Genomic DNA, 51,054 nt, shown 5'->3' on the forward strand with positions numbered 1-51,054 from the left:
ACCAGGAATTCTTGTTTGGAACCTCCTTCCTTAGGGCTAACATGCCCAGGAAACTGTAAATCACGATGAAAACACTAATAGTAATAACTACCACTTTGTCAAATGTGCACTTTGTGCCAGGAACTGCACTAGTCTCTTTCCATCCATCCATCCATCCATCCATCATCTCCAGCCCTACAAAAACCCTGAGGAAGGCATGGTGCCTGCTTTCAGAGGTGAGGAAATGGAGACACACAGGGTGAGTGACTTAAATAAGGCTACCAGCTAGTAATGATACTGGCCCCTCATGGAGGCATTGCTGTAGCAGCCCCTCAGGCCACAACCCAGGAGCCTGACCGCCACCTAACCTCACCCCCCACCCCCGAGGAAGTAGGAAGAAGGGGCTACTGCTCAGGCTGGATGTGAAATGGGTGCTGTGACCCAAGAGGAAGAGGCAGGGCCAAGGGGTTTCGACAGACACAGTGGCCAAGGGCTGCTGCCTTCTTTCATTCACTACTCAGAGCCCAGCACAGGAAGCAACTCTGACACTGGCTGGTCCAGAGTTTCTGAAATACGTCTGAGCATCAGGCTCACTGGAGAGCATTTAAAAATACAGATCCCTGGATACAGAGATTTGGACTCTATAGATGTTAGGGGGGCCCAGGAATGCACATTTCATGGAACCTCTGGTACTTCTGATGCAGACCCAGGTTTGAGAACCTGGGGCTGGTCCAACCCCTTCACTAAACAGTCAAGAAAAGCCCATCTCAGTTCAGGGAAGTCCTACAGGTGCGAAGCAGCAGCGTAGAGATTTGGTCCCAGGTGGACACAGCTGTCAACATTAGACTGCCTCTCCTGGGAGGAGAAAGCCAACTTGAAAGTTGACCATATTTCTGGAGCCCGGAACTGACAGAAAAAGTCACAGGGCAAAAGATAGACTCAAAATATAAATATCTGAAATTTCTAGAAAACACACTTCCAAAAAAATAAAAATCTATGAAAGATAAAAAGGACAGCATACTGGAAGCAATACTTGCAGTGAACAAGACAAAGAGTTAATATACTTGTAATTATTTATCTATGTAAACAATTCATTCAACTCGATCAGGAAATCATTAAGGCTAAATAAGCAATTAGCTAAATGAAAATAAGCAAAGAGCTTACATGTACACAGAACACAATAGTTAGTAAACAAATATTTAATGGAGAACATTTGATTTGGTTGGTAAACTTTAAAGTGTAAATTGAAACAAGGTACTGTTAACACATTAGATTGTTTTTTAAACTATATTTTTATATATGTACCTATATGTGTAAATTCATAGGAATGGATTGGGGGGACTTCCCTGGCGGTCCAGTGCTTACAACTCCACACTCTCAACGAAGGGGGCTTGGGTTTGATCCCTGGTCGGGGAACTAAGATCCCAAATGCTGCACAGCATGGCCAAAAAACAAAACAAAAAAGAAAAGGATTGGGAAGTTGTTTTCTGATTGCCTCAATATCTAGTCTCACCCTTTTTAATTAACCAAGCCCTTCTATTATTAGGAATGGTAAGGAAGCAGCAAAATGCTTATTACCTGGAATGCAGACATGATGGCTGGAGCTCCAGGGACTATATTAGGCCATGTGGAGACCTTAGGGATGGATGCTATGAAATGAGGATACAGAGCACAAAGCCTGTGTTCTTCATGACCAATGACCATGGGTCCACTATGCTAGCCCTGAAATGCTTTGTCTAGACTTCTTTTATGCGGAAGACAAATACATTTATTTGCTTAAGCTTATGTTACTCTGATTTTCTGTCATGTGCAGTTGAACCTAAACTTAACTGATACACACATCAAACCTATGTGGAAGTGTAAAAGGGACTATGCTATAGTATTGCTTACATTTATTCTTATTACTTTTTACATTAAGAATATATTGATGTATTATTTATATAAGCATCTGTTTTGGAGCCTCAGTGAACCCAGCTTGAGTATGAGCCCCATCACCTCCTATCTATGTGACCTGGGGCAGTCAATTGCTCTGTAAAGTGGGCATGATAATAACAGAACTTATTGAGTTGTTGCGGTGCTTAAATGAATTAATGCAGATAAAATGCTTGGCACCATGCCTGGCTGACAGCTATTACCGTACTACATTATGCTATCACATAGGCACTGGTGGTGGCAGAAACAATCAGAAGAACCCAGGACATGTTTTTGAGTTAAAAAAAAAAAAACAAAACAGGTTGCAAAACTGGCACATGAGTATGATCCCTTTTGTGAAAAATTATTTTATTTCTACGTAGATATGTATATCTATGCATCAAGAGATGTCTGGAGGGATGGCTGACCAAATGTCATAGTGGTAATTCCTGGATACTAGAAGCTTTGCTTTCTTCTATGTGGTTGAAAAAGAGCATTATTATTTTTTGAGCAGGAAAATTAAAAAAAAAAAAAAAAAAAAGGAAAAGCCCCTTGGAAAAGAATATAACAAGTCTCACCACGAATCATTAAAGCATCCATACCCTTTGACCCAACCATCTCACTCTTGGGAATTGACCTGAGGAAATAATTCAAATGAAGGAAGAAGCTATATCCATAAAAACATGCACTACAGCATGATTTATAACAGAGAAAAACAGTGAACCACTTAAGTGCCTTACATTAGGGTAATACTTATTATTCACCCATTGGAACATTGTGCAACAATTAAAATGAGAAAGATGATGACCATGTAACAACATGGAAAAATGCTTATGACAGACTGAGAAGAAAAAGGAGCAGAATGCAAAATTAGATGTGTCAGGAGCACAACTGGGCAAAACTCTTGCATGCATTTGGATGAGGACTGGAAGGGAGCACAAACAGTTGAATTTGTTGGGGTCACTAATTGTAGATTTTTTTTTTCCTTTTTCACTTAGAATTCTGCCTAATGTTTCTATAATGTTCTTCGTATAATTTTAAAAACTGGCTTTAAAAATCTCCTCAGGGAAAAGAAGAGAAAGCAGGAAGAGGAAAAGAGGAGGGAGAAGATGGGGATTCTCCCAGAAGCAGGGTCTGAATGAGAAGAGTTCAGAGGCAATCTGAACACATGGGCACAGTCCCACCTTGATCTTCTACCTGGGTGGCCCCAGAGGCTGCATCCCCTCTGTTCTCTGACTCAAGAGTAAACAGGTGGACCAAAATCGTTGCCTAAGTTAGGTAGACAGTACGTTAGCTGATAATAAAGTGAGGGTTAAAAGTGTTCTCCAGGGCTTCCCTGGTGGTGCAGTGGTTAAGAATCTGCCTGCCAATGCAGGGGACATGGGTTCGAGCCCTGGTCCAGGAAGATCCCACATGCTGCGGAGCAACTAAGCCTGTGTGCCACAACTACTTAGCCTGCGCTCTAGAGCCCACGAGCCACAACTACTGAGCCCATGTGCCACAACTATTGAAGCCCGCGCGCCTAGAGCCCATGCTCTGCAACAAGAGAGGCCACCACAATGAGAAGCCCGTGCATCGCAATGAAAAGCAGACCCTGCTCGCTGCAACTAGAGAAAGCCCGCAGGCAGCAACGAAGACCCAACACAGCCAAAAATAAATAAATCTATTAAAAAAAAAAAGTGTTCTCCAGATTGGAATCATTTGGAAAAATTGATCACGCTTGCTATTGACGACCAGCGGGCTGGCAAGGGCATGAAGTGCCAGGCCTCCTGTATCCAAACGAAGGAGGCGTGTCTCCTCAGAGTCAGCAACCCCACGCCTTGGGATTTAGCCTAAGCCTAAGGAAATCATCAAGCCAGTGCATAAAAATATTTACATGAGATGTTCGTTACAGCGTTTATAAAAATAAAAAATTAAACCCTCTGTTTCACCAAAAAGGAATTGGTAAACTAAATTTCGGGATCACCATGCAGTGGTACACTAGGAAGCTACACTAAAAAAATAGGATGTAGATACAAATTGGACATGAAAAAATGCCCACCACATCTGAGGTAGAATAAGAAGGCTCCAAAGCACGATGTGTATTTTCCCCTTTTTGTAAGAGTGTCTATCTAAAGATGTTCGTTTGCATGTAAGAATTCCTGCTAAGATACAGACCAAGGTCTAAAAGAAGTTAATCTTTGAATGGTGGGATTACAAACTGGATCAAGCAGTTCAGTCTCAATTATATTGCTGCGTAACAAACAACCCCAAATCTACTGGTTTACAGCAGTGAGTGTTGCCGTCCCACTCCCGCTCCTGTCTCTAGTGGTCGGCTGCTCCTCTGCCCAACGACTTCTTCACTCTAGGACCCAGGTGGATGGAACAGCCTCTATTTGAACCCTGCAGGTCTCTGTGGTGGAGGAAGGAGATGGCAGACCACCCCCTGGCTCTTACAATCTGTGCTGGGCAAGTCTTATGGCCCTTCCCAGGTTCAATGGGGCAGGGATATATAATGGTAAACATTTTGAACAATAAAACAAGCTACCACAAAGTTATTTCATCCTTGTCTTAATCCATTCAGGCTGCTATAACAAAAATACGATAGCCTGCGTAGCTTAAACAACAAACATTTATTTCTCACAGTTCTGAAGGCTGGGAAGTCCAAGATCAAGGTGCCAGGAGATTTGGTGTCTGGTGAGGGCCTGATTCCTGGTTCGTAGCTGTCTGTCTTCCCTCTGTGTCCTCACACAGGAGATGGGGCCAGGGAGCTCTCTGAGGTCTCTTTCATAAGTGCACTAATCCCATTCATGAGAGCTCCACCTTCATGACCTAATCACCTCCCAAAGACCCCACATCTGAATACCATCCCCCTAGGGATGAAGTTTCCATATATGAATTCTGGGGGGAACACAAACATTCAGTTTATAGCAATCCTATTACTTAAAGTCCTTTCTTTGCAGAATGCAGTTCTTTCCCAGGAAGTGGATGGTCTCATGGAGATGGGACATGTGGGTTCTCCAGGAGAGAAAATACAGACACCGAGACCAAGCACCAGGCAGAGACGGCAGCTTCAAGCCTGAGGCAGAGGGGCCAGAGAGAGGTCAGGATTTTGCTTAATTTTTTTTTTTTTTTTTTTTTTTTTTTGCGGTATGCGGGCCTCTCACTGTTGTGGCCTCTCCCATTGGGGAGCACAGGCTCCGGACACGCAGGCTCAGCGGCCGTGGCTCACGGGCCTAGCCGCTCCGCGGCATGTGGGATCTTCCCGAACCAGGGCACGAACCCGTATCCCCTGAATCGGCAGGCGGACTCTCAACCACTGCGCCACCAGGGAAGCCCAGGATTTTGCTTAATTTAAGAGACAGGTCAATCAACCTGACCCACAGTAAGAATAAAACAACGTGACAGAAAGTTCTAGATGTCCAGAAGTATTACGCCAGTTCTCTTACTTACTTATATGACTTGAGTCAAGTTAGAGGGCCTCTTTGAATGTCCGTATACATAAAATGCAAATTAAAATAGCTGTCCTGCTTACTTTACTCTATTTGATTGGGCATGGGCGGGGGGCGCTCAGTTGTCAGCCCTAAAATTGTCAGCACTCTAGGTGGGGAAGGTTTGGGCCTTCAAGCTGTAACCACACACTCACATACATTACATTTCCCCAAATCCTCTCATCACCTCATCATCAGAGTAGCTTGTTTACCACTCTTATTTGTGTCCGTATGCTTTTCAACAGGACAGGTGAAAAGATGACAACAGAAGTCTCCAGATGGAGGAAGAGAACCCTTTTGACGGATGAGCCCAGGAAGGTCTGGACGCAGAGGGAAGGACCTCACTCCACTTGGTCAGGTCTGGAATTAGCCTTGTTCCCCTTTTTTTCTCCTGATCCCAGCCTCTCAGAACGGAAGATGACAAGGCTTCTCAAACCGGCCTTATCACTAGAGCCACTTAGGAAACATTTAAAAACTAGATTCCTGGGCTCCACCTTCCAGAGACTCTGATTCACCTGGTGAGGGTGGGAGGCTGAGTCACAGAAGGTGACCTGTGCCATCCCCACCTGGCTCCCATCCAGCCCCTCTGCACAGGCCTCGTGTGGTGCCCCAGCAGGGAGGGCCCAGGCATCTCAGGTGGCACGAGCCCTGACAGCTGGGAGAAACCTGAGTGGGCCCAGGTTATCTGATGGCGCACCTGCTCTGGCCCCGTGCTCACATCTTGAATATCAAGATCAGGGGAAGGCTCGAGAAGAGGCTCCCCAGTCAGCACAGGTCGCCCTGCAAGCTGCGCAGGGGCCAAAGGAGGTAGTAAGAAAAAAGCATCTCCCCTTTCCTCCTCCCAGCCCCTCAGAACCCAATGCACTGCAGGCTTCCACAGCCCATCTACACACCTTTACTGATAACCCTGGAGTTTATCTCTTCACACATCTATCAACATGGTGGCGAGTTCCTCGAGGGCTGGGACAGGTCTTATTCCTCTCTGCATGCCGCTCAGAGCCTGGCACACTATTAGTGCTTGCTGAATATTTCATAAATAAAGGAGAGGGAGTTAACACTTACCATGTTACCACAGGTCAAAGAAGGACTGATATTCACACCCACCAGGCACGTGGGAAATGCACGTGCTCACCTCTGAGGGGTGGGGGGAACCCTATCCTTAGTCACCCAGCTAGAGACTGAGCTTAGCATGCCCTGATTTGCAAGGGTACTAAATTACCTTTGACATCAGGGCACTCTTTGATATGATGAGTTATGGAGCCTCTTCACAGGAAAATGCCTCCCTCCCCACCGCCCCCCAAACCCCGCATAAAATTTATAGGTTAAGGGTATCAGCCCTTAAAAAAAAAGGGGAAAGCTCTTTTTTTTTTGCAGTACGCAGGCCTCTCACTGTTGTGGCCTCTCCCGTTGTGGAGTGCAGGCTCCGGACGCACAGGCTCAGCGGCCATGGTTCACGGGCCCAGCGGCTCCGCAGCATGTGGGATCCTCCCGGACCGGGGCACGAACCCACGTCCCCTGCATCGGCAGGCGGACTCTCAACCACTGCGCCACCAGGGAAGCCCCGAAAGCTCTTTTTTTTAATAGATACACGCCAGTTAATGAACACAGATGCAATGACAGAGTCAGAAATTAACATTTTGCAACCCCCAATCTAATCATTGATTTAGGCAAGGATCATTGATGAATGCTAAGATCACTGGGCAAATGACTGTCAGGAAGGAATCTCAGCCCTAGACTAAGGCTCAAGCCCCCAAATCAGGATCCCACACTCCAAGAAAAAGCCCAGACAAAGGATAAGACCATAGTCAAGGCAGGCTCCAGATGGGTTTATTAAGGCCAGGGGAGAATTACCAGGCTCTGATCTTTCCTGAATTCTCCCCTCTCCTTTCCCTCTTAGCTGCCCCCACCTTCACTCTCTCAAGGGAAAAGGCTGCAGTGGGGAGGGGACTGGGGGGCACTCTGGAAGTACTGTGAGGCTCCTGACGCCCAAACATATCCTGGCTGCCAAAAGGGAAGAGGCAAGGCTTGCTCTGATCTTTCCCACTGTTCTCAGAGTCCAGCAGGCTGCTGTGCTGGACACCCGTGTCCTGTCCTGTACTGTGGGAGCAGGACGCCTGAGAGCTCTGTTTCTCAGCATCTCTTGCCAGCCAGGATGTGTTTAGAGCCAACTGATGAGAGGCACCCACAGAAACCGTTACTCCTTCTCTGGCAGTGGTGGCTACACTTGATGCCAGTTCCCAGACCAGAAATGTCCTCCCATCTGCCTCACTGTAGCCATTCCCCTGGGGATGCCAGGGCTGGGCAGTGACCAGAGCCAGGACAGCACCTGCCAGTGGAGATGGCAGTGTCACTGGGACACAGGAACATGTGATTATCCTCCTGGCACAGGGAAGGGAGTTCTCTGCTGCCAGGCCTCTTGGAGCCGAGATAGAAGGGTCGGCAGCATGGAGTCCAGCACAGCCAGCCCCTCCCAGGAACACCGAAGACCCCTGGAAAAACGAAGAGGCCTGGCTGTGACTGTGCCCTCTTACCAGTTTCAATCATCACCCTCCACCAGTGCCAAGGCCCTGGCACCCACAGGCCCCTCCTTGTCCGTCTTTCTCACCTCCCCCCACCCAACACACCTGCGATCCAGCAGCAAGCGGCCCTGCTCCAGCAGCTCCTGCACCTCCTTGTTGGCTACAAACAGGTCCCACAAGGTTAGCTGGGGCTCAAACTGCTGCCAGTGCTGGGGAGACCAGAAGGGGCAGAGATGCAGGACCACAAGGTGGGGAGCCGGCGGGGCTATTCTAGGCCACCTGTCTGGGGGTGCAGTGACGGATGAGGCGTGGGTCCGATCCAACACAGCGATCTCAGAAACTGACTGTCATGCACACCAGGACCAGGCCAATGGACCAGCAGGGAGGTGGGCACCTTCAGTCCTATTCCACGTTCAGGCCAAACCCAGCTCCCAGCCAAGCCAGGTCTCCCTTGGCTCCTCCCCTCCCCCTGTTCTGGCCAGAGTATGGTCAGCCCCAGCCAGAGCTCGATGGCTCTGACTTCATCCAGAGCGGTTCCGAGCCTGACTGATCTGTATCTACTGCACTTCCTATCTGAGCTTTCAGCGCTGCTTTAAGAATATTTGAAAACTCTTAATCTAGTCTATTCCCTTAGATGACTGAGAAAGTTGAAATTCAGAGGTGAAGGGATGTGTGCCTAAGGTTGCGGTAGACGGGGACTAGAGCCCGGCTCTCTCTGCAGCCCTAGTCTAGGGTTCTCACCATTGCCTTACGTTGCTCATCACTCCTGCCCATCAAGCCTCTGCTGGGCCAAGGCCCTACCTCTAGCTGCCAGTCCCAGAGGAATGGGAGGGGTGTGTGTGTGTGTGTGTGTGTGTGTGTGTGTGTGTGTGTAAGACAGAGTGAGACAGAGTGATTCTGCGAGGCCTAGGAGGAGAAAGCAGCGTGCCAGACCCCTTGACCTCTTACCTGGTGAGTGATCCCCACGTCTGTGCGTAGTCCCATGGCCAAAACTTCCTCCAGACTGAAAGAAAAACCAATAAGGGGTCTTGGAGAGGAGACTTGCGCTTCTCCCATTCTTCACACCCTGTGCTGGGATATGCGTATGGGGGGTTTATGGGGAATCACGCAATATGGGGCGGGGAGGGGGCAGGGCAAGGTGGGAAACAAAGATGTGCAGGTAGGTGTTTCTTGGGGTAGAGGGGAAGCCTGAGGGAAGAGCCCTCAGGTGCTCACAGCGCCAGCTCGCCCAGGGGGATGCGCCTCCGGGTGCCGTGACCAAACAGCATCACCTCCTTCATCCAGTTGTCAGGCTCCAGGGTCTGGATCCGAGCCTCTCGGGTGTGGCTCCCAGCCCCCTGGGGTATAAATCGCCCATGGGCTCCTGACAACATCAACAACCACCCCCACTTTAATAGCAGCTAACACTGTGTGCTTGCCAGATGTTAAATCAGTGGTTCTCAAAGTGTGGCCCCTGGACCAACAGCATCTCAGATGCCAGAAGTGCCAGTTCTCAGGCCCTGTCCAATTCCAGAAATTCTAGAATTTGGTTGGGGCCCAGCTGGGTTTTAACAAGCAGTCCAGATAATTCTGATGCACACTAAAGATCAAGAACCACAGTGCCAGGCACTATACCAGGTGCCTCAAAATACATACTTAACAGCTCTACAAAGTCGATAGTATTTTTTGCCACACTTTACATATGAGGAAACAGAGGCTTGGAGAGCTTAATAAGTGGCCCAAGGGCACACAGCCGTGACACGGCTCTCCTGAGTCATCCCACCTAAGGTTCACGGGGGACTCACCAGGTCCAACGCCAAGGTACTGACCGCACTGCCAGTAAGCCCAGTTGTGGGTACTAAGCGCCCCCTGTGGGAAGAGAGGGAATAGTCAGTGCAGAGAGAAGCAGGGGGGCCTGTCTCTGCTCAGGGAAGGGCACCTGGTTAGAATGTCCCACCATCTCAGGCTTCGGAAGCACCCTTCTCCCCAAAGAGGGCCTCAGCCTGCCCAGGCCCCACCTTCAGCCACAGGACTTACATTCCGGGCGAAGTTGGAGACCTCATACTGGCGGAAGCCAGCCTCCCGAAGGACTGCCCGTCCCTCCTGGTACATCTCAGCGGCAAGTTCGGGGTCAGGGGCAGGAAGGGAGCCCTGCTGCACCTGGGTGAAGAGGGCGGTGCCCCGCTCCAGGGACAGCTGGTAGAGCGACACATGGTCATCACAGTGCCGCAGCAGTTTCCGCAGCTGCCCAAGCCACGGCCCCACGTGCTGTGCCGGCAGCCCCAGCATCAGGTCCACAGAAACACGCCCCGGGAAGCGGTGCCGGGCCTCCGCCAGCATCTGCAGAGCATCACTGGCCGAGTGTGTCCTCCCCAGCAGCTGGAGCTCAGTGTCATCTAGGGACTGGAGAGAGAGGGTCAGGTGTAAGCACGCAGGCTAGCTCAGAGGGAGACAGAAACACCTGACTGACCTTACTGCAGACACAGATACAGGGGAAAACACAGGACATGGCAGGGGGCTGGAAGGTGGAAGGTCAAGCCAGTAGCAGGGGTACCATTCACTGAAGAGTCACTGTGTGCAAAGCTTTTCTACGCAGTGTCTAATTTGTCCTTACAACCCTCCAACATTAGCTCCATTTTACAGACGACAAAACAAGTTCAGAGATGTTAAGCAGCTTGCCCAAAGTCATACAATGGCGAAGTCAGACCTGGAATTTAGGACTGACTCCAAAGCCAACCATCCTTTTTTGATTTCACTTTTTATTTTGAAATATTTTGAACCTACAGAAAAGTTGCAAGAAAAGCTCAACAAACACCTTCATCCAGATTCACCAATTAACATTTTTGCCACATTTGCTTTGTCTCTCTCTCTAAATATACACATATATTATTATTATGTTGAATCATTTGAGGGTAAGTTAGACCAGGGATGTCTAAAGGAACCATCTGCGAGGATGGAAACGCTCTGTATCTGCACTGTCCAATACAGTAGATACTAATCTCATGTGGCTGTTTAAATTTTAAGTTAATTAAATTTAAATAATCACATTCTAAGTGCTTCCTAGCATGTGGTCAGTGGCTACTATATTGGTCAGTGCAGATATAGAACATTTTAGTATAATATGGTAGCCACTGGCCACAGGCTAGTGAGCACTTGCAATGTGGTTATTTATTTATTTATTTATAAATTTTATTTTATTTATTTATTTTTGGCTGCATTGGGTCTTTGTTGCTGTGCACGGGCTTTCTCTAGTTGCGGAGAGAGGGGGCTACTCTTCGTTGCCTTGCGTAGGCTTCTCACTGTGGTGGCTTCTCTTGTTGCTCTAGAGCACAGGCTCAGTAGTTGTGGCGCACGGGCTTAGTTGCTCTGCGGCATGTGGGATCTTCCCGGACCAGGGCTCGAACCCGTGTCCCCTGCATTGGCAGGCGGATTCTTAACCACTGCGCCACCAGGAAAGCCCCCGCAATGTGGTTATTTAAATGTAAAAAGCTTAAATACTGTACTCCTGTACCCCTAAATAATTAAATGTGTTATTTCCTAAAAACAAGGACATTCTCTTACACAACCACAATCTAATTATAGAGTTCAGGAAATGTAACACTGATACAATCCTGTTGTCTAAGACACAGTCTTATTCAAAGTTGGCCAATTGTCCCTAAATGTCTGCTCTAGTAATTTCCTCTTCCCACCCCAATCCAGGATCCAATCGGGGGTCACGCATTGCATTCAGCTATCATTGTCTCTTTAGTTTCCTTTAGCTGAGATCCTCATCCTGCCTTTGTCTTTTATGACACTGACATTTTTGAAGAGTACAGGCTAGTTGTTTTAATTTTCTATTTTATTATTATTTTTAAAATTATGTATTTATTTTGGCTGTGCCGGTTCTTAGTTGCGGCACATGGGATCTTTAGTTGTGGCATACGAACTCTTAGTTGCAGCATGCATGCGCGATCTAGTTCCCCAACCAGGGATTGAACCCGGGACCCCTGCACTGGGAGTGTGGAGTCTTACCCACTGGACCACCAGGGAAGTCCCCGGGCTAGTTGTTTTGAAAAATGTCTCTTAGGGAAGGAAGCTGCATGGCGTGGCCTAAATAAATAAATTAATTAAAATGTCTCTTAATAAGTCCTAGAGCTCTCCTGTACATCACTGTGTTTACAGTTAGCAATACTGTACTGTACACTAAAAAACTGTTCAGATGGTACTTCGATCTCATGTTACCTGTTCTTACGATACACACACAAAGTCTCTTAATTTAGGTGTTTCCTCACAATTAGATTCAAGATATGTAAGCATTTGGGGCCAGAGTATCTCAGAAATGGCGTGTCCCTCTCAATATGTCTCATCAGGACAAAGCCCTGATCCCAAACTCTATGGTAAATGGTACATGTATTTGAAGGAGGGAGACAATACTGGCTATGGAAATATCACGGGCCAACCTGAGAGGAACATGTTTCTCCCCCCACTTAAAAACCTTCAGTGACTCCCTTGTCACCACTAAGCGAAACCCCAAACTTCCTAGTATGGTGCTGAAGACTCTGGGCCCTAGCTTGCAGCCTTGTCCCCAGCCTCTCCAGTCACAAGGGATGGCTCACAGGTCCCCCAAAACATGCAAGCTCTTCCAAATCCTGTGTCTTTTCCTCCCACACCCTCATCTCTGGTGGACTCCTCTTCCTCATTCAAACATCATGTCCTTCAGGAAGGTTTCTATGATCTTGTCAGACTGAGACGGCCTTCAGGCTGTACTCTGAGAGCATTTTGTAGAGACCCCCTTTATAAGCAGACTTTATCATGCTGCAGTGATCTGACCACCTGTTGGCCTCCTCCTGGGTCTCCAATCATGAAACAAATCTTTTTCAAGCATCTACTATGTGCCAAGCACATAATGCTTGGAATACTGTGACGAACACAAAGGCATACACGATCCCTGCCTCACAGGGCTTGTGCTCTACCACAGAAACAGACAATTAAGTACTTACAAAAGTGTCACCATACACTTTTTAGTGCCTACAGGTTCCTGGCACCCAGAAAGAGCTCAATAAATGTTTGCCCAATGAATAAACGTGATCACCCAGGAGAGACACCCTGGGTGCCCTAGGATGAGGTGGGTGAGATGGGTTACCTGGAGGCCAATGGACAACCTGTTGACTCCTGCTGCCCGGAATGCTGCCAGCCTGGAGCTTGGGGCCGAAGTGGGGTTGGCCTCCAATGTGACTTCAGAGTCTGCAGGCAGGTGAGTTGCCTGGGCCACTGCCTCCAGGACAGCTGCCACAGTGTGGGGGCTGGCCAGACTGGGGGTACCCCCACCAAAGAACACAGACTCCACTCTAGGGAAAGAGGATGGAGAAGATGAGACGTGGGGGAGCCCTACGGGATGCCTGCACCTGTCCTATGCACCGGCCACATAATTCCCAAGACCCCGCCTACAGCCTCCAGTACCCACCGCTGCACCCCACTGAGTTGCAGCAGCGTCTGAGCCTCGGTCACCAGACAGCGTCTCATGGCAGCCTCGTCCACACCGCGGGGGATGTACTTGTTGAAGTTGCAGTAACTGCAGCGCTTCTCGCAGTAGGGCCACTGGGGGCAGGGGGCGTGTGAAAAGGACGAGAGATGACCGTGGGCTGCCCTGGCCACTTCCAGGGTTCAGTCGCACACATCCCCATCCCCACTCCTAGGTCAGTCAACAGTGGCTACCGCATCTAAGCCACGCAACTCCCCAAGGGGATTAGTAAGCCCACTTCAATAGGAGGAAACTGAGGTTCAGAAGGGAAATCACTTGGTCAAGGTCAACGAGATGGTGAGCACCAGAGACTTCAGGCCTCCGGACCAAGACATTTCCCTGCCAGGGAAAGGCCCCAGACCTCGTCTGGTAGCGGGGAAAGACGGCAGGTAGGCTCGCAGCGCGACAAGCGCCTCCTCGCCTCTGGCCCTCCGCGCCCGAGCCTCCGCCTCACCTCCCCACTCACGTGGACGTAAAGTGCTGCGCGCTGGCTCCCGGGCGTAGGACCCCGGGGTCCTCCCGCGTCCTCCGCGAGGCGGCGCCTCTGGGCCATCTTGGCGGCCTTCACCCAGCCGCGGGCCCGAACACCGGGGAGCGCCGTGCCGCCCGCTGTGGCGGGGCGGCCCGGTGCGCGGGCCAGCACCCGAGATCGAGACAAACCCAGGGCAAGGCGTACGGTGGGCCGGGTGGGCCGCCCCGGCGGAAGGAAAGGGGCTGCGTGGCCGCGCCCTGTGTCGGAGCGCCGCCGAGAGGGCTCCGGGCCGCAGCTTCACCGGGAGGGCTCCGGGCCGCAGCGCCACCTGCTGGGCACCGGTGCGCTCACCGCAGCCGCCCGGCCGTCCTTTCTCTGGCAGCGGCAGCGGTGCGGGGAGCTCCGCAGCTTTTGGCACCCCGTCGAAGGCGAGGTCCTGGATCAATCCAGGAACTCTTAGTTCGTTCAATGGGTTCCTTCACATTTTATGTGCCTGGTTCAGCGCTGGGAGCTGGGGATATCCAGATGCATAAGGCCAGGGCACAGTACAGGTGCATGAGACAGAACGTAAACCAACAAGAGAAAACAGGCAACCGATTTTAATTCAGCACTTGCTGGATACCAGGCCGGTGTGCTCCGTGCCGCGAGGCGGGTCTGTTACAAGGGATGTGGAATCAGTGGGGTAGAACAGGGCACTTGGACTGAATGTTGCAAGAGCAGAAAATCCCAGGGGGAATGGGCTTGGCCAGGAGAGTAGGTTGTCATCTCCTGGGTCAGGCCAACCCCAGGCACCTGCTGTGAGGAGAGTCAGAGATGCTGTATGTGGGACAGACAGGGTTCAGGTGAAGGGCTGGACAAGCAGGCACCTGAAGAACTGTCCCAGAAAGTGGAAGGATCATGGGCTTTGGAGTCAGTCACCTGGGTTCCCTAATTCCAGTTGTGTGACCTTGGGCAAGTCACTGAACTTCTTGAGTTTTAGTTTCATAGTTTGTGAAATGGGGCTGATGCCTACTTGACGGTGTCATTGGGAAAATTTCAACAGGAAATGTATATGGATGCACCTGTATGTGTATAATGCCTGGCACTCAGAAAACCCTAAATTTATGTCCATTTTCTAAAAAGTAAAGAGGAGGCTGCTGCTGCTAGGGCCAGACACACTGGGAGGTAAGGCTTGCAAGCAGAAGGAACTTTTCTTTCTGTCTCTGTGAACTGGAAATCGCTGTGCTCAGCTGTTTTTATTTCTTGGGTCAAGCTACAGCCTGCTTTATCCTGCTTTATCTGCCCATCAAGGAAGCCCCAGGTTCACTGAAAATTGGGTTGGTTGGGAGGGATGGGGGAGTAGGGGGGATGTAGGATGATAGCTAAAGGGTATGGAGTTTCTTTTTAAAAGGTGATGAACATTTTTTAAATTGACTCTGGTGACGGGTGCACATATCTGTGCATATACTAAAAACCATTGATGTAACACTTTAAATGGGTGAATCGGGTGGTATGTGAATTATAACTCAATAAAGCTGTTTTGTTTTTTTTTAAAAAAAAGGAATACTTCTTGCTGTACTAATCTGGCAACAATGTGAAAAAATACTGTGTTGGTATCTCAAAGGAATCGAGCGAGGATTAAATGAAGTAGATACTGCACGCCAAAGTGCTTAGTACTATCGTTGACAAGGAATAGGAGGTCTGAAAGTGCTTTGGTCTCTTCCCTTCTCCATCCTATAGCAGCTGCCAAGAGAGCATGCCAGCAAGAGAACAGCCAAAGTAAACAGAGAAGCTCTTTATGCCAAATCACAGAGCCGACAAGGGGAATGTGGGGGAAGGGCAGGGAGGAAGGATCCTCCCCACTCCTTTATTCACAGGTTTAGATGTTGTTCCATCTGCTCTCTTAGTTTGAATTTCTGGACCTAGAGGAAAGGGAAAGGAGTGAGAACCAGGCGTGGGCCTCTGCCAGCTAGGGTGACCAAGCCCAGCTGGTTTGCCTAAGACTGAGGAGTTTCTCAGGTTAAAGCCAGGAGAGTTTGGGGCAAACCAGGATGAGCTGAGTAGTTGGTTACCCTACTGCCAGCCTCTCAACAGAATCTGGCCCACCACTCAGGGAGGTATAGGCAGGCCGCCTGACCTTCTGCACCTGGGCCCCGGGCTCCCCTACCCCTCCCTGGTCTCCTTACACACCTTTCCTGAGACGGTGAGGGGGTAGTTTGTGACAAACACGATGTATCGGGGAATCTTGAAGTGGGAGATCTGCAGACCAGAGGGAGATAAAGCATGAGGCTGGGCGGGGTCCCACAGTTGGGTGTAGGGGACAGTGGGCTGACAGGTTGGCAGGCAGAGGGTGTTGGAGAACTGAGCAACATCGTGGTGCTTGGGGTGAGTTGAGGGTCCCACCTTCCCTTTGCAGAAAGCCTTGATCTCCTCCGCTGTGGTCTTCTCCCCTTTCTTGAGCTGAATGCAGGCACAGATTTCCTCCCCCATCCGCTCATCCTTCACTCCTACCACCTTCCAGAGTCAGAGATAGATATCAGACATCCCCATCCCCATCCGTGTCCCCTGCTCTTGGGGTCTCACCTGGGCTGGGCACCTCACCTGCACTTCCTGCACCTGTGGGTGTGTGTGAAAGAAGTTCTCGAGCTCAGCGGGATAGATGTTCTCACCGCCGCGGATGATCATATCCTTGGAGCGGCCCAGAATCTTGCAGAAGCCCTGCTCGTCCATCATGGCAATGTCTCTGCAAGGAAAGCCCAGGAGCCGCCTCTCACCTCTGCCTCATCTGGCTGGCTCGCTCACTCATTCAGCAAAAATTTATCGAGCACCTACTATATGTCTTGCACTACTCTAGACTCTGGGGCATATGGCATGAACAAGACATTACTTGGATCGTATAGTCTCATGTAGGAGGCAGATAAAACCAAGTAAACCCATACCTATGGCATATTTTTTCTCTCTCTCTAAACATATCTATACATATGATTTTCATGGCTGGCTTCTTCTTATCATTCAGGTTTCAGCTCAAACGTTTCCACCTTAGAGAAGCCTTCTCTGATCACCCAGTAAAGGGAAGCCCCCCTCCCCACCACAGCCACTCTCTCTCTTATGACCCTATTTTATTTTCTTCGTGATGTTTATAAATGTCTGAAATGATCTTGTTTGTATCTGTCTCCCTCCACCAGATGTGTGGGAAGTAAGAGCAGGACCCTTCCCAGTGTGCCTTCCACTGGACCACCGGTGTCTAGAATCATGCTGGCACATGGCAGGTGCATAATTAGAATTTGTTGAACTAAATGAGTGACTGAATCTTGGCTCAGATTTTGCAGGCACTGTCCCAGGTGCTCTCATCTGTGCTGCATTTGGTCCTTCTGGGAGCCCTATTTGGAGACTATGGTCATCCCCATTTTATACATTTTGGAAACTAAGTCTCGGAGATGTGAAGGGACCATCTTGACACACATGTTCTCCCTGTTCTAGTTCAATGTTGCCAGCTCAGCCTCAGGACCCCCAGCCTCCCCTCGGCAGCCCAACTCTCCACACTGCCCTGCCTTCTCACCCTGTCCGGTACCACTTGTCCTGTCCAGTTGCTTCCTCGGTCTTCCAGGGCTCACCCCAGTAGCCCAGCATGACGCAGTACCCTCGGATGCACAGCTCTCCAGGTGTGTTCAGCTCTGCCAGTGTCCCCGTCCCCATGTTCACGATCTGGGCCTGGGACCAGGCAGCTTCAGGCTGGGGCCTCCCACCCTCTCACTTCAGGATGGGGGGCCCTCAGGATGGGGGGAGCTTTGCCTTCCTTCCCCCTAGTAATGAATCCCCCTGGCTCTGCCCATCCCCAGGGAAGGGAGACAAAGGCTGGAGTAGGTCCATCACCAGTCCGACACTGGAGCTGGGCATGAAAGAATAGTTGAGGCCCAGGCCAGGAGGTGCTGAGGAAACAGAGTGGAAAGGAGCTGCTCAGAGGAGGAAGCCTGCGGGGGAGCCAGGCCAGCTGAAGAATTATAAACAATGCACAAGAAAGGGGAGTCTCCTCTTACTTCCCATTAAGCAGTAAATAAAGAAGCCAAAGAGGGTGGCACAGCAGGGCCATGTGAACAGAAGAGGTGGCAAACAGGCAGAATCTGAAAGCCTAGTTGAGAAATGAGCCACAGCCAATGTGCAAGGAGAGCTTAGCCTGTGTGCCTCGTGTCTGCATCTGTGAAATGGGGAGAACTACACTTGCCCTGTCTATCCCACAGGTGGGCATCCCAGAGTGGCAGTGAGGCTGTCAGACACATGGGAGGGGGCTGATGTCACTGCACACTCACTTCAGGGAGAAGGGCAGTTGGTCCCTGGGGAAGCACTCTGGCAGTGACCCCAGAGGGGCAAGGGCACAAGGTGGGGCGGGGGGGGGGGAACCAGGTACGGGCTGGCATAAAGCACCACTGTTAGAGGCTGGGAATTTGAGAGCGAAAGGTGCTCTGGGTCAGCCTTCAAGGTGCAAGGGACCCCCAGAGGAAGAAGCTGCTTGGGAAACTGTTTATGCCAAGCAAAAAGAGGACCTCTGCCAAAGTGAGTGGGGGCGGGTGGGGAGGCAGGGCTATGGGAGAGAAAGAGCTGTGTAGGAAAAATCTCTGTGCCCTGGATCCTCTTTGAGGCTGTTCTGGCTGCCCCAAAACAGACAGTGGGCTTGGCAAAAACACACCTCAGACAGGAAGGGAGGCTGCAGAGAAGTTCAGCTGTGGCTGGCCACTGTTCCAGCTCTTCCCCACTCAGGCCTCAGCCCACAGAGAAAGCCCCAGGCCCGGGAAGACCTTGCTGCTGCAAGACCTTGCTGCTGCGGGCTCTCAGCGTCTTGAGTGAGCTGTTTGGATCTCTAACTGAACGCAATAAACATCCCAGGGGGTGAGCCCCAGGCGAATGGTGGGAGGTGGGGTCTGGGGCCCACCTCTGTGTGAGGCATGATCCTGCCCACACTTTCCGCCTTCTGCTCCACAGTGTCCTCGGTGAAGTTCATGAAGGTCACGGGACTGTTCTCTGTGGATCCATAAACCACCTAGAGGGTCCAGAAAGGGTGTTTGCAACAGAGCCCAGGACTGCAGCAGGATGGGGAAGTTACCCTGAGGGAAGGAACCGGGTGGGGGGTGGGGCGGGAAATGGGGAGAGTGGAAAGGCAGTTGAATGGTGGGAAAAGAGGCATATTCGGCAGAAGTCGGGAGGCAGAGGCACTGGATGTATTGCAGACTAGCTCAACTAGCAGGGGGCCGGGCTCTCAGTCTTTGTTCTTTCCTGGAGCAGCCTTACCAATGTCCCAGCCTTCTCCACCTCCTCCCCCGGCTGTCTTAGCAGCCCGTTCCTGATTTTGGGCCACAACATCCCCTGCCCCACCCTTCCAAGCTGAAGGACCCATAAACTTGATGAGAAAGCCAGCCTGCCTTGACCAGCTGGGAGCTACACAGACACAGCCCACCCGAAACCCGGGACAAGTGCCTAGCCTTGGGGTAGGTGCCCCCCAAGTTCTGGAGAGTTTCCTGTAAATTTATTTTCCTCAAAATAAAAATACAGGCAAAGCAAGGATTTAAAAAGCCAGTGGCACACCTCCCCCACCCCCCCTTCTAGTGGTCAGAACATCTTAAGCAACAGAAAACCAGCAGCCAGCCTTGGAGGAACATCACCAGGCAGTGCTCTCGGCCAACTATGATCCCCATCTAGAGGCGACAGGTGAAAGGGGCTTAGGAGAGGGCAGGCCTCCACACCTGAGTGCTGGGTGAAGGGAGAGGGGCTGGCTGCCCTCTGTTCTAGGTTCCTTCCAGCCAGCAAAGACGCCAGACATTTTTTCATCCTTCAACCCCACCCTACCCCCCATTTCCTCTGTGTTAGTGGAAATGACTCAGGCATAGCTGGGGTTTGGAGAGACCTGGGGTCTGGCTCCTCCCCTCACCTCCAACACAGACAAGAACCTCTACCATCAGCCCAGAGCTCGCTTTGGGGCCAGAGCTGAGACTCTGCCTGCCCACTCTCCCCGTTCCACAAAAATGTGGACACCGTGGCAGTCACGTGAACACACAGAGACCTGGTCGGCTGGGGCAGGGCTGTCCACAGGATCTAGGGTCGAGAAGCCCAAGCTGTCCAGGGCTGGTCTCTTGTAGCCAGGACCCAGCCCCCTCACCCACCCTCACAGTCCTGGGGCCACTGCCCAGGTGTGGCTTCTGTCAAGTACACCTTGATGCCTCTCTGGCTGCCACTCTGGGAGAATCCCCCCACCAAGGGGTCCTGACCTCTGGGGGTGGGGATGAGGAGATGGGGACATTTCAGGGAGATTAAGGACTGGGGAGATGGTGCGACTGTGCCTGTGGTCTTCAGGTGTTAGCCGAGCCCTGTGGGTCATTCCCCTTGCCCCCAGTTCCCACTTTTCTGGTTGCCTTCAGTCGTGGCAAAGGGGCATAGGCGGTGCAGGGGACAGAAACTCAAGCCCGGGGCTGGGAGAGAGGGGCCAGAGGCGGGGCCAGAGGCCAGTCCAGGGCAGGGAAGAGCTCCCACCTCCTGAGGGCTGGCTGCGGGTGCAGCTGGAAGGGGAGACCGACGCCAGAGAGCCCCATTAAAGCGCCGCCGGCCGGCGACTGCGGCGAGACTCGCGTCCGGCTGTCCGGCCCCGCTTCCTCCCTCGCTGGGTCCAGGGCACACGGCCGAGCGCAGAAGGGGGGAGGCGTGGAGGCTCAGACTTGAGCAAACAAATAAGTTCAGGGAAGCCTCCCTCTCTTTGGTGTAAACTCCGGGCCCGGGACACACCCATACCCACCCCGGCAGGGGCGGGGGTGGGGTGGGGGTGGGGAAGGGGGTCGGGGTGGGGAGGGAGCAGAATCCGAGGGCAGGGAGATAGGGGACCACACGGTCCCCATGGTGGGGGGGCCCCTCCCCTTCGAGGGCGGGGGCGCAGCTCCTGGCGGCCTCGCGGCTCCACGTAGGAGCTGGCTCCGGCTGCCGGCTGTGGTCAGGGCCATCGTATAAATAGGGCGGGAGACGGAGCACTGAGGACTTGCCGCTGCCCCCAGCCCCGGCCCCAGGCGTCCCGGCCATGGCCCGCCCGATAGTCTTGCTCAGCCTCGGCCTCCTGGCCGGCCTGCTGCCGGCGCTGGCCGCCTGCCCCCAGAACTGCCACTGCCACGGTGACCTGCAGCACGTCATCTGCGACAAGGTGGGGCTGCAGAAGATCCCCAAGGTGTCAGAGAAGACCAAGCTGCTCAACCTCCAGCGCAACAACTTCCCCGTGCTGGCTGCCAACTCGTTTCGGGCCATGCCGAACCTCGTGTCGCTGCACCTGCAGCACTGCCGCATCCGCGAGGTGGCCGCGGGTGCCTTCCGCGGCCTCAAGCAGCTCATCTACCTGTACCTGTCCCACAATGACATCCGCGTGCTGCGCTCCGGCGCCTTCGACGACCTGACCGAGCTCACCTACCTCTACCTGGACCACAACAAGGTGACCGAGCTGCCCCAGGGGCTGCTCTCTCCGCTGGTCAACCTCTTCATCCTGCAGCTCAACAACAACAAGATTCGCGAGCTGCGCCCGGGCGCCTTCCACGGAGCCAAGGACCTGCGCTGGCTCTACCTGTCGGAAAACTCACTCAGTTCCCTGCAGCCCGGCACTCTGGAGGACGTGGAGAACCTCGCCAAGTTCTACCTGGACAGGAACCAGCTGTCCAGCTACCCCTTGGCTGCTCTGAGCAAGCTGCGGGTGGTGGAGGATCTGAAGCTGTCCCACAATCCCCTGAAAAGCATTCCCGACAATGCCTTCCAGTCTTTCGGCAGATATCTGGAGACCCTCTGGCTGGACGACACCAACCTGGAGAAGGTGAGCTCCTGGCTGCAGGGCTCTGCCCCGGCTCCTTCTTCACTGCCAGGAGGCCAAGGGATCCAGGGCCACAGCTGGGCACCATCCCCTCTCCCCTAAATTTGCCTCTTCCTGTGGCTATCTCCAAGGTGAGGAGCTCTGCTCCCTCTGTCCTCATCTTGTCATATTCTCACCCAAAATCCTGCCCTGCTGCCCCTGTCCCTAGTCTCGGCCACTGCCCTCCTAGGATTCCTACTTAGGAACAGAGCTGGGGCTGCCCTGGCCCCACCAATGGCCCCCAGGAGGCATGTCCAGGGCTCCCAAACCCCCTGCTGTGTACAGCAGCCACCTCTTCCTGTTGGGCCTTCCACCCCTCCTCTGCTGTATTCCGCCCCCCCATCTCCAGTAAAACTACCACCCCATAAAGGGATGTTTGTTTACTGAGGAGCCTTCCAGGGGAGCTGGGCAAATCAGGCCCACAAAGACACCCTGTTCCTGGTGGGGAGTGTGCTAAGATGGGGTGGGGGGGCTGGGGAGTGAGGAGGAACACATACCTGAGGAAGACCTCCTCCATGCCTCCCAGAGGCCCTGATGGATCCCCCATCCCCACCCCCAGTCCACACACATACATTCCACTGCATTCTCAGGTCCATTTCAGCTGAGTGGGGACAGAGGGCCTGCCCCAGGTTGCAGACATGCACCCATGGGTTCCGTGAGGGGGCAAAGGCAGAACCACTCACCACTGTTAACCTTTGGCACAATGACCCTAGGTATCTCCCCATAGGAAAGACTGGCCATGCCTCACTGTGTCCCAGACAACTCACTGCCCTTTGCCCACCCTGGTCACCAGACCCATCTCCTGGCTGCGTCCTCGCTCAGTCCTTCCTCCTCTGTGATGCCCAGCACCTGGCCAGGTGGGGCTGCCTTGGGTCGGACTGGAATCCTTCCTTGGGACTAGAAAATCGCTCTGGTGTAGGGGCTCCAGCCAGGAGGTTTGGGCAGGGACCAGGGCAAGGTGGGGGAGATGGTCATCAGAGCAGTCTGATCACCAGGGAATTTCACACCCTTCTCTGGGCCACAGGCACAGAGATGAGGGCAGAATCATACCTGGACGGCAACCAGCCTTCATCTGGGTGGACAGAGTCTGCCCGAGCTTGCCCTTCTTCAGCCCCAGCCACTCCCCAGCAGAAGTCAGAGTCGCCCGTGGCCCACCATTGCCAGCGTGGCCTTTCAGTGGGAAGTAGAGCAGGGCAGCAGGGGCTCATTTGGGGCAGGGGAGGCCAGGCAGGAACTGTGATGTCTGGGCCAAGATATGGGCACCAATAGAATGTTTCCTCTGGAGCCAGACAACCTGGCCCAAGACTCCACCGAGGTGGCTCCACAAATAGAGTCTGGCAGGCAGTGAGGGAGCAGTGAGGATAGAGCTGGGGGACATCCCAGGACCCTGGGGGCTGTGGGGAACCTGGGCCCACTGCCCATCGCACCAAACACTGACCAGCTTCACTGTGTGCCAGCTTGGGCCACTGGGGCCAAACTCTGGCTGCCTCCCCAGCCCCAGTGTTTGTGCAGGAAGCATGGTGCCAGGGGAGGAGGAGCTGGATGTGGTCCTGCAGCTACTGTTGACTCCCTGGGCAAGGGACTTAACCCCTCCCCCGCCCCCCGCCAATTTACATATTGGAAATAACACTACCTATCTCAAAAGGTGGTTGTATGGATTAGGTCATCTGAGACAACTTAGTCATACTGTGAAACTCCTCAAGGTGCCACTGCTTACGTCCAGGGAACGACCCTGCTCCTCTGGGGCCATAGAGATGGGAGAGGCCGGACACGGGCTGCGGTGCTCACTCGTGCCCACCTCCCTCCCTAGTTCTCTGATGGTGCCTTCTTGGGTGTGACCACGCTGAAACATGTCCATCTGGAGAACAATCGCCTGAACCAGCTGCCTTCCAGCTTCCCCTTTCACAGCCTGGAGACCCTCACCCTCACCAACAACCCCTGGAAATGTACCTGCCAGCTCCAGGGACTGCGGAGGTGAGAGGACCCCCGTGGTACCCCCAGAACATGCTCGTGTGATGGAGTAGAGACACACTGGCCCTGCACTAAGACATCCTGGGCATATGTCCTAGATCTGCTACCTAATAGGTGTGGAACCCTGGGCATTGCCCGATTTGCATGAAGATGACAGTTCCAGACTACCTTAAAGCCAAGTCAACCTGGCCCCATGGCTCACTGGCCCTTCCTCCAGTACTCTTACTCTCTTCCCCTACCCCAGCAACTCTCTGTCTCTCCAGGTGGCTGGAAGCCAAGACCTCCCGCCCTGATGCCACTTGCCTGTCGCCCGCCAAGTTCAGGGGCCAGCACATTCGTGACACGGACGCCTTCCGCGGCTGCAAGTTTCCCACTAAGAGGTCCAAGAAAGCCGGCCGCCATTAAACAGGTATGGCCCGGTGGGCAGGTCCCCCATTCCCTCTCTAGAGATTCTGGAAGTGAGGAGGGTGTCTCAGGATACTTCCCCACCATGAAAGGGCATGCAGACCCTCCATTTTTGCAGGGAGAGGAGGGGAGGACTGGGGCTCCCCCTCTAAGGGGGAAAATGATGCTGCCCAGGACCATCACCATTCTCTCCAAACACCGTCTAGGTTGTTGGGGTCCTGACACCAATCCTCGCCTCACCGCAGGTCCTGACCCAGCCGGTCCTGGTGACTGATCTCTGCCTTCTGCCGGAGAAACTACTGATCCTCCCACCTCCGACCCCCCCTTCTCCCCACAGCCTTTGCTAATGCACAGAGCTGTCCACACCTAGACATGTCCTGGCAGGGCGCTCGGGCGCTGCAGCACAAACCCAGCTCCACCGGACGGTGAGAGCTTCATCACGCCTGGCCCCGCGGCTACGGCTCCTCTCAGAGAAGCTGTTGCTGAGACCCCCCAAGTCCTTTAGAACCGGAACACGGTGGCCATCAGGATGGCCACTCTTCCAGAATCCCCGTCTCTGCTCCCCTTTCCCTGCCATTTGGAAACAAACATCAAATCCTTGCCCCACCCCTTGCTTCTAGGAAGGGTCTCAAGCCCCTACCCCCAACTTTGCCAGCCCCCGCCTGCCAGGACACTCTAGCCGGACACTGGTGCTTTGCCACACATCCTCCCGTGCTGCATTTCTTCCCCAGATTTCTATAAATATAAATTTATGTATGTGTAATATTTACTCCCCTGTCACCTATCTCTGTGACTTGAGAGCTGCCGATTAGGTAAGACTGTTTTTTCTCACATCTGCTTTCTGGAATGACGGCCAGCTGGAGGGTCTTCCTTGGAGACCCAGGCTGGGCTCCTCCCCACTCCCAGCAATCTCTTCTCGCCCAGCCCCGTCCTCCACTCACCACCAGTTCCTTCATGTTCAGCTTGTTGATGATGGCTCGGATCAGCTCTGAGGATGCAGGGGACCCACCGATCACACCTGAATCAGAGAGAGGGCTGACACAGCTCCCACCTTCTCCAGGCCCAGTGGACCCTCCCTTCACCTACGGCCCTTTTTAGGAAATAACATTCCCTTCTCTCCCCAACCCCGGACCCATTCCTAGACCAGGCAGCTGGCCTTGGCCTGGAGTCTAGGGACACTGGGGATTTTCCTCCCTCCCACCCATGTTTCTACAGTGGCCTTCTTGCCCCTAAATGAAAGATTGGGCACATATGTAGCTCACTGGACCAATCCTGGCCTGCCACCCTTGGCCCCATCCCACCTCCACACATGGCTGAGATGTCATAACTTGAGAAGTCTGGTTGGTTCAGAATGTCCACGAACATTGTGGGAGTTCCGTACAGCAAGGAGCCTCTGTATGAGGGAGGTACATCTCAGAATCAGGCTTGGAAGTAGAAGGGAACTTCCTCTTCTCACCACCCCACCTGACGCTACAGTAAGGGCCAAGGCTGCAACTGTGGGGAACAGGCAGGAGAAGCTCCTTGGAGGGAGGAACTGGTCCTCTCCTGGGGGTCTCCCACTACCCCGTCTCCATTTCTCCTGGTTGGAGGGAAGAGACATCTTGGAAAGGGATCAGGGCCCAGAAGTGAGGAATAGGAGGGTCTTATCAGCCCACAGATAGCTGTCCACTGATGCCCACCTCTCTCTGCTGATGGCCTCCAGCGCCTTCTTGCCATCAAAGACCGGAGAGGACAGGATGAGGGTGACCCCGTGCATCAAGCTCACCATTGTGCCTCCCACGGAACCCAGGCAGTGGTACAGGGGGTTGGGCAGGACCACCCGTGACTTGTCTGGTGGCTGGAGATGGAAGCAGGAGGCTGGGTCTATTGTGGGGCCCCTGGAAGCCAGTTCCTCTAGCCAGCGGGGGAGCCCAGCAAGCCCCCCCCCACTGGCACGGTGCCAGGGAAGCCCTTGCTGGGCCAGCACCCCCTCACCTTCTGGTGCAGTCTCAGGCGCTCTCCTATCATGTTGGAGTTGTTGACAATGTTGTAGTGGGAGAGTGTGGCCCCCTTGGGGCTGCCGGTTGTCCCCTGACAAGACAAGCAGGTGATGGCTTGGCCTCTTTCATCCCATCTCCTTCCCACCCTGGGCCAGTGCATGGAAGAGCACTGGACTAGGAGTTAGGAGACCGAGACGGCTGCCCCAGATCCATTCATTCACTCAGTACATATTCACAAAGATCTGCCACATGCCTACACGGTGCCAGGTGTTAGGATCCACAGAGGTGGCAAATAAGGTCTGTCCTTATGCCACTCATGAGGTGGCTCAGAGAACTCTGTGGCTCACCAGCAGATGCCCTCTCTGGACCTCAGTCTCCCGATCTGCTAAATGAGGGGCTCTGACCTGTGGTGGCTCAGTGCGTCTGCCCCTGTGCTGGGCACAAGAGGGCCAGGGGAGGTGGGCATGTGACAAGGACACCAGGTGCTGAAGTTTTCCCGGGCAGAGCAGACAGCTAGGGCCGGCCCCACTAGAAGAGTGTTTGCTCTCCCCTTATCTCCTCTGCTGCCTCCTCCTTCTGGGGGGAGGGCCACATGACGGGCAAGCGTTAGTGTGCCAGCCTGGGCTCGGGACAGGAGACCTCTGCCCTACCGAGGTGAACTGGATGTTGATGGGGTCATGGCAGGACAGGAGCTGCTGGGTGTGCCGGAGCCGGGCCAGATTCTGCTCTTGACTGCCAGCTGCCACCACCTCATCCAGAAGCAGCGTCCCTGGCAGAGGGGCGTCCGCCGAGATGACTGTGGTCAGCTCTGGGAGCCTGGGGGTAAGGGAGCATGGTGAGAGTCAGGGGCTGAGGAAGGGTACGGGATGAGGGGGCCAGGAGGCTGCATGAGGCACGCCTCCCAATCTGGGACACCCCCACCTCTGACTCTTCAAGCGCCCCGGCTGGGCCTTCTCCACCTCTGGACAGATCTGCTTCAGGATGCTGTAGTAATGCTGGGTCTTGAATTGCCTGGGGAACACGAGGGCCTTGCAGCCCACCTGTAGGAGGGGAGCGCCCCACCACGGTCAACAGGAAGCCCCAGCCTGGGGATGTGGTGGCATCCTAACAGTTGCTCTCTTGCCCACACACACCACCACCACGACACACACATGCACCACCCCCAACACACACACACCACCCCCAACACACACACTAGCCTGTCTGACCAACAACCCACTCTTCCCACCCACCGTCTAAGGAAGGACAGACTCTGAGGGTCACTCACTTGAGCATGGCCCCCCAGCCCAGTCAGCCCTCTATGACAACTGGAAGCCCCCTGTGCCACCAGCTGGCTCCCCCGCCCCCACCAAGGCAAGGAATGGGCCTACCTTCTTGAGGGCATACTCCACCTCCATAGCCTGGTAGGCTGGGTTCACAGACACCTGGTGGAGACAGAGAGGGTACATCATGTGTCCTGGGCAGACTCTGTCCCTCTCACTGCCCCTCCACCCTCAGAGGCAGCACCCTGTACCTTCAGGCTTCCTTGGTGGGCTTCAGGAGAAAGCACCAGCTGGTCTGAAACCAGCCAGGCACCGGTATGATTCTGGGGCCAAGGGTCAAGGGGGTTCCCCTGAATGATGCCCCCCCCCCCACAGCCAGCTGTGCCAGGTAAGCCCCTCCTCACCAGAATGATGCCTGCCTGGGCCGTGGCCAGCTGCATGAGTACCCATGCGTAAGAGTTGGGTCCCCACATGCCCAGACGGTCACCCTTGCAGAGGCCAGTACTCAGGAGCCCAGAAGCAGCTTTGTCCACCTGGTATAAACAGGGCGCAAAAGGGTGAGATGCAGGTGAGCAGAAAGGGGCCCATGACTCGCCCCTTAACCTTTGGCCCAGGGGTTCACATCAGAACCACCTGGGAACAAGGGACAGGCAGATACCTGGGTCTCAGCATATCTGGAGGGGGCTTGGGAACATGCATAGTTAACCAGTGTCCCAAGAACGACTGATGCAGGAGGCACCTGGGCCACCTCTGCCTCAGTCCTGCCCTCCTCTCCTGACACCCCTTGGGGCTCTCAGGCAGCCCCGGCACCCTGCCCCACAGCTAGGCACCACCCTTGCTGCTCCACCCAGCCAGGGCAGCCTGGCGGCCAGCACCTGCCCACTTTGAGGGTTCAAAGTCAGGACCCACCTCCTCCTTGAGCTGGGCAAAGGTCAACCTGATGTTTTCGTGGTGGACAACCAAGGCCTCTCGGTCCGGGACCCTCTGTGCTGTGGCATCCAGGCATTGCCCCACAGTCTTGTTAATAAGGTGCAATGTGGTATGGCCCTGGACATAGCTGAGGCCTCCAATGGGCAGGGTGGCGGTGCGATCCATCTCTCCAGAACTGTGGGGAGAGGGGCTGTGGGCTCAACTGCACCAACCCAGGCGTCCTGGCAACAAAGCCTGGCACACCCCGCTGGGAGGTAGGCTGCTTACAATGTGTGCGGGATACTCCAGAAACTGTCTGATCCGCCCCATCCCCAGGGACCATCATCATTTAACTTAGGACCTGCTTCGCCCTTGGGAGATCAAACCTGGAGGCTGACTTCCTGTCATTAATCAGAGAGAAGGTTCTTTTCCCCAACCTACTCCCCAGTTTCCACTCAGTGCCAGGGGCCTGAAGCCTTGGTGCCAAAACCCTGGAAAGGGAAACTAAAGTCAATCACGCTGATTTGACGAAGCAGGGAGGTAGCCTGTGTGGGCTAGAAACGGCCTCATCCTAGACACCGCTTCCTCCTAGTAAAAAGGCCCCTGGGTATTTGTCAAAACCCACAGAATAGTCTAACACAAGGACTAAACCTTAACGTACTATGGACTATAGTCAATAATAATGTACCATACAAGTTCCCTAATTGTAACAAATGTACCACACTAATGCAGATGTGAATAGCAGGGAAACTGTGCCGGGGTGGGGTGGGGGGTGGGTATAAGGAACTCTATGTTCAATCTGCTCAGTTATTCTGTAACTCTAAAACTGTTTAGGGGGACTTCTCTGGTGGCGCAGTGTTTAAGACTCCGCGCTCCCAATGCAGGGGGCCCAGGTCTGATCCCTGGTCAGGGAACTAGATCCCACATGCATGTCGCAACTAAGAGTTCACATGCCACAACTAAGGAGCACGCCAGCCGCAACTAAGGAGCACACATGCCACAACTAAGGAGCTGGCGACCTGCAGCTAAGGAGCCCGTGAGCCGCAACTAAGGAGCACGCCTGCTGCAACTGAGACCTGGTGCAACAAAATAAATAAGTTAAATAAATGTACATTTAAAAAAATTTAAAAATAAAACTATTAATTACTAAAACTGTCTAAAGTCTATTAATTAATTAAAAGCAAAAACGAAAAAAGGTCCCCAGCAGTCCAAGTGTCACAGGCCTAGGACTGCTCGTGCCCGCTTCGCTGCCCTGGGTTACAGCTGCTGGGCTCCCACCCAGGCCCAGGTGGGAGTGTGGTAGCTCTCAGACCCTGTTCTTATCAGAGAGGGCATGCTCCAGACCCTTCCAGGATCCTTCAAGGCCTCCTCTGGGCCACCACTGGGTGGTGTGGGCCCCAGGGACCCTTCCTGATGATTCAGTCCTGCAGCTGCTAAGCTGAAAAGACCGAGCCTGGCTTTCACTGACTGACCACTTATGGCTTATGGGGGAGAATTTCTGGGAAAAACAAGGTATGCAGGGCAGAGGGGAGCAAAACTGGTTTTCCCTGTAAATGGGTGAGGAGACCTCATGTCACAGGAGGGCGGGTCCCGGTGCGGGTCCCAGTGTGGGCTTGAGGTCTCGTCCCAGGTGTACCACCCGCTGGGTGGGTGGCTGTCACAGACACCTTTGGTGTCCCTTGACATGTCTCCTCAGTGCATCTCTGGTTTCAGCTGCTGGGACAGTTCCTTGTGGTTCTGTCTGCTCAGGGACTCCCTCAAGTCTCCCCTTCTTAGCTGGACAGTTCTGGGAGGCATCAAGTCCCGGGGGGAAGACCCTGGTTGCCTGCACACACCCCATACTGACTTCTCGTCTTGTCTCCTCTCCGCACTCCCTCACTCCTACTTCCTAGGATCACAAATAAATCACCAGCACCCAAGTCCTTGCTCTCAAGAGAATCCAAGTTAAGATACCTGTGTCTTCGTCTCTCTAGGCCTCAGCTTCCCCACCTATAAAGTTTGAGGACTTGGATCAGTGGTTATCCTCAAGGGGATGCTATTTACCTACCTGGGCAATCTTCTCAAAGGGTTGTAGCGAGCCACCTAAGCCAGGTGGTTCCCTCAGGTGTGTTGGAGCAGAAAACAGCCAGGTGTCACAGGCCTCTGAAGCCCTGCCAGCAGCCCACACTCAGGGTAACAAACCTAAAGAACTACTAAGGTAGTTCCCTGTGGTCACCATGACACCCCTCAAGAGAGACTGTGTACCCAAATCCTTCACTCACAGGCATACTGTGGAGGGCATCCATTTTTGCTCACTGGGAAACAGATACGCTCTTTTCTTTGGGTTTGCCAAAGTGATAGGTGCAAGAGCAAACATGTGGAGAAAACCTGCTTAAGAAGAAAGCCAACACAGAGGAAAGTAGGAGAGATGGAAAGAGACAGAGAGACAAAGAGAGACAGAAACAGAGACAGGAAGACGCAGTGACAGACTTAATCTTGAGATTGTCGAATACCTAGACCCAGTCACGTGTTAAGCCTACCTACCTCTGGACTTCTCACTGTCAACAGTCAATAAATTCCCTCTTTCAATTTAAGCCAGTCTGGGGGTCGGGGAGGGGAAAGCTGAACTCCATTTGTGACAACATGGATGAACCTAAAGGACATTATGCTTAAGGGAAATAAGCCAGACACAGAAAGATTAATACTGCATGATCTCACTCATATATGTAATCTAAAATATGAACAAACAAACAAATTTAAGCCAGTCCGAGTTCGGTTTCTATTGCTTACAACTGGTGAGTCCTAACTATATACATTTTTTGCATTCAGTGGCTTACCACTGGCCTTGAAAGCCCGGCAGGCCACTTCCCAACAGCCCAGCATCTGGATTAGAAGGCAGAGAAATACAGATCTCAGCCAGTTTAATGGTCACATTGTCAACAAATCATTAAAGGTGGGGAGCGGGGGGATCTGCCTGACAACACGGACCCTCTTATTCTCAAAATGACCCGGAGTCCTATTTTGTTTGGAATCTGATTTTCTACACATTCACCATGGTTTTCAGTGGCTTCTTGGAGTGTCTAGTTGGCAAATCAACAGGTTGATTAATGTGCCCTCCCCCAAATGCAGTTCAATTGCCCTGTGTATTATCTCCTTTATCTTCATGGTGGCTCTGATAGATGGTATGAGAGAGACCCCCAGTAGCCCCTTCTCCCTTAATAATACACCCTTGGATGTTCACCTGGCTATGGCCAGGTGGAATAGAGACCACATTTCCAAGCTTCCCCAGCAGGTGGTCTGGTCCAGGAATAAAGTTTTGGCCGAGGGGATTTAAGGAGAGGTCGTGTGTGCAGGTTCTGAGAAGAACCCTTAAAGAGAAGCACATCTTTTTTTCTTTCCCACTGGCTGTAATGCTGCCCATGACAGTTCTCTTGGACCACATGGTGAGCTTGGGCACCACAGAGCAACAGACAGAAGGGCCTGGAGTCTGACAGCAGGCTGTACCATGCCGGCCACAGACTGGCCATCTCCTAGAAGAAGAAACTCCCATCTCCTAAGACCACGGTGACAGGGGATTTTTGTGATGCACACTAAGCCAATTCTGAAAAATACAGGTGGGAATTATGAACTCTCATTGTACAGGTAAGGAAACTGAAGTGCAAAGAGGCAAAGTGGGCTGCCCAGCTGGTAAATAGCTGAGCCTGAAGTGGAGAGTTCAGTACCACTGCCCCAGCATTACAGCCTTGCCTGCCCAATCCAGGAAGAAAGGATGGGATGGGTAATTCTCTTCTTTAGGCTCTGGATTTAGTCCCTATCTGATCAACAGAGATTGTCTAATCTCAATTTTATTTTTCCACAATTGTTTACTAATTGAACCCAAGAAACTGGGACTGCGTAGGGCAGGGTTGTGGTGGAAACAGGTTGCTCCTTCAGAGGATTGAAGGGTTCTAGAAACACATATCAATGCAATTTGCTCATAAACTTAAGAACCACGCTTCGTTGGGAAAGACCGAGTGCAAACACCGCTGATTCTACTTCCCTCCTTCCTCAGACACACCCAAACGCCTTGGTCACGAAGGGTGGCCTCTTCTTTTTCTACTCTTAAACAAAGTGGCAGATACCCCATTTAAACCTGAAAAAGACAATAAAGAGATTTGGTTTCAGGAAAAGTTGTTTGCTTGTTTGTGGAAAGTTTAAGGAGTGGGAGCAGGACCGCCAGGAGTCCCAGCTGCTACCAACTCAAACAACTAGAGTAAGCCTTTAGCTACGTGCACTGGGTACTATAAAACGCCAGGTGGGAGTGGGTCAGCCAGGCGGGAGCTGGGAGGGAACTGGAGACGAGGCACAGCCCCACCTAAAGGTGTCCACAGAGAATGCGCCTGTGAAAATTCAGGCCCGGATCTGCTGCCAGATCTGATTTCATAAGAGAAGTCAGGAAACAAGGATTTAAAAAGAAAATATTTCTTTTGACCTTTCATCTTTGGCAACTAATGTGTTCTCTGTTTTATCCTCAGTGCTTCACAGGGCCTGGAATGTAAGAAGTGCTCAAATGAATGACCAAAAGAATGAATTATAAATAATGCACATAACCCAATTAAAAATAAGCAAACAACTTGAATAGACTTTTTTCCAAAGAAGATATATGAATGGCCAACAAGCACATGAAATGCAAATTAAAACCACAATGAAATACCACTTCACGCCCACTAGGAAGGCTGTAAACAAAAAACCAAAATATCAAGTGTTGGTAAGCATGTGGAGGAACTGAAACTTTTTTTCCGTTGCGGAGCACAGGCTCCGGACGCACAGGCTCAGCGGCCATGGCTCACGGGCCCAGCCGCTCCGCGGCATGTGGGATCTTCCCGGACCGGGGCACGAACCCATGTCCCCTGCATCGGCAGGCGGACTCTCAACCACTGCGCCACCAGGGAAGCCCAAGACTAACTTTTACGCAATAAGGAAGGGCTGCAGGCTGCCCATGAAGTTCATGTGCTGTCCTCTTGGGCAAGCCTCAGTCCTCAGTCAACATACTCACCCTTGTGTGAGACACAGCTCCAGTTAAATGTGCCAATGCATCTTCTAGCTCATGGCAGATGAGAGGCAGGCTCTCCTCTTCCATCTCCCTTGCACATCACCCCAAGATTCATTATTCAACCCAGCAGCCCAAGTACTGCTCACTGATCCACGCACCATGGGGCTGCATTCTTGCAGGGGTGGGGGGGGGACTCCTTTCCCTAATTTTCAGGAAGACACTAGGCTAGTGGTCAATCTGGGAGTAGAGATGGCAGATGCTCGGGCTGGAGGGGACAACTTTTAACTTGTAATAACTGTTTCATCCTGAAATAAAGTTATTTTTATGTACCCACAAAGATGAGTGACACATTTATACCAGCTACAACATACAACTAGTGTTCAAGAAAATGAAGGAGCTGTTGTGACAAATAAGACCCAAAGAGCACTAGTGAATGGTCATTTTCTTAACTGATGGCCATTTTAATGTGCAGTGGCCACCAAGAGCACAAGAATGACTATGACGTTAAAAGGTCCTCAGCAAAAACTAAGAATTTCGGGGGCTTCCCTGGTGGCTTAGTGGTTGAGAATCCGCCTGCCAATGCAGGAGACATGGGTTCGAGCTCTGATCTGGGAAGATCCCACATGCCACGGAGCAACTAAGCCCGTTCGCCACAACTACTGAGCCTGTGCTCTAGAGCCCGTGAGCCACAACTACTGAGCCCATGTGCTGCAACTACGGAAGCCCACACGCCTACAGCCCGTGCTCCACAACGAGAGAAGCCACTGCAATGAGAAGCCCGCACGCTGCAATGAAGAGTAGCCCCCACTCTCCACAACTAGAGAAAGCCCACGCACAGCAATGAACACCCAACACAGCCAAAAATAAATAAATTTATGAAAAAAGAATTTCGACCTAAGTCTCTTAGGGAAAAAGAAAACCACCACCTCAAAATAGATCACAGACTGCATGTAAAACATTAGAAACATTTAGAAAACAACATGGGAGAAAACCTTTAGGATCTAAGGCTAGGCAAAGTTTTTAAACTTGACACTACAAGCACGATCTATAAAATTAATAAACTGACCTCATCAAAATTAAAACTTTTCGCTCTGCAAAAGACTGTATTAAGAGGACAAAAAGATGAGATACAGAGTGGGAGAAAATATTTGCAAACCACATATCTGACAAAGGACTAGTATCCAGATTGCATAAAGAACTCTGAAAACTCAACAGCTAAAAAAAAAAAATTCAACTGGAAAATGAGGAAAAGACATAAAGAGATACGTCACCAAAGAGGATACACAGGTGGCAGATAAGCACATGAAAAGTTATTCAAGGGACTTCCCTGGTGGCGCAGTGATTAGGAATCTGCCTGCCAATGCAGGGGACACGGGTTCGAGCCCTGGTCCGGGAAGATCCCACATGCCGCGGAGCAACTAAGCCCATGCGCCACAACTACTGAGCCTGCACTCTAGAGCCTGCAAGCCACAACTACTGAAGCCCGTGAGCCACAACTCCTGAAGCCCACGCGCCTAGAGCCCATGTTCTGCAGCAAGAGAAGCCACCGCAATGAGAAGCCCGCACACCGCAACGAAGAGTAGCCCCCGCTCGCCACAACTAGAGAAAGCCCGCACGCAGCAACGAAGACCCAACGCAGCCAAAAATAAATAAAATTAATCTATTAAAAAAAAAACAGAAACAGTTCTTAGATGATATAATATTGGGGACCACAAGGTGTGACTGGGCTGCCCAGTTCAGTGGGCCTGGAAGCCACACCGCCTCCATCACTGTCTGTTGGGATAGCCCCTTGACACATTTGTTAGACCTACTCTGAGGCCCCCACTTCTCAGCTTGCCTTTATGCTGCCACACCCAAGAGGTGAAATACTGAGCATAGGAGATCATGTCCTTTTCCCCGTGGTTATCAAGGAAAGCTAAACTGTTTAATGTATAACACACACTTTCATGAATTTTTTGTCAAGATGAATAGGTCACTCCTCCCAAAAGCAACCCTTGATTTTTGAGCAAAAGAAGATAGACACAAGAGTATATACTCTGAGAGTCAAGAATAGACAAAATTAATCTATAGAGATTAGAAATCAGAGCAGTGATAGTCTCTGGTTGGGGAAGGGAATTGACTGGAAAGGGGCACTACAGAAATTTCTAGAACTGTGCTGTCTATATGGTAGCCTAGTCACGTGTGGCTCTGGAACACTTGAAGCATGGCTAGTCTGAATTGAAGTGTTCTGTAAGTGTTAAATACACACCAGATTTGGAAGACTTTATGAAATAAAGAATATAAAACACCTCCTTAGCAATTTTTAAAAGACTGATTACCTGCTGAAATGATATTTTGGCTATCCTAAGTTAAAGAAAATATATCATTAAACTTATTGCCTATTTCTTATTACTTTAATATGGCTACTAGAAAACATAAAATTCCACATGTGGCTCACAGTATATTTCTACTGAACAGCACTGTTTTAGAGCGATGGACAAGTTCTGTATCTTGGGGTGTTGAGTAATGGGTGAATACATTTGTTAATATTCATCAAACTGCACAACCAAGATTTGTGCATTTTACTGTCTGTAATTATACCATAAAGTCCCATGATCTTTCCACCACCCAACATAACCTTCCTGAAGGAGTCCACAGTTTACAAAGAACACAGACTAAAGAACCCCCAAGGTAAGAGCTACAATGAAGATTTTGAGCAAGGCACTCTGCATTGGTGGAAGCTTCCTTTTTTTTTTTTTTTTTTTCGGTACGCGGGCCTCTCACCATTGTGGCCTTTCCCGTTGCGGAGCACAGGATCCGGATGCGCAGGCTCAGCGGCCATGGCTCACGGGCCCAGCTGCTCCGCGGCATGTGGGATCCTCCTGGACCGGGGCACGAACCCATGTCCCCTGCATCGGCAGGCGGACTCTCACCCACTGCGCCACCAGGGAAGCCCGAAGCTTCCATTTTTAGCTCGAATAAAACTGATGGTGTATATGTGTTTTTGCAGAGAAAGTAAACAGGAAATTATTATTTGAGTCCAGTAAACTCAAGAAGACAGAGGGCCTGAAATACTTGGGGTTAGGAGGCATCCATGCTGCAGATTTTCCCTTGGGTCACTGTTCGGGGCTCATGGGGAAAGTACACAGGAGCCGGGGTGGAGGCTGATTCAGAACACCTGCCCTTGATGGCATCACTAAGGTACATACAAGGTTTAGCTCTTAGCTTTCTAGGGTCAAAACCCTCAATGTTTTCTGTTCACTCATAGAGGACTAGAGAAAACCAGAGAGTCCAGAGGTTAGGAGAGTTCATAAGGGTTTAAGCATAAGTAAGATTTCATACAAGTATGAAGGCTTCCTACTTCGACCACAGCCCTCTTGGATTCAGGGATCCAAGTCTCAAAGCCCAGCCTCCTTAGGAATCACAGAATGTCCACAGAAATACTGCAGAGTGCTTCTTATCCAGGTGGCCTATTTTACAAAGAAACGAAGGTCCGGAGAGGTTGAGGGACTTGCCTAAAGCCATACTGGTCGGGCTGGGCTTGCTTTCCTGTCATTCAGCTCCCAAACCGAGAAATACATGCATGCCAATGAGATTCACAGAACATGATTCCTAAGGTAGAAAAACAGCTTGTTTATTTCTGAAGGGAGAGGCCCCTGGCAGAATTATTGGTTCCTGTCATTTATCAGGACACTCCTCTAGCAAGGCCCCTGTAAGAGATGAAATTACATCCTGTACTTTGGTTTGATCAGGGGGGAAAAAAAGCAGTCCTTTATCCCAACACTCAGCGTAATCACGGATGGGTCTGTCAACACAACCAGAGCAGCCCCAGCTTGGTTCAAGCAGTTACCTCTGTCAGAACGGTCTTCCTCCTACTCTCCAGACAAGGCTCTAAACTGTGGGTCTTGGGGGTCATCGTAGGAATGTGCAAAGCCATTGTTACATAAGTACTTTCTGTCTCATAAGTCATTAGCACCAGGCTGTGGGTAAGAATTTTCTTACGCGACCTCATTTAACTCTCGCTCTCACGACAACACTATTTACACATAACAAAAGTCTCAAGTTTAACTCAGTCCCAAAGCTACCAGCTAGAAAGTGGTTCTTTTGAACTCAGATCTGTCTGGCTCCAAAGTCTTTGTCTGTAGATTGAATAAATAAATAATGTGGGAGATGTTAGGAGGGCTTCCTACGCAGGGTTCAAAAGAGTTCAAGCACAAGCAAGAGTTTATATCAATACAAGTATACAGCCTTCATCCTTCAAACCACAGACCTATCATTGGAGGGATCAGGCTCAAATTCCAGCTTCTTTAGGAAGTCTTACCTAATCCCATTCCCACCTATCAGATTCTTCCCTGCTTTGATTGACACTCTCCTGGTATAGCATCCTTACTGCCTTGAATCAGTGGGTCTATGATCCTCCCCTGCAGATCCCTTTCTGGCAAAGAAGCCACTGGAAACAAGTTCGTTCATCCTTGTATCCCCCACTGCACCCTCTACAGTAGATTGCATACCTACTGTGTGCAAGGTAGGAGAGGTAACTAAAACCAATGTGTACCAGTCACTGATTACAATGTCCAAATTTATAGTTTATTTTCTATTATTACATTTAGACTGGAGTAGTGAGTAAGGATATCATTACCAAATCCCTTGTTAATCATCTTTGGTAGATTATGGGAAGGGTCTATTTTTCTATTGTGATTTCTACCCAAAAGACTTCCTAGCTTAATATAATCCCCTCATATAGGGACAACATTTTATAGTTTCCAGTACTGGTCCCACCTGATTATAGCCATCCCCCTGGAGGGTGGTCCATGAAGCCCACTCATGCCCTTGCGCCAACCAACAGCACTGAGTCACTGGAGCCCCCGCTCTGAGGGTCACACGATTCTGAGAGGCTTGAGCCACGGCTCTCTCTGTCTTTCCCAGCTCTGAGTGTTCCCAACACCCTGGGTGCAGCTGCCCCACTGGCAGCCCCAGGCCAGCGTTAGAGGTCTGAAGGAAGCGTGCTTATTGGAGCTGCATCAGGAATCGCACTGGATTCTGCCCTCCTAGGCTCCCTGAAGCTCCAAACTAGACCATCTGCCTTCCCTGGGGATGGGGTTGTGTGGACAAGGGGAAGGGGGTCTGTAGAACAATGGGCAGCTTCTTCTTTCCTTCTGGGGAAAAAGGCTATGGACAACCCTGACTTTGATGGATAGGGGAATGTCCAGAAGATCCAGGGGCTACATTTAGGGCTGGGCAGAGGCTGACATCTTGGTAACTGGCCAGAAGAGAACCAGGTACAATCAAGAGGCCACTGAGGAGGGAATCCTCTACTACCTTCAAATCACTTGAAATTCCTACCCAGACCCCATTTGGAGGTTCTCAGGTACCAACTCTGCCCCAAAGCAAAGGCTGAGAACAGCAAGCCTTTGTCAATCCAGCATGTAGGTAGCATTAGTGACAAACTCCACGGTTAGGTAACATACTCAAGGTCACGCAGCAGGGAGGTGGAGGGCTATAACCCAAAGCAGTCTGGCTTCAAGGTTCTTGCTTTTTCTTAACAGACAGAACTGGGGATCTGATAGGTAACAGGCATGGGGTGTTTGTCAGCAAGAAAGCAGGCTGTATGTGACCAGGTCAGAAAGAGCAGAGGACAGAAGCCCTGGAGCTTTCCGCACCATGGCACCTAGAACACTGAATAGTGATCATCTTGACTTATCTTCTCCCTCACTAGACTACAAGTTCCCCGAGGACTGCGTTCTCTGGCTTTCATAAAAATACCCGCCCTGTGCTTGACGTGACTTACGTTCTCAGGAACATCTGCTGAATGCTTGAGACTCTTGAGGGCTTCTTAAGGACAAAGTAGGTGCAAAATCAGGTCAAACCATCATAGTCAGTAGGTAAGGCCTCAAGCAGCACAAGGGAGTGGCAGGAATGGGAAGGAATTAGGCCAAATGCTCAGGAAGTCTTTCTCTGGACACATGGATCTCCTGACAGAGTCAGAATTTCAATGAGGCCTGGTGCCCCTACTCTGCAATTGTAGGCCTGCAGCATGTAAGAGACCTGCTTTGTTTACACATAAAAAGTCAAAGGTCAGGGGACTTCCCTGGTGGGGAAATGGTGAGAACCGTTTTCTTCATCAGAATCCCATCTGCTGACCTGCCCTGAGCCACTGGGTTTTCCCAGAAAATTAAGCCTAGTGATCTGAAAGCACTGCATGCTTTCTATATTCAGAAACCAGCAAGTTCAAAACGTTGTGATCTTGGAGTTCTAGCCAAAGAGGAGTTGTTTGCATCTCCCTCCAACTTCATTCCTTTTTTTTTTTTTAACCAAGCAGTTCTCTCAGAGAACTTTCGGCTTCTCATCACTTTTCCATGCCCAGACCTACACTCCACCTGGCATCCAAAACTGTGTCCTGACCCCAGACCTAGCTGGCTGGCAGGGCAGGCTCAGTGGTGCCCAGGCCTCCCCCTGCTGGGCCCTGAAGATAAAAGCCACCACTGATAACATCAGCGGGAGCCCAGCTCTGCTTAATCAACACACTTTCACATCTGTTATCTTACAGGGAAGTAACATTACTTACTGTGTTGCTGTAGAGGCAGCAAAACTACTTGGAAACACATCCTCCACCTGCCAGCCCCCATCCCACCCTCTGCATTGAGGACAGAAGAAAACAGGCCCAGTAAGTAGCAAGGAGCCAAGCGGTGTTTGAGGAGAGGGGTGACTGCTGAGCTTAGTGGCCTAGGGTGGACAACACCGGGTGGAAGATCCCCAAGTTTATCCCTGCAAGGGGTCCAGCTCAGAGGCAGTGTCCTGGGGACAGAGTACAGGCCTTGCCCCTGCCCCTCCCCCTCGGGACAGACTGCTAAAGGCTCCCACTTCTGGCCATCAGTGTGCCCGCGAATGGACGAACCTAAAGTCCCAGACCAGAGCCCAGAGTCAGTGCACGGTCCCTGCCAGCCACCAGCCGCAGCCCCAGTCTGCGTGGGCCAGGCCAGCATTTCCTGTTGCCTAGGTGCCAGGTGCGGGGTACCTACTCTCCCGCGTGTGCCGCCCGGAGGTGGGGCAGCCGCGGGCCTCCCAGCCCGAGCGCGATCAGCCCCCAGCGAGGTTCCGCAGGACCCCCAAGATCCCCTCCGGGGGACGGGGCCCGTCCCTCTCCTCCCAGGCCGCGTACCTGAGGGGACGGACGCCCCACAACCCCACTTCCTGCCAAACCCGGGAGAGGCCGACCCAGGCCCCCAGCACCCCCGGGCTCCGGGCGCACAGCCTCCCGACGCGCAGCATCCCGACGTAGACAGCCATGGCTCGCCACGCCCGCGTCCGGGCCCGAGTAAACTTTTAGTGCGCTGAGGCGGGGCGAGCGCGGAGCGGGCGGGGAGGCGGGAGGGTCGCCTCTGCCTATGGGTTGCGGAGGACTAGGTGCCGGCCGGGCGGGGCGGGGCGGGGCGAGGCGAGGCCTCCGAGGCTTGTTGGAAGAGAAAGCGTGCGGGTCACCTTCCCCTTGACCCGCCGCCCTCCGCCTCCCACCCTCTTAAAATGGCCCTCGTTTCCTTCTGGATCCGACGTCCCCGGCCCGCAGCCCAAGGCAGGTCTCCCTTCCCAACCACCAGGGGCTTGGGTCTGGGGGCGCAAGAGCGTGTTGATTTCCTAGAGGGGGAGCCAGCGGCGCGGCGCGGCGACGCCAGACGCGGCCGTCCCCCGAGCCGTGTTGGCGCGTGGGTCACGTGCGGCCCCCGTCCCCCCGCGGGTTGCCGGCCAGAGGCCAGGGAAGCCCGCGCGAAGCGCCCCCAGCCATGCCGGCTGGAGCAGAGAGCCCGCGGGGGAGAGGAGGCAGCTGGGACAAAGCGTGGCGCGGCTGAGACCGCTGCGGCCCGAGTACTGGCTGAAGACAGACGTCAGCTTCAGAAGGGACTCCATTAACAAATGGAGGGGACCCCCACGTCCCAAGCGTCAGCCTCCCATCCCTCCCCAGACTTCTGCCTTGACCTGCAGTGCACCCTAAGGTGGCCTCAGGCGTTGGAACCTGTCCACCACCCCCACCTCCGCGCCCCAGGCACAATTCCTGAGGCTGAGGAGTGAATGAAAAGTAAACCTCTCTCTCTCCAGACCCTCCCTGTGGTCCCCTGAAGCCCAAGTGTGGTTGCAGGATGGAGAGAAGGTGACTGCCCATCTCTGGACTTACCTAGGAAAAGAGGCACTGGACAGCAGTGTGGCACGTGTGCCAGGTCCGTAGTGTCTCGGTGTAGCCGTGGCCCTTCTTCCAGAGGAGAAGGGGGAGAGCAATACGGGAAAGACCTTAGCAGGGTGGCCTCCCCTCTCCTGACCCAGAGGCAGTGATACACACTGGGCCAGGAAGAAGGGGTGGCTGAGGGCGGGGCTTGGCCTGAGAAGATCTTCGCCTTTATCTGGGAATTTTGGCTCAACCGAGGTTGTGAGAAGGAGACAACGCCGCTCCTCTTCATGAGCCTGAGAGTGACCTCGATCCCTCTGAAACCCTAGCTCCTGGGGAGGGTCCCCACACTTCAGTTGTGTGGGGATGGGCTTGTAAGGGCCTGCCTTCCTCATAGACTAGCTCACAGACTCTGATAGCCCAGCCCAGGGAATGTGGGGCGCTAAGGAGTATCCCAGGTCTGGGTACCAAGCCCTGCTTGGCAGACTCTGCTACTAGCTTGCTGGGTGACCCTGGGTAAGTCATTTCTCCTCTCTGGGCCTGTGAAGTGAGGAGTGGATACTGAGCTTGCAGGCCCTTGCACTTTCTTTGCTAGTTTGAGGATCCTGGAGGGGGAAGGGTGGAATGAGTCCCTCCCTGAACTTTGCTCCAGACTCAGCTTTCCACACACTGGGCTTTCCTGACTTCCCAGACATAGATGTCGTGGAATCACAGCCACCAGTTTCAAGATATCTCCCCCATGCCACCAGGCTCTTCATGCCAGGCTCTTCAAGGACGTTATCTCTGCCCTCACAATCAACCTGCAAGGAACAGGCATGCCTTGGAATGTGTCTCTGGTTTTATGGATAAAGAAATTGAGACCCAAAGCGGTTCAGCTACTTGTCCAAGGTCAAGGTGGGCTCAGTGAACACAAGCCAAGGCTCTGTCTATACTCAGTTTGTGGCTTTGGGCAAGTCACGGGGCCTTTCCAGCCTCAGTCATCTTTAAAATGGGAATAATACTAGCCTCACACAGAGGGCTGGGGTAATCACTGAGTACAGTAGCACAGAACTGGTACTCGACCAGTTTTCAGTGATGGTTAGTTTCTTTTTCCATCCTCTTCTTCCTCCTGTGTCTACACTCTGAGACCTTCCTCTGCGTTAGGTATTGCAAACCTTTTTTTTTTTTTTTTTTAGGAGGAAGAATTACTTTTCATCTCTGCAAAGCCTTGAGAGCTGTGGTAGGCACTGGTTTCAAGGAAGGTGAGGAGGGCTGGGGGAAAGAAAAATGGAAATGCCTGATGTGAGAGTTCCTGAGTCCGGGTAGCAGATCATGGTGACCAGAATTCTTGGGTCACTTTGAGGGAGTAGGTAGCTGGGCATATTGGCCATCCATGCCGTCCAACTTTCCTCTCTCATCCGTCAACCAACTCAGTTCCTCATAGCTCCCCAAGGGGCTTCCTGCCTGATCCGAGCATATCTGCTTGTGCTGCACGTGACCCGCATGATTTATGGCCCCTGTGATTTTGCTCATGCCTTTGGCTACCCTGAGAAAGCCCTTAGGCCTTCCCCTTTGCCAATTTCCTCCCCTTCCTGTGCTTCAAAACCGGTCTCATACTGTAAACATAATTTATTGATTTTTTTTAAAACTTCTTAGCATCAACCTATGAAAAAGTCCAGAAGACTTAACTGAAGTTAGGGAACAGAATGTAAATGCTACAAAACTTGGAAGTCACACTTGACAGTAGTGTTGAGAGGGAAGGGACAGGAGATGAGAGTGGAGGCAGATACTCTTACCTTACAAACTGAGGTGTCAAGAGATCCTGTTTATTGATGATGGAGCATGAAATAAAGGAATGTGTCATTTAAAGTTACAAAGCAACCAGTGTACGTACAAAAATAACAATAAAACTATATTAGAAGGACATGAGGAGGAAAGATGGGAGTGCGAATCCTTACCTTTTAAACAGAAAATCAAGAAATGTCTGAATAAGTATGTTGTTTACAGGTAAATAACAGAAAATAAAACAGAAACAGTTAAAGTAATTCAGATGGTTCCCTTTGGACTTTTTTTTTTTTCTGGCATTTCTATAACTTTATTTGACAATCAGCCGTTAGTTCTCATCCACATTAACTGCAGATTTTTGAAAGTGGTGACAGGTAAATTGGTAACCAACGTATAGAGCTTGTTTGGTGACTCTTCATCTTCATTATGTTTTCTGGACAACCACACACGGGTACGGTATGGGACATTCCTTATTCCTTTGGAGCAGACAGCTTTGTTGAGCCTAGTGTCAATGCGTACATCTGGAGTGCCCATCTCCTTCATGGCAAATGTCCGGATTTCTTTGAGTGCCTGAGGGGCACACTTCTTGAAACCCACTCCAGGGATGCGCTTGTGAACGTTGATAGTGTATACTCTGGTCACCACCTCGCTGATGGCTGACCGGCCCTTCTTCTTCTCGCTGCACTTTGCAGGAGCCATCCTGCCGGGCTGGGGTTGGAAAGGATTCCCTTTGGACTTGAATAGACATTTCTCCAAAGAAGATGTATGAATGGCCCACAGACACATGAAAAGGTGCTCAACGTCACTGGTCATTAGGGAAATACAAATCAAAACCACAATAAGTTACTACCTCACATGCTTTAGAATGGCTACTATCAAAAAAACAGAACAGTAGGTGTTGGTGAAGATGTGGGGAAATTGGAACACTTGTGCATTGCTGGGGGGAATGTAAAATGGTGCAGCGGCTGTGGAAAACAGTATGGCAGTTCTTAAAAAAATTAAGAACAATTACCACATGATCCAACAATTCCACTTCTGGGTATGCACCCAAAAGAATTGAAGGTAGGGACTTGAGTAGACATTTGTACATCAATGTTCATTGAAGCATTATTCACAATAGCCAAAGGCAGAAACAACCCAAATGTCCGTGGATGGATGGATGGATGGATGGATGAACAAGATGTGGTGCATACAACAGAATATTATTCAGCCTTATAAAGGAAGGAAATTCTGACTTACGCTACAAGGGTCAACCTTGTAGCAACATTTAAGGTATGCTAAGTATGATAAGGACAAATACTATATGATTTCACTTATACGAGGAGTCTACAGTAGTCAAATTCATAGAGACAGGAAGTAGAATGATGGTTGCCAGGGGCTGCAGGGAGGGGGAATAGGGACTTCTCGTTGTAGGATACAGGATTTTAGTTTGGGAAGATGGAAAAGTTCTGGAGATGGGTGGTGGTGATGGTTACAAACAATGTGAATGTACTACTACTTTTTGTTAAAAAGCCTTTTTCTTGTTTTATTTTCCTAAGACGGTGTACATGTTTTCTCTTAATAAATTTTTTTATTAACAGCCCAAGGGAGGCATCCTGACTAGTGGCATTGATCATTTACAGAGACTAGCATGTTTCATGAGGTTTTCAATGGGTGCCAAGGGGTTACATAGGCCTGCAATCGGCCTCGGAGTCAGGTCTGGGAAGAATCCAGCTCTGCTGCCTTTCCTCTCAATGACCCTGAGCAAAGTTCTTTTCTCTGGTGTAATTTTTCAAAGCTCTCTGTTGTAAATGACTGTTTCCAAGTAGTATATGAAAAATGTCTCTTTCAAAGAAATTTCTTCTCTGTAAGTCTGAGAAGGGAGCTGTCTAATAAGAGATGCAGTAGTCATGAAGGAAAGGTGGGAAAAAAGACACTGCTGGCAGCCACATAAAGAAGAAAAAGGAGGATGAGGGAGGGACTTTTACATAAAGAAGAAAAAGGAGGATGAGGGAGGGACTTTTACATATAGAAGAAAAAGGAGGATGAGGGAGGGACTTTTAATTTTGAAAGAAGAGATGACAGTGACTTGATACATGATGCCTATACTCTACCAATCAGATCCAGTAGCCAGTATCAAAAACAAAACAAAACAAACAAAAAAGCAGGGCTGATAAAAATTGTTCTAAAAACGATGTTTCTGATTTTCTAGCTGAAAGTGAAAATAAGGAACTCGTTCTGAACTGCTGTGTAAAGTAAAATTATTTGATCACAACTGATGATGGCAGACACAGACAGTCATGATCTTAAACAATCAGTATTTTCTTGCTGACAACTCAAAATTGAAAAAACTAAAGAAACTGCAATCTCAGCAGCTGCCAAAAGTTGTGAAAGCCTTGCTTTCATAAAGAGTGTGGTACAAAAATCTTTCTTTAGACGATGTAATTTTAAACTTTTCTTGGGTCAAAGTCAAGAGCTAAAGTCACCTGTCAAGACTTGAATAAGACCCAGTGTTATCAGACCAAATCTAATTTATCTTCCTTTACTCAATCATTGGTTCAACAGACATTCCTTGAGTGCCCACTAGGTACCAGGCACAAGGCTGGGCTCTCAGGCTGCAGATATGTATAAGACAGGTGGGGCTTCCCTGGTGGCGCAGTGGTTAAGAATCCGCCTGCCAATGCAGGGGACACGGGTTCGAGCCCTGGTCCGGGAAGATCCCACATGCCGCGGAGCAACTAAGCCCGTGCGCCACAACTACTGAGCCTGTGCTCTAGAGCCGCGAGCCACAACTACTGAAGCCCATATGCCACAACTACTGAAGCCCGCGCGCCTAGAGCCTGTGCTCTGCAACAAGAGAAGCCACCACAATGAGAAGCCTGCGCCCCGCAACAAAGAGTAGCCCCCGGGGCTTCCCTGGTGGCGCAGTGGTTGGGAGTCCGCCTGCCGATGCAGGGGACACGGGTTCGTGCCCCGGTCCGGGAGGATCCCACATGCCGCGGAGCGGCTGGGCCGGTGAGCCATGGCCGCGGAGCCTGTGCGTCCGGAGCCTGTGCTCCGCAACGGGAGAGGCCGCAGCAGTGAGAGGCCCGCGTACCGCAAAAAAAAAAGAGTAGCCCCCGTTCACTGCAACTAGAAAGCCCGCGTGCCCAATGCAGCCAAAAATTAAATAAATGAATAAATTAATTAATTAAAAAAAAATAAGACAAGTGTCTGCTCTCAGGGAGCTCACTGTCTAGTAGAGAACACCAACCCTGAGACTGATGGTGGCATGTGGTGTGGCCAGTGCCATGGGAGAAGGGAGACAGGGGACAGGCACCTACCCCAGGTGTGTCACCGAAGGTCTCTTAGAGGTCTGAGCTGAGTGAGTAGTGTATTAGTTTCCTAACACTGCTGGAATAAATTACACAAGTTTAATGGTTTAAAACAACAGAAATTTATTCTCTTACAGCTCTGGAGGCCAGAAGTCTGAACTGAGTCTTGTGGGACTAAAATCAAGGTGTTTGCAGGGCTGGTGCTTTCCAGAGGCTCTGGAGAGAATTGTTCCTTGTTGCTTCCAGCTTCTGGTGGCTCCAGGCGTCACACGCATCTCTGCCTCCTTGGTCACATTGCCTCCTCCTCTTCTATGTCCAATCTCCCTCTGCCTTTCTTATAAGGACAATTGTGATTACATTTAGGACCCACATGGTTAATCCTAAAAAATCTCTCCATAGCAAGATCTTTAATTTGGTTACATCTGAAAAGTCCCTTTTGCCATATAAGGTAACATATTCACAGGTTCCAGGGATTAGGACATGGCTAACTTTGGGAGCCATTATGCAGCCCACCCCAGATAGGATTGGGAGGCGAAACTGTGGACGGCCAATGGGATGTTTATAGGGGGAGAGTATATAAATGGGAGTGTGGAGAAAGTATACGTGAAGGCAGGGAGCACGTACATTCTGGAAGTTACTAGTATTGTTATGGGAGTGCTTTTTTGGGAGTAGTGGGAGGCAAGGCGGGGCCTTATGAGAGAGGCAGGCAAAGTGTATAATGATTACAGATTTTATTTCCAGCATGTCCTTAGCTGGCAGGTGGTATGTGGTAGGTACTCAATATATTTTGGGAGATTTGAGTCAAATGAATGACTCAAACAAGTTATATTCTTAGAATGCCTACTATATATTTGTTGGAGGTATAAATAGAAAAAGAATCCCCATTTGGTGGTATTCAAACCCTATGACCAATAAGTGAGGCCTTTCAAGGCCTAGGCAGTATGTCAGGATGCTTCCAGATGCTCGTACCATGACCTAAGCTAATCCATGTTGCCACTCTGCCACTTTCAGCGTACAGACAATGTCTTCTTCCCTGATGGTCTCACCATGGCAGTTCCAGGCATCACACACAGACAGAATCAGCAGAGAAGCATAGCAGCCTTTGATTAGCAAGGAAAGCCTTTCTCTTGAGCTCCCCAGCAAACGCCCTGGGGTTCAATCATTGTTATCCCTGCCAACAATTCGAATGCAACCAGGGCATGGGGTAGCCATAGGGCATCAGTGGAAAGAGCTCACTTTTGGTCAGGGTGATCAGAAAAGTATTTCTGGAGGAGGTGGCATCTAGACTGTGCCTTGAAGGATGAAAAGGATGGTGACAGTGGAGAGGGAGGAAAGGGCATTCTAAGATGAATGGCATGAACAAAGAGGAGGAGGTGGAAACATACAAGTGTTGATTGGTTTTACAGGAATTATTTTTTAAAGTGACTTCTAGGGACTGAGAACTTTGTGTATTTTTTCCCATTTAATCCTTATTCAAAATATAGCTTCCTCTATAGGTGGAAATTTATGATTGAGGAAATCCAGGATTGGAGAGATTCTGTGATGTGTCCAAAGTTGGCAGAACCAGGACTTGATCTCAAGTTATATCCAACCTACGGTGATTTTATTCATTCATTCATTCATTGTTTATTTATTTATATTAAACTTTTCTACATTATAATTTATTACAAATTTATAATACATGTGCCTTGTAACCGATGTTCAAGGTAAGCAAGATTAAAAGTGTGGGTATTCCATACCTTTCCCAAGCTCTTATACACGTGTAGACATATGTAAATGTTTCTTCACCTCTCCCTTTATGTATTTTTTCCAAAACATGAAATCATCCTGGAAAATTTATGAAATCTGAATACGGTCCATAGATTGATAATAGTATTGATCAGTATTAACTTGTTGATTTTTATAACTATCCTGCGGTTATATAAGAGTTTTACTTGTACTTGGGAGAGACACACTGTTGTATTTATGGATGAAGGGATATCATGTCTGCAACATACTCTTAAATAGTTCAGAAATATGTGTATATTTCTGTAGTAAAATGTTAACAGTTGGGAAATTTGGGTGAAGGGTATCCAGGAATTCTTCCTTCTATCCTTGCAACTTTTAAGTCTGAAATAAGGTCAAAGTTTTAAATTTTTTAAAACTGAGATCATGCCATGCATCTTACTCAGTGACTTGCATTTTTTGCTTGAGCGTATACAACAAACATTTTTTTTCCAGGTCAATACGTGTAGTTCTATGAATTCTCTTTAATGGCTGCATCATGTGCCACAGTGAGGTTCCATTGTGTAAATACATTCTAATTTGTTCAACTACTCCCCTTTTGATGGATTTGACTTTAAATACAATGTTAATTACATATTAAGGACTCCTGTAAGTTTGTATCTGTTTCCACACTCTCTATGTTGTTCCATTGATAACTGCCCATGACAATGCTATACTCATGGTGACAATAGCCCCCCTCATGGCTATTTTTTAATTTCATTAAGTGTTCTTGGCAATTCTCATACACTTACCCTCCCATATGAATTAGATTTTTTCCATCTTATATGCATTTTAAGATCACTTTTACCTAGTTCTAAAAACAAAACAAAAATCTTTTGGGGGGCTTCCCTGGTGGCGCAGTGGTTGAGAGTCCGCCTGCCGATGCAGGGGACACGGATTTGTGCCCTGGTCCGGGAAGACCCCACATACTGCGGAGCGGCTGGGCCCGTAAGCCGTGGCCGCTGAGCCTGCGCGTCCGGAGCCTGTGCTCCGCAATGGGAGAGGCCACAACAGTGAGAGGCCCGCGTACCGTAAAAAAAAAATAAATAAAAAATCTTTTTGGGATTTCTAATTGCAATTACTTTAAATTTGAAGTTCACTTTGGGACGGACTCATTTATAGGAACATGGTTTATCTCTCTACATGTGGAAGTATTTAAAGCAAATCTATGTAAATAAGTAAGCTATATATACAGAGATCATGTGCCTTAAAAAGCTCTTTGGGGCCTTTTTCAGAGGCTCTCTGAGTCAGACTTTTTTTCAGTCCACCTCTGGCTGTGGGTTGAAGCATGAAAGGGGCCAACTGCCCTCAGAAAGGTTGACGTCACTGCATGGTGCCATTCAGCTCTTTCCTGCGTGTATCTCTCCGTGGGTCCTTGACACACTTTCCCATTTTATTATCCCCATTCGACAGAAGGCGAAACAGAAGCTTGGAGTGCTGGATCAACTTGCCAGGATCGCACTGGACCTAGCAGTGGCAGCGCTGGCCTGATGCCCAAGGTTTTTCCAGGAAGCTGCTGCCTCCTGTCCTAGTCCTGAGCTTTGTCTTCTCAAGGGCTATGCTACCTGTGTTCTCTTTGGCAGCTGCTCAAACAACCTCAGTATCCTGACACAAGGTGGCACTTCGTTTGAGGAGCTGCAGCGCAGGGCTAGTCTATCGTTCCTGAGCAAAAAGCTGTCAACAGATAACGGGCTTCACTTTCTCATGAAGTTGTGGTTTTCCAGCCTCAGGGAGTGAAAAAATCTTTCTCAAAGTGAAGAGCTGCTGTCAATTCCTCACTCTGCTGCCCTGCTTCCCTGGGCTGCATCTCTGCCTGTCTGAATCTGACCCGTTCTTTTTTTTTTTTAAATTTATTTATTTATTAATTTTTGACTGTGTTGGGTCTTCGTTTCTGTGCGAGGGCTTTCTCCAGTTGCAGCAAGCGGGGGCCACTCTTCACCGCGGTGCACGGGCCTCTCACTGCGGAGCACAGGCTCCAGACGCGCAGGCTCAGCAGCTGTGGCTCACAGGCCCAGTCGCTCTGTGGTATGTGGGATCCTCCCAGACCAGGGCACGAACCCGCGTCCCCTGCACCAGCAGGCAGACTCCCAACCACTGCGCCACCAGGGAAGCTCCATCTGACCCATTCTTCAAAGCCCAACTTAAATGCCACTTCCTCCATGGAGCCTTTTCTGATTTCTTCCTTCTTCCCAGGCTCCTCCCTGCCATGCTGGGTATGACCCACCTTCTTCCAAATACACTCACTTGCTGTGACTGTCCTTAAAGAGATAAATAGTTGACTTCTCTGAGCCTTAATTACTTCCCTTCTAAAACTGAAATAATATCTGCCTTTTATATCTGGCTGTTATGAGTTAAAAGAAATAATATACGTAAGTCACAGTCCTAGGCACACAGGACGCTTTTACATATGTTAGTCTGGTGTTATCACACTCAAATGTACACCCGCACAGCCCTGCACATTCACACGCACATTTTCTCTGTATGTGTTAGGACCCTTATTCTTTCTACCTTCTATAATAATTATGTGTGTAGGTTCCTGGGGTGGGGGTAGGGAAATAGGGTGTAGTGAAAAGAAACAGGATTTGGAATAAAAAATTTGGGTCTTCCCCTCAACCAGCTGTGTGACTAAGGTCATGTTTACTTCTCCCTGAGTTTCTTCCTTCATAAAAGAGAGATAACAAAAAAATGTGCTTCATAGTTTCTTCATGTATCAATACATTATCAGAATAAGACTGGTGTATATGTATAGCTGATTCACTTTGTTATAAAGCAGAAACTAACACACCATTGTAAAGCAATTATACTCCAATAAAGATGTTAAAAAAAAAAGGATGCTCAAGGGCTTTAGAGATTGCCAAGTGCTAATGTATTGTTACCCAATTGCTCTTG

The 51,054-nt window shown here is 50.8% G+C and overlaps 3 protein-coding genes and 1 pseudogene across 6 annotated transcripts; 1 reads left to right on the forward strand and 3 right to left on the reverse strand.

Moving 5' to 3' along the window:
* Positions 1–7,165: 7,165 nt before the first annotated feature.
* Positions 7,166–14,387, reverse strand: RSAD1 (radical S-adenosyl methionine domain containing 1). The gene is made up of 10 exons (XM_089901824.1): positions 14,380–14,387; positions 13,825–14,125; positions 13,302–13,435; positions 12,981–13,185; positions 9,896–10,261; positions 9,664–9,727; positions 9,095–9,242; positions 8,828–8,882; positions 7,985–8,088; positions 7,166–7,849 (listed from the first exon to the last, which is right to left on the reverse strand). Exons 1-10 carry the CDS (start codon positions 14,385–14,387, stop codon positions 7,732–7,734), a joined length of 1,503 nt encoding a protein of 500 aa, XP_089757950.1. The 3' UTR covers positions 7,166–7,731.
* A 1,202-nt stretch (positions 14,388–15,589) lies between these two features.
* Positions 15,590–40,491, reverse strand: ACSF2 (acyl-CoA synthetase family member 2). 3 transcript variants are annotated; one of them, XM_022558156.3, is made up of 16 exons: positions 40,349–40,491; positions 28,200–28,395; positions 27,695–27,823; positions 27,399–27,452; positions 26,950–27,068; positions 26,679–26,844; positions 26,024–26,119; positions 25,729–25,886; positions 25,351–25,442; positions 24,991–25,067; positions 18,737–18,844; positions 17,369–17,520; positions 16,411–16,552; positions 16,213–16,323; positions 16,000–16,068; positions 15,590–15,731 (listed from the first exon to the last, which is right to left on the reverse strand). In XM_022558156.3, the coding sequence occupies exons 1-16, from the start codon at positions 40,474–40,476 to the stop codon at positions 15,681–15,683; spliced, it is 1,848 nt and encodes a 615-aa protein (XP_022413864.2). In that variant the 5' UTR covers positions 40,477–40,491; the 3' UTR covers positions 15,590–15,680. The 3 variants fall into 3 exon arrangements, with proteins under 3 accessions (XP_022413864.2, XP_022413866.1, XP_022413867.1); XM_022558158.3 differs by lacking the exon at positions 40,349–40,491 and adding an exon at positions 30,723–34,599; XM_022558159.3 differs by lacking the exon at positions 40,349–40,491 and adding an exon at positions 30,247–30,710.
* CHAD (chondroadherin) lies at positions 20,639–25,947 on the forward strand. 2 transcript variants are annotated; one of them, XM_022558163.3, is made up of 4 exons: positions 20,639–21,637; positions 23,484–23,647; positions 23,908–24,053; positions 24,256–25,947. In XM_022558163.3, the coding sequence occupies exons 1-3, from the start codon at positions 20,864–20,866 to the stop codon at positions 24,047–24,049; spliced, it is 1,080 nt and encodes a 359-aa protein (XP_022413871.2). In that variant the 5' UTR covers positions 20,639–20,863; the 3' UTR covers positions 24,050–24,053; positions 24,256–25,947. The 2 variants fall into 2 exon arrangements, with proteins under 2 accessions (XP_022413871.2, XP_022413872.2); XM_022558164.3 differs by having other exon boundaries at positions 24,295–25,947.
* Positions 40,492–43,294: 2,803 nt separating the features above from the next.
* On the reverse strand, positions 43,295–43,972 carry LOC115803051 (large ribosomal subunit protein eL31 pseudogene; annotated as a pseudogene).
* Positions 43,973–51,054: the final 7,082 nt, after the last annotated feature.

The sequence above is a fragment of the Delphinapterus leucas genome, chromosome 19 (assembly GCF_059928025.1).
Source record: "Delphinapterus leucas isolate spDelLeu-1000000601 "Yukka" chromosome 19, BTC_Dleu_Yukka2, whole genome shotgun sequence".
Classification (NCBI taxonomy): domain Eukaryota; kingdom Metazoa; phylum Chordata; class Mammalia; order Artiodactyla; family Monodontidae; genus Delphinapterus; species Delphinapterus leucas.

Excerpts from the sequence above, each read along its gene's own strand:
- ACSF2 (XM_022558156.3), bottom strand. The coding sequence starts at position 40,476 with ATGGCTGTCTACGTCGGGATGCTGCGCGTCGGGAGGCTGTGCGCCCGG. Across the intron at positions 16,324-16,410 it reads CACAGGTGCAGGAAGTGCAG|GTGGTAGGAGTGAAGGATGA; the intron begins GTGAGGTGCCCA and ends TGACTCTGGAAG. Across the intron at positions 16,069-16,212 it reads AGGCTTTCTGCAAAGGGAAG|ATCTCCCACTTCAAGATTCC; the intron begins GTGGGACCCTCA and ends TCTGGTCTGCAG.
- CHAD (XM_022558163.3), top strand. The coding sequence starts at position 20,864 with ATGGCCCGCCCGATAGTCTTGCTCAGCCTCGGCCTCCTGGCCGGCCTG. Across the intron at positions 21,638-23,483 it reads ACGACACCAACCTGGAGAAG|TTCTCTGATGGTGCCTTCTT; the intron begins GTGAGCTCCTGG and ends CTCCCTCCCTAG. Across the intron at positions 23,648-23,907 it reads CAGCTCCAGGGACTGCGGAG|GTGGCTGGAAGCCAAGACCT; the intron begins GTGAGAGGACCC and ends CTGTCTCTCCAG.
- RSAD1 (XM_089901824.1), bottom strand. Across the intron at positions 10,262-12,980 it reads GGTTGTCCATTGGCCTCCAG|TCCCTAGATGACACTGAGCT; the intron begins GTAACCCATCTC and ends CTCTCTCTCCAG. Across the intron at positions 8,089-8,827 it reads ACGTGGGGATCACTCACCAG|CACTGGCAGCAGTTTGAGCC; the intron begins GTAAGAGGTCAA and ends TGGTCTCCCCAG.